At 39.5% G+C, this 72,089-nt stretch overlaps 1 protein-coding gene across 10 annotated transcripts; it reads left to right on the plus strand.

Moving 5' to 3' along the window:
• The first annotated feature begins 6,416 nt into the window (after positions 1-6,416).
• LOC310899152 (uncharacterized protein) lies at positions 6,417-43,188 on the plus strand. 10 transcript variants are annotated; one of them, XM_083835211.1, is made up of 4 exons: positions 7,429-7,890; positions 34,297-34,467; positions 37,463-37,535; positions 42,891-43,188. In XM_083835211.1, exons 1-4 carry the CDS (start codon positions 7,813-7,815, stop codon positions 42,911-42,913), a joined length of 345 nt encoding a protein of 114 aa, XP_083691337.1. In that variant the 5' UTR covers positions 7,429-7,812; the 3' UTR covers positions 42,914-43,188. The 10 variants fall into 10 exon arrangements, 3 of the variants coding, with proteins under 3 accessions (XP_083691337.1, XP_083691335.1, XP_083691336.1); XM_083835209.1 differs by having other exon boundaries at positions 34,297-34,454; XM_083835210.1 differs by having other exon boundaries at positions 34,297-34,454; positions 37,466-37,535.
• Positions 43,189-72,089: the final 28,901 nt, after the last annotated feature.

A 72,089-nucleotide genomic window follows, 5' to 3' on the forward strand; every position in this document is an offset into this window, starting at 1 on the left:
AAAATGCAAAGACATGCATACATAATGAAGCATGAGCTATATCAGCTTCAGTTTAAGTAACATGCTTAGCAAATGTCACTCATATCTTTTTATTGCATTTGCCTACTGCACTTCAGTTTAGAAATGCACTGATGTAGAATCTCCCCTTCTATTTAGAATCATAGAAACATTTAGGCTGGAAAAGACCACTAAAATCATCAAGTCCAATCCAATTTCCTGCAAGTCATAGGATTTTATTTTATTTTTTAAAATGATCTGCATAAATGAATTTATTCGCACTGTTAACCTTTAAATAAAACTCCCATTACTGCAGTCAGTCAGTCACCTAATTGGGCTTTCCTAATCTGCTTCAGCTCATTACCAGTTCCTCCATCTTTCATATCAGCCTCTCCTGTGGTGGTAAACTGAAAACCTACCACTGCACCCAGGCCATAGGCAACTGAGGTTGCCTGGGCAACCAATATACAGAAATTGGACATGTGTCTGGTGTCAGGAGGAAAAGAAAACCTCTAAAAGAAAAAAAAAAATCAAATACCTTGTCATTTGTAAAACTGTTTGTAAGTATTCCAGGATAGCTTTGTACCACTGTTGGAGGAGCAAGTCACATCTGCCTTGTAGTGAGAGCTACAAGAAACTGAGTTTAGCAAAGGGAAGGTTAATATGACCACAACCTAGAATTACCCAGAGAGAAAATGATTTCTGATACAATAAGTCTTTCTATTTTAGAAGAAAAAGTGTAACAGTATCTGACAGCCAGATCTTGCTGAAGCTAAATACATTTAAATGAGAAATAATGTATGCATTTTTAATCAGGAGAGTGGTTAAGCTTTGAAGAATCTCACCTAAGAATTTGTTACTCCTTCACCCTATATCTTTATAATTGTCTCTTTCTATAAGATTTTCTTCAACTTCTGGATAAAACATGGATTTCACAAAGGTATCACTCTCCAAGTCAAATAGTGCCTCATGGACTAAAGTCTATAATGAGTAAACAGAGCAAAAGAAATAATCATCAAAAAAGTTATCACATATTCCTTACAATGAATAAATACTAACATGCTGGATCAGACCAATGCTCCATCTAGTTTGCTGGTTTTAATTTGCTTATACCCTGACTGAGGTTGACAGAGAAGGATTTTTTGCAGTATGCAGTTCTAGCAATCGCTTGTCTCCATATCGACACTGATACATGAAAAGATGGCCCTGGCTATGAATGTGGTATAATATTTGCACTCTTCTGTAGCTTCGTATTTGCTTTCATGGTAAATGTATACACTCCAAGCATTTGTGTCATTCATTTTTTTGCCTCCTTAGAGACAAACTGTTGTTTTATAAATCACTCTACAGTTAACTGACTTCCGTTCTAATTGACAATTTTTTCCTTACTCGAATTAAGCCCCAAACCTTAACAACTAGTGTGGACATGTGCAGGTTTTCAGTGGCCAGAGATCAAATCCAACAGTACGTCTTTTTGATTTTAAGTTGTAGCCCATCCGTGATGCATTTTCTGGTTTCCAATGCTGAAATATTGCCCACATTTTCATTCCACTAAGAGACAAAAATCTCAAGAAAACAGCTGGGGTAACTTCAAAGATAAATCTAAAACCTACTGCTGACCAGAACTTATGCCATGAAAACTGGTTACTAAGTTACTTGAAAAAGTCATTTATAGCTTGCAATTTTTTTAATCATTCTGCTTAAATGTCTGCCTGCTTTTTGAAGTGCTGCTTGTACATCAGCTGTCTCAGTAAAATTCATTTTGCATAGAAATGGGAAATACATAAAGCTATATTTAAAGGGGATCTCATCAAGCAGCATCTGTAGAAATAGAAGTTTATTCTGACTTTGGTAACATCAACTGAAAATGAAAGTTTACTGTTTACATTTAAGTAATGATATGTTACTGTGGAAGAGTTTTGTATTAAGTCATAGAACACATCCAATATCTTCTAAGAAACTACATCTGCAAGAATGCCTTTCCTCCCACATACACACTCAGTAGTATTATAGTTCACTGCAGTAGTTTGATGAGAGTTGAAACTGTTCAGAATATATTCTGGAGTATAGATATGCTATAAATATATATTTACACTCTGTGAACTCAAAAATGGCTAATCATTTTTCCTTTGTTCCAGAAGTAAAAATGCTGAGAAAAATGTTGAAATACATACATACATATATATATATATTTAATGTGTTATTTTTTGGGCAGTTTTGTTGCTGGTTTAATAGGAGAGCCAGCCCTCAGACTTCCCCATTTGGATGGGAGACAACCTCATAATAATAATAAAGAATAAAGGGAATGATTAACAGCACCCTGTCCTCAGAAGCCTTACTTTCCTCCCCCTCCCACATTTCTTTTTTTTTTTTTTTTTTTAAATCTCAACTACTTCCAATTCAGCAAAGCATTAAGCACACTCTTGCCTGCCACATTAGGTAATGGGTAGTACCTTTATCATTTTGGTTCAGGAGTCCCAGGTTTGACCTTGTGAATGTTTTAAGACAATTACTGAGAAGAAAATGCACAAATAGCCATGGGGTTATTTTTTCTTTCCCTTCTGATGATAGCACTTAGAAATAAAGGAGTTGCTCTTAATTCAGAGTGATGAATTAAAGTGCAGGTAGTTGTACAGGGATGTCTCTAACCTGCTGCCATTTTCCTCTCCCCTTTTTAAATCTTTGCAGATTTACAATGACTCTTTCTATACACAAATCAGTTTTGATGCAAAGTTTATCATGTTACTTTTCCATTCCAGGACACATGGAAATAGAACATTATCATTTGTATGTGTACTCACTATGCTAAGAGAAAAATCTTTTCCTTCTGCAGATGTTCAGACAAGAACATTATTGGCTAAACAACGCTGAATTTGTATTAAAGTCTATTTTTTTTCCCTTTCTGGACCAGATCCTGAAAAAAAAAAAAATCTCAACTTAGACAATTCCAACATGATCAAAAGATTTTGCTGATTTATGACAACCTACAAAGCTAGACCAGAAGTTTGAAATCAATCAGGTGTTTAAGAAATTAAATTATATTTTCTGCATTGTATGAGAGTAAAGTGGTTATTTTAGTGGAAATTGACTATGAGATGGGAAAATACAGATGGGTGGGAAGAAGCCAGAAAAGAAAGGGGAAAAAAAAGAAAAAAAGAAAAGCTGAAAAGTGCTGCAAAAGAAGGAGAAAAAGGAGGAACAAAGAGAGGGGGAAATGACAAGAGCTGAATCACCTGCAAATATGAGTTTCCAGCAAGAAATGACAACTAAGAGAGCAGAGGAAAACAGATGGAGGAAGGAAAGTAAAATTAAACCAAGGAGAGATAAGGATAAGTAATATAGAAATTACATTTCATTCTTAGCACCTAAATTGATGGGTTTAGGAACAGTCTCACTGTATAAATGGTCTGCTCCATACCATAATCATTTATTGATGTTGACCTGCTGCACAGTATTCCCCCTTAGTCTCTACTCTCTGTCCTTGTTAAGGTACTTTTAATATTGATGCATGACATACTCTGTGTAGATTAATGAAGTCTACATAGGAAGTGTATGTTAATTTGACAGACTACTCAGACTTGTCAGAAGTCAATGGGAGGTCTTTGTAGAGACAAAAGTAAAATTTAGCCCTCAGTCTTGCCGACCTATATTTCTTACTGGGACTTTTAAAATGAGCAGGTTTGTTGAATTCATACTCTATTTACATATTCTAAAAATTCTTAATGTTCTTAGAAACAGCAATATACTCTATAAGCGTCCCACAGTTAGCTACATTTCTAAAAGTATAAGTTGTAGAGGATAACGGTTACGTAATGAGAGGTCTAAATAACATACTCCCTTGTTCATAAAACTTTTATTCACATAAGTCATCTTTTTAACTTCAGTAAGCATACTGGAAGGGCTCGCCATCCCCAGCTGGACTTACATTTATCCTGCTGCAAGTATGTACAAGACCACAGTAACTGTAACATCATAGATGAAAAGAAATGGTCAAAAGAGCATTATGTAGATAGTGGAATCACACAGGAGTAGGAAATGCTGGAAATAAAATTGCCTGTGCAATCTCAATTCAGGTGTGAATGAATAAGCTTTCTTTTATGCTCTTTAGCCACATACAATGCTTAAAGATGCTCCTTCCTTAGCTTCCCGCTTGAATCCAGGAAGAAGATGGGTTGTACTCGTTCAGTAATCCTCAATTTTTCCTCATTATTAATGACTCTGCATTGTAAAGTGAAAGAATCAGTTTGGAAAACCATTATTTACTTGTACATCTCCTGGAATAGGATCATCCTCTTATTTCCCATTTTATAGAGAGGAAGTTTAGGCAGAAAATGTAAAGGCGAACTTAAGGCAAACACTTGTAACTAACTTGTTCAGAATATATATGAAAGCTACTGCAGTGGACAAATTCATTCTCCTGGCATTCTTTCAGTTGCATTTTGGTTAAAAGTGTAACTTTACTCTTGTATTTTTCTCCATAGAACTTCCATTGTCTAACAAATGAGCAGAACAATACAGAGGAGTTAGCAGAAAAGGCTCATTTGTGTGCTTAATTGGAGACAATTTGGAGAAAAAGATGTTTTGTGTCATGATTTTATGCTTCATCAAAAAGCAGGAACTCATGGGTTGAAGAGAACCAGAATAAGTGGAACAGCTACTTAAATTTTGGAATTTCATAGGCATTGAATTTTTGAATTGTTTGTTCTAAATAGAGGGCATTGTTTGTTCTAATTCAAAACAGAAATTAAAATATAGAAATGTGATGTTAACTTTCAGCTGGGTCATCAAAAAGCCTATGCTGTTATTACACTGCTCACTGTCACCTGAGAGCAGTGACTTGCTGGTTTACCTGGAGACCATCACTAGAGATGGAATATGACTTACTACTAGACTTCCACCAACAACACAAAAGAGGTGAGAAACCTTTAAACTTGGGCAGAGAGCACAGTTTCACAGCCCTGACTGTCTGAGCTTCTGTGGGGTATTTCAGGTTTACCTCTGCATTGCACCATTCATCCTACTTCCCCCCAAACCTCATTTGCTTTTTAAACTATGTTCTGTTTTTTTTTGGTTTTTTTTTTTTTTTTTTTTGATTTACAGTGTACTATCTCTTCTTTCTTCCATGGAGTTTGGCATTTCACCTGTCTGGGTTCCACTCTTAGCTTCTTATTTGGTACCTCCCCATGATATGACTTTTTTTTTTTCCTAGATTTACCATCCTACCACTTTTACTCTTCAGTAAATCCCTGAACTCCACAGCCAGCCTCCCTTCTCATCCTTTGCTTTCCAACTGCCTGGGCCTTAAGAGCATGAACAGGCCTTAACATCCCTGACTGGCCTGCCTTGGGACCGGTCCTCAACCTTTGTCCATGGGCCCAGAATCCTTATTTAAGCTCAAACCTCAGTCTGACCTGAGCTATGTTGTAGGTGTATCTGTCTTTAGTTCACTTTTATTTTGGCCCTGTCTTCCGGATGAATGTTCGACATATGTTGTGACTTTATTTCCAGCCCCAACTCGTGATGCTCCTACATGGACTGTGGAGGCTACCATACTGTTTGTACAGCTCTTTGATTTGCTGGGCAAAAGTACCACTGGTTGCACTCCTGCCACAGCTTTGATGACCCAGAAGCTGTGGGAAACCCAAGTAGCTGAGTGAGTACAGTAAAGGAAGTACAGCCAAATAGTGAAAACAACCCTGCAGTTGCTAAAAACTGAATCAATATGAAAACAAAATACAGAATCACATTTCAATTGCTCATAGTGAAATATACAACGATATCCACTGACCACTCTGGTACTGTTAGAATAAAATATCTTTTTAAATGTAGAGGGCTTAGACTAGCAGGAACTTCATTTGATTTTGATCTAGCAATACTGAAGTGCATAGCCTTAGTTGCAAGACTTGTAGTATTTTATTACAAGATATTTCTGAAAGAAATTTAGAAAAATCTGTATCTATTGAGTTGATAAATGTCTTATTGACATCTCAAGCTTTTTACAAAAAATAACATTTAACCCTAGTGACAATTCAATCCTATAAACATCACAAAACTATATGATTTGGTCTGTGTGATTATCAGTTTTCAGAGCATGTTGACATGTCAATTTCAAGATTTTCTGCCTCAGGTCAATAACTGGGGCATGTAGGTTTTTAGATTTAATTATTTTTTCTCCCTTCAGTTTTGTTTTTACTAAGCTGGGCCGATGGACTGGCAATGCTGTGGCAAAATAAAAACGTATACAAAGCCACTTTGACGAACTTGTTATAAGTTAGCAGAAGGAATTCAAATTAAATTTAACCTGGCACATTAAACTGGACAGCTCTAGAATATAAGTAGGTTATAATTACTGTCTGATTAGCAAGTACTTTCTTCAAACAATGATGTCCTGACAGCTACTATCTTAGAAGGAAGCCAAGGAGTCAAGAAAGAGGCTTCAAGCAGAAAGATGATGTTATGCACAAGTATTTTCTTAGCTATAATGTTCAACTCTTTCTTTCAGTTTTAACTACTTAATTGTTGCAATTTTCTTTCTCAATCTGTTTAGCTGAAAATTACCTAATACAATTTCCACCACTTCATTACATCAGTACTTCTTGTGTGCTCATTCAATTCCCAGGATTCATGGGAACTTTCAAGTCTGTTTAAAATCTCCACCAATTTCTAGACTTTCTGCACATAGATGGAAAAGCTGGAAATCTATATAAAAATCAGTCTTGAAAACAAGTAGCAAAACCTGAGACAGAGGTGCAGGTGTTTTCTTTCTCTCACTTCCAGCTGAATAGCAACTTCTGTCTCTCTTTCAATAACACGTTTTAGTACATGGTAATGGATTTTTTTGACAAATGCTTTAATCCATAGATCCATGTATAGAGTACTGTTCTTCTTTGGGTTTGAATAAGAACAGCAATGTGATGCTCTTCAAGTCATAAAGAAGGAGCTTCAGATAACTGTTGTGGATCTGATGTAGCAGACTTTGTAATGGTTATAAAATGATCGCCCTCAACTGAAGGATGGACTTGGAGCTGGTGTACCTCCTTGGTTCATCTAGTGTTAAATTCACTACATCCCCAAGTGCTCATCAGGATTTTCTTGAGCCTGGAATTACTTGTTAGGCTGAGACACACTTGAACCCCCCTTGTCTTGCAAGACAGCATAGCATAAGTGGTGGCTGAAGGGTGCTTGGGGATAGAGGAGAGCCTGAATATGCCTGGGGTGGGCATGTGAGCAGCTGAACACAGTTGAAATCGCCTCTTCAGACAAGCACAATTTGCACCTGAAGAGGAAGAGATAGTTAAAGCCACAGCAGTGGTGCATGTAACAGGCTCCTTAAACTCTCTGTGCTGAGATCAGCCAGTCACAGAGCAAATTCAAGAGAAAAGAAACATTTGCTGTTTCTCTACTCATCTGCTGATATAAAGGTGTGTGATGAAAAGTGAACTGCATAACTGTGGTGAATGGGTCAAAATGCTGAGTGGGTGTTCCTGACTTTGACTATGCTATGTGACTTGAAAGTCTCTTTTGTAAACAGGCAGTTAAGGTTTATGTAGGAGTACAGAGTAAATCTGCTTTTTTGGAGGTTAGTAAAGTATTGGGACTTCATGATGTGTTTAGTTAAATTAGAGGAGATGTAGGTTTGTATATAAAATGTAAAGTGGACAAATTAAGTAAGCAGAGACAAGAATGCTTTGCTATTGCTCTGAGAAAGATTCATGGAGGTGTTCAACTGGATGAGAAAGCACAGAAAAAATGTCTTTCTGAGGCAGCCTAAACCCAGCTGTGCTAGTCTGAGGCCAGCCTCTGTAAATTGATGGTATGGCTTTTGTGTTGATACAACAAAGTAATTTTAAAATGCCTTTGACTACAAGATACCCTATAGAGATTTCCTGCAAGGTAAGAGGTGGAGATAAAATTTAAGCTGCCTGGTGATGGATTATTTGTCTTGCCTGAGTGCCTGACTGTGCCTGTGAGTTATGCATTTACAGATTCACAGATTCACAGATTTCTCTAGGTTGGAAGAGACCTCAAGATCATCGAGTCCAACCTCCGACCTAACACTAAGTACTCCACTAAACCATATCCCTAAGCTCTACATCTAAACGTCTTTTAAAGACCTCCAGGGATGGTGACTCCACCACCTCCCTGGGCAGCCCGTTCCAATGCTTAATAACCCTTTCGGTAAAGAAGTACTTCCTAACATCCAACCTAAAACTCCCCTGTCGCAACTTTAGCCCATTCCCCCTCGTCCTGTCACTAGGCACGTGGGAGAATAGACCAACCCCCACCTCTCTACAGCCTCCTTTCAGGTAACTGTAGAGAGCGATGAGGTCGCCCCTGAGCCTCCTCTTCTCCAGGCTGAACAAGCCCAGCTCCCTCAGCCGCTCCTCGTAAGACTTGTTCTCCAGACCCCTCACCAGCTTGGTCGCCCTTCTCTGTACTCGCTCGAGCACGTCCATGTCCTTCCTGTAGCGAGGGGCCCAAAACTGAACACAGTACTCGAGGTGCGGCCTCACTAGAGCTGAGTACAGGGGCACAATCACTTCCCTCGACCTGCTGGCCACACTGCTTCTTATACAGGCCAGGATGCCGTTGGCCTTCTTGGCCACCTGAGCACACTGCTGGCTCATATTCAGCCGACTATCCACCAATACTCCCAGGTCCTTCTCGGCCAGGCAGCTTTCCAGCCACTCATCTCCCAGCCTGTAGCTCTGCTTGGGGTTGTTGCAGCCCAGGTGCAGGACCCGGCACTTGGCCTTGTTGAACTTCATGCAGTTGACCTCAGCCCATCGCTCCAGCCTATCCAGATCCTCCTGCAGAGCCTTCCTGCCCTCGAGCAGATGGACACACGCACTTAGCTTGGTGTCGTCTGCAAACTTACTGAGGGTGCACTGGACGCCCTCATCCAGATCATCAATAAAGATATTAAAGAGGACCGGCCCCAGTACCGAGCCCTGGGGGACTCCACTAGTGACCGGCCTCCAACCAGATTTGACTCCATTCACCACAACTCTCTGGGCCCGGCCATCCAGCCAGTTTCTAACCCAGCGAAGCGTACGCCAGTCCAAGCCCCGAGCAGCCAGTTTCTCGAGGAGAATGTTGTGGGGAACGGTGTCAAAAGCCTTACTGAGGTCAAGGTAGACCACGTCCACAGCCTTTCCCTCATCCACCAAGCGCGTCACTTGGTCATAGAAGGAGATCAGGTTCGTCAAGCAGGACCTGCCTTTCATAAACCCATGCTGACTGGGCCTGATCGCCTGCTTGCCCTGCAAGTGCCGCGTGATGACCCTCAAGATAATCTGCTCCATGAGCTTCCCCGGCACTGAGGTCAAACTGACAGGCCTATAGTTCCCCGGGTCTGCCCTCCGGCCCTTCTTATAGATGGGCGTCACATTGGCTAGCCGCCAGTCAACCGGGACCTCCCCCGATAGCCAGGACTGCCGATAAATGATGGAAAGCGGCTCGGCCAGCTCCTCCGCCAGTTCTCTCAGTACCCTTGGGTGGATCCCATCCGGCCCCATCGACTTGCGCACATCCAAGCTCCGTAGCAGGTCGCCAACCATTTCCTCATGGATAGCGAAGGCCACATCCTGCTCCCCATCCCCTTCCACCAGCTCAGGGCACTGGGTGTCCGGAGAACAACCGGTATTGCCGCTAAAGACTGAGGCAAAGGCGGCATTAAGCACCTCAGCCTTTTCCTCATCCTTAGTAACTAGGTTTCCCCTCGCATCCAGTAAAGGATGGAGATTCTCCCTAGTCCTCCGTTTCGCGTTGATGTATTTGTAAAAGGATTTTTTGTTGTCTTTAACGGCAGTAGCCAGATTGAGCTCCAGATGAGCTTTGGCCTTTCTAATTTTCTCCCTGCACAGCCTCGCTACATCCTTGTAGTCCTCCTCAGTGGCCCGCCCTTTTTTCCAAAGATTATAAACCCTCTTTTTTCTGCTAAGCTCCAGCCGCAACTCTCTGTTGAGCCAGGCCGGTCTTCTTCCACGCCGGCTCATCTTTGGGCACGTGGGGACGGACCGCTCCTGTGCCATCACGATTTCCTTCTTGAGGAGCGCCCAGCCTTCCTGGACTCCTCTGCCCTTCAGAACCGCCTCCCAAGGGACTCGGCCAACCAGCGTCCTGAGCAGCTCAAAGTCAGCCCTCCGGAAGTCCAAGACAGCAGTTTTACTGGTCCCCTTCCTGGCCTCGCCAAGAATAGAGAACTCTACCATTTCGTGGTCACTCTGCCCCAGACAGCTTCCGACCACCACATCTCCCACCAGTCCTTCTCTGTTTGTGAAGAGAAGGTCTAGCGGGGCACCACCCCTGGTAGGTTCACTGACCAGCTGCGTCAGGAAGCTATCTCCCACGCTCTCCAGAAACCTCCTAGACTGCTTTCTCTGTGCCGTGTTGTGTTTCCAGGATATGTCCGGGAAGTTGAACACCCACGAGGACAAGCGCCGACGATTTTGCAACTTCTGTCAGTTGCCTATAAAACTCCTCATCCGTCTCCTCATCCTGGTTCGGCGGTCTATAGCAGACCCCCACCAGGATGCTAGCCTTGCCGGCCTTCCCACGGATCCTAACCCACAGGGATTCAACCTTATCATTCCCAGCCTGGAGTTCCACAACATCAAAAGATTCTCTAATGTAGAGAGCCACGCCACCACCCCTTCTGTGCTGCCTGTCCCTCCTGAAGAGCCGATAGCCAGGCATTGCAGCACTCCAGTCGTGGGAGCGGTCCCACCACGTCTCCGTGATGGCAACCAAGTCGTAGCCTGCCTGCTGCACAATGGCTTCCAGCTCCTCCTGTTTGTTACCCATGCTGCGTGCATTAGTGTAGATGCACTTCAGCTGGGCCATCGCCTTCTTCCCCGGCCTAGCCATTGTTTCTACTACTACTACTACTTGCTTTGGGAACAGTATGAAACTGAAATGTAAGCAAAGGATGTCTCATGCAGATTTGTTAGTATGATCATTTGGGTCACTGCATGCCTTTTTAAAACATATTCCCTGAGGATAGGCTAATAAATACTTGTAGCACTGTTCTGGGGAAATGTGCTTTTGTTTTGTTGGATGTCTGTGGCTTTAAGCACTTCACTCTGTAATAGGGCAAATAGGGCAGTGAGTAGCTCCCAGGGCTGAGTCCCACCACCCTCAGTCACTGCTGATTCTTCGGGGGGATGTAGACACTCAATACAGTATCCTGCAGGACTGTGCCCCTTCCATTAGGAAGGTGCAGTTATAAAGTAATGTCCTGAGAGGAAAAAATTAGGAGGTTGAAGGCACTACCAGTTGGCAAGAGGTTTGCATACTGATCTTCCATTTCCCTCAGGAACAATTAAATGAGATCAGTTATATTTGCATATAAAATAGCTTACCTTTTCCCTCATCTGAAAATAAGTATTATGAGACTCTTCTTTTTCCTTCACAAAAATCCACGAGTATTATCTAATTGGAAAGTTTAAATCTGTTCTTCTAAAACCAAATAGAAAATGAGATTTCGTATACGTTTTTAGTAATATTCACAAATGGGAGCTTTAATAAATTGGTAATCTGAAGAGAAGTTGTATTTAATATTTTAATGAATGTATAATGCTTCATAAAGTTATTTGTACCCATTAATTTAAAAGTTAGTTTTAGGTATTTTGAAGAAATCTTATTAACTAGTTTAGACAAATGACAAAGAACTCCTAACACAGAAATGAGGACAGCTTTCCAAACTGTTACACTCTTGAGAGTTTGCTAGGACTTAATAATAATTTATTATTATTATTATTATTATTATTATTATTTTGATTGTATGTTTCCAGACTACCTTTATCTGTGAAGATTCAATTTTAAGATTTGGGACTGGGTTCTGAGTCTCCAAATAGTAATAGATAAATCTCCCTTTATTTACTTGGGTAGATTTTTTTCATTTAATCATAAATCTCAACCTGTAAATTATTTCGTACCCATCTCTGGGTTTCCTTAATGCCTATAAAAGTAGCCCTGTTCCACCCCACGTGTGTTGCACCTCACTCCTACTTGACTGATCAATGGGGTTTGAAACCTCTATTTGTGGTGACCAACAGGGCTGACTCCAGAGCTCCTGGGCTATTTCTGCATTACCATGTAGCTTGGTCCAGAGGTCTGCTTAGCAGTTTGGTTTGTGGTTCTGTGACTGATGAGCCACTGGTCAGATGAGTAATTGCGGGATCAAGGACTTCCAGGGATAAAAATGCAGTGTGTTATAGAGGGTCTAAGGCTTTGTAGATGGAAGTGTGTGACTTACCCAGGTGGCATGAAGTTTCATTAAAACACACTAATGACATAGGTTTTGTGCATAACTGGGAGGACAGTTGGATAGCTCAGTAGGTCAGGTATGGGGTGGCAGGAAAACCTTGAAACTCAGGGTTTTGCCAGCCTGGCTCTGCCCCACTGCTGCCTGTTTCCTTGCAGGATCCCCTTCTGGGCACTATGAACTGCACTGAGCATTTTGGCAGCTCTGTGACAACAAACCAGGGATCTGGCACCTCTCAAAGCCGCCCATTTATGTCAGAGTGGGAGCAAAAATGATGCTCTGAGCTGTACTTTCTCTGTGTGCTGCTCCAGAACAGAATCCTTCATCTAAAACTTCAGTACTAAAAAAACAACTCTTAAAGCTTTGCCCAAAGTAAACTTTTTAGCATCATTATTTCACTGAAAAAGTTATAGCCTTGTATGACAGTTGTGAAAGAATTTCGGAACATGGCCAACAGCTTTTTCTTTCCACGTGTGCTTACAGTACAGCCCTGCTTCCAGGCTTGGTAGGGTTCTTACTTTTTTTTCATTGTAAAAACAGAGGAGAGTTTGGAATTAGAAGTGAGGCTGGGGATATAATTTTGTAATTTTGTCCACGTTTTTACTTGTATTGAGTCTTATGACTTGTTATGAAAGCAGTAGTTGCCTCTCCTCAGTAAGTATGTCAGTATATGATTAAGTCACTGCCTGCATAGTTTGTTTGTTTGTTTTTTTTTCATGCTTCTTCACCATACCACAAATGACCTGCTGAAATGGATGTTCTTGAAATCTAAGCAAGTGTCCACATATAGAATTCGACAGCACTAAGACTTGTAAGCCCATTACCAGAAATGACATTTTCAGCAGGAAAATGAGGTCAAGGAACAGAGCAGTTGTGCTAGCACATCAGTGCATGAAGTTTTGCTCAGAAATCTTTACAGACATAGTGTTTCTTCCAGTTTCCAAAAGCCTGGCTTTTTGTTAAGAATTAAAGAATAAAAATAAAGATTTTTCTTTTTCCCCACTCTCTTTTCTAAGGAAACGAGAATTACCCATGCACTGTCTCAGAAATCTCTCCACCTCCTCTTGGCCTTTCAGTCCATAATGTTCTCCATTCATTGATTAGTTCCAATCACATCTGGTAAAAAGCTGGGAATGTCAAAGATTTCTGGATTCCATGCCAGCCCTGCCTGACACCTGGTCCCTGGGCAGCCCTCAGGATGTTGGCTTCATCCTTACCTTCATCCTTCACCTTGATGGCGGCAGCAGCCAAGTGGCAAACCTACACACCTCCCAGTTCTGCTGAGGACATGGAGAGGAGCTGATGTTACTGCAGGGGGATGCAGAGCTGGGGGAATTGCACTACAGCTGCAAGGCATTGGTCTTCATTAGTCTTACTGCAAAGATTTGGAGTGATTCTTTGTCTCTCATGAGATGGTCTTAATCATCTGGGACAGGGGATCTCAGTGTCCTTCTCCCAGTTGTCCCTTCAGAGGCTGCTCCTTTTGTATGAATGATCCAGTACTTGGTACAGTAGCACAAGGAGCCTACTTGAGAATATCAGGAGGATATGTCAGCCGTAACTACTGAGCAGCTGTACACCCTGGCCCACTGAATATGGAAAACTTCAATAACAAGTTTCAGAAGGAAAAAGGTATTTCCTAGGGGATGGAAAATTCGTCACAGAGGAGAATAGCTCGTTCCTTTTCTTGAAGCTGTTGCTACTTACATGTTACAAATCACGTGCTTTTAAAATAAAAATAAAGAACACCAAAGTTTTTACAGAATGAATGAATTGAGAAAGGTAACTCTATTCTACGAAGATTTTTTTAATATATATTTTACATTTCTTTGCACCCAGAAACAAAGCCTGAAACGGTTTGGATCAGTATTACTAGACAACTCTTTATGCCCATAGGTTTGGCAAACCTTGGGTATCATGAGAAGCAATCCCAGGCATTGATAATTCTTCCAGTACTGCAGGTCTTGGAAGGATGCTTCAGCAGGGACTTCCTGTCAGAAGATGTTCAAGTTTCTGTTGTTTTTCTGCTTTGGTTTTATCAAAATCTGGCTTTCTTACAGGGATAATTTGATCCTTCAAAATCAGGTGATGCCACTGAAACAATATGTTGTTACTGTTTTATCAGTCAACTTCAGATTTTATCAACTTTCTTCAAAATGCCCTTGTCAAGCCTGACAGAACTTTCATTCTCATTTGAAACTAATTAGAGCCTCTGCCCTACTTCGATTTCATAAAAAGAAGCTATAGCTGGGGAGAACTCAGGTAGTCTTACAGCTCTAGTCCTAAAGAAACATACTTCATGTAATCCAGCAGACATCTGTATGCAAAATATGTATTTTACATACTTAATACAATATAGTGAGACATTTGCCTGTTTTAATATACAGACATCACTCTCAGTACTTCTTTGTGTGCAGATAAACTCATAACAATTCCAAAAGAGTTGAACATAATTAATATTCTGGTAATTATTTATTTCCAATTAAAATATCGTGTAATGAATAATAATAAAAAAGAACCAAGACTTTCAAATGTTTGAGGTTGAGTGCCTTGAATTAATATTTATGAGCCAAAAATAAATGTCCTGACTTCATAACAGTGCTGTGCACTCAGCAGCATCTTCTGCAATCAACAAAAGTATGGATGGAGAATAGAGTAACCTGGTGCTCTTCATCATTTTAATTGAGGTCAGGGCTTGCTGTCTTACTAAGTGTTCAAGGCTGCAGCACTTGGTTCAGGTGTAAATGCGTTTCCTTAGTTAGTGATGACAGTTGGCTATTATAACTAGTTTTAAGAAGCAGACACGCTTAACACTTTGAAAAGCACACAGTAACATCTCCTGAAAGCCTGACTTCTGAAATACAGACCATTTGTTTAGTCACATAAACTAAGATGGCTGCTAATCCATGAGGGTGATTTGCCTGGGTATTGCAACTTTGTTTTGAACTCTGTTTTATTATTAATTATTATTATTAGTTTTTGTTATTTGTTTGTTTTTCTATGTGAAGATTGTGGGAATTAAAAAAGAACAAATTACCATTATCTGTTCCCCCTACAAATACACTGGTTTAAGCTCTCACAAGGGCTACAGCACTCCTTTTTGCACTTGAAAGCAAAAGGTTCTGTTCTGTAACAAAACTTCCATTTGCTTTTTCTGTTCATTTGCTTTCACTGTCCAAGCACCTTCCTGGGAGCCTGTTTAACTGCAGCCAGAGAAGACTGCTATGTTACTTGGTGTTTTATCAGGATTTGCAGCACTGCACTTGTAAACAGCATCTAGTTGGTGTGGGGCGCAACAACAAATGCTGGAAAATTCACCGTTTCCCTGTAGTTCCCGACTTTCCACAATATGCAGTGCATTGATGCCTGTGAAGATGCTGAGAAGCTTTTCAGCAACAGATAGGTGTAGAGGTCTGACGCAATGTCAGCCGGTATATGAAAGTGACAATGTCCATAGGCCTTTTCTGGTAGGTCTTCTGTAGGCATGTTCCTCAACGACATTCTTAACTTTTTGCAAGTCTTTCAGAAACTGCCCAGGCAGTCAGTCCTTTTCCTATTGCAGTTGGTGCTCCTTTTTTAAACAAAGGTTAAAGCTTTCTGCACTATTCTTCAGCCCATCCAGTTGTCTGTTTACCGCTGGCTAGACAACCAACGGTAATTCCTGTAACTTCTTAGCCTTAAGGATTATGTTGTCACAGGCCCAATACAATTGTGACATGCATAGTTACTAGTGACTGACTAAAGTGGATTTCAAAATTAGGTAATCCAAATGTATTACCTTACTTAAACCCTTCAGAATGAGCAGTTACAGGAAGTGTCAGATGAGCTAGGGTCCCATTAATCTCCTACACAACGTCTCCATCAACCCTACCTCCTGCCTGGGACTATACAATTCCTTCCTATGCAATCCTACAATGGCAAGTGGGAGAAGTAGTTTAATGTCACAAGAGGCATGGTTTAAATTTCTGACTTACACTTTTAGCTGTGGATTTCCACCCAGAAACAAAATAAATCTTTATATGAAAAGAATGATGAGCCATAGTATCTGCTGAATTTAAACTTTTTTTCCTGGTGTAAATAAATCTCAACATTTCCTGGATTGTAGTTGTTATTTGCTGGCTTTTATTCCAGCTTACCTTTGCTAAATAATGTTCTGCTTTGCATAGGAATTGCACAGAAGAATGAACCTAAGGACTATCTCATTTATCAGTTAGATGGAGGTCAGTATCAGCTGCTGCAGTGGAAGGTGTGAAAATCAGCAATCTGTAGACATTAGGTAAAAAACATGTAGTGTCAGTTCCTTGTACCTAATAATTAGAGGGTGGCTTACAGGCTTGCATGTCACATTTAATGCACTCTATTCACATGGGATAATTCTGTGAAGCACTTTTGTCAATATGTGTCCAACCCTCTGTGGCAAGAATATGTCTGCCTTCCTAATACTTGACTATTTACTTCAAGCATTTTGACCTAGACAGGTGACCAGTGATATTTCTGTAAAGAAAATTCTGTTTTCTCTTGGTTCACTCTTTACTTGCCCTTTACATTCATTTCTTACTTAATTCTGAAATAATAATTTTTAAAAGATTGGAAGCGACCTCTTCCATCCATCCAGTTACATGGAGTCAGCATAAATCCAGTCCCTGGCATCCCTGAAGTGCCAGGGAGAGTTTTGGGAGAGCTGGGGAAATTCAGCCTGCTAGCACTAGTGAAAATAACTCTGTGCTTCAACAACTCTGTGCTTCTTATTTGGTGCCAACTAGCAGGAATGTAGATTTCTCTGCTGATTGCAAGAACAGGTTTTTGGTAGACTGAAGGGAAATATTCTTAAAAAGTCTCCCAGAATATTGCCAGGTTCAAAGCCTGATGAAAAACTTGACCTACTCAAGTAATTGCCTTTCTGAAGGGAATATTTTTCAGAGAAGCTTTCCCTGGCCAGCCCTCTTTCCTCACTTTAAAACACAGCTCTGTCTTACTAAAGCCAAATGAAACTCTTCCGTATTATAGAATATGGCTGTCTGCTTAGACCTCTCCTATGTGCATTCAGGATGAACAGCTGCTGATCACAAGATTTTTATTTATTCGTGTGTGTGCGCACTGTATTCATTGCAGGTACCTGCAATCGTCTGGAAAGATAATATGTGGGAAATCAGCAACAGACAGCTGCTAAAATCAGGTTGTCAGAGTTGAAATGGGTAATGGAACCTCAAAAATCCTGAGGATCCTGCTGAATTAAACTGCAAGCTGTGTGATAGGATGATTGGAAGAGTACTGCATACTCCAATTCCCGGATAATATTTGAGCCTTGTCCAAATACAAGGCAACATAAGGTGTGCAGTTTAGCTGCATGATTGTGGTGGAAAACTGAAGAGATATTTTTATAGTAGAACTCTTCTGCCATGGATGCAGGTATTTCATCCTTTTTCCCATCTCAGGTTTTCACTTACAAACTGAGAACAATGCTAATTTTTTCCTCTGTCCTCCTGCCCATGTATGCTGCAGCATTTGGGGGGCATCAACTACCTGTGTGTGCTGGCTATGAATGGAACTTTTTGTGATGTAAGTAAATAAGATAGGATGATGCAAGTAATTAAAATCAGAGGGGGAAGTTTCTCTCTCAAAGAAAGTCTTTAATCCACAGGTAATACAAGGTTACTGCCTTATGCCTGACAAAGACTGCAAATTTGTCAGAGGTTTCCTGTCTTGGAAATAGTCCTATCTCAGCACTTTCTGGGAAATAAAAGAATTTATTGTTCTTCTAAATGGCATGGTCTGCTGGGATCTGGATCTGTGAATGGACAAAGACCATGGGCAGCTCTTGACTATGGAAATTTTTCTCTTTTTGAACCTCATATCTGTGAGAAGTATCTGATTACTGATAGGTTTTTAAACCTTTATGGCTTCTGCTCCATGTCCGAAGGTAAGCTTTTTTCTCTTTCCACCTTCTAATATAGAGATATTACTAAATGGATCGAAGACAAACAATTTATTTGTTTAGTTCTTATTCCATATTGAATATAAAGCCTTCATTACTGTCTTCCATTTAACAGCCCCATGCAGCCAGCTATTCCCACTAGTGTCCGTTCATCTCAGCTGTAGTGGAAAAGCTTTTCGTTTGACTAGAAGACCTTACCTCAAGGACTGCAGTTTGGCACCTCTAATATAATGCTGTAAGATCTTCTTCCATGTCTTTCTCAAACACCTGTAAGCCTCATTCTCCTATTTTTTGTGACATTGGCTTCCGCTGCCTTTCACAAAAAGGCAGATGAGGGGAATGAACTGCACCCTGAATCAGACTGATGCATCAGTGCAGAAGGCAGCGCTCAGTGTTCCCACAAAAATCTGTGCTTTAACAGAATTTTTTGGTACGACTGAATGCAGCGTCATGAACTAAAAACATGGAGGAAAACCTCTAGAAATTAGTAAGAACTGAATGTGAATATCACTTTTCCTTTGAGATAAAACCACAAATTTCTCAGGCCTCACGGCCTGCTAGGCTGTGCCCCATGTAAATGTACCACAGGCTGTGACACTGAGCCACACAGAGCACTGTAATATTCATCTATTCCAGCTTGACAGAATCATGTGACTTTTTTTTCTATGCCTGCACTATATTAGTTAAATTAGAATTTCAGTTGGATTTCAGCACCAACAGGCAAGTAGAGATACTATAATTTAATCTTACTCATGTCATAATCATACGATCAGCAAAACTGCACAAAACTTTGAAAGCTATAAAGTGCTTATTTGTGTGCAGCTAGTACTTACCGATTTATTGATCTGTTTCTATTCAGCTCTTTATAAATGAGTGAGACCTTACCCTGGGACCACATCGAACCTGATCTTTCTGCACAGACATTGTGTCTATACCCATCCATACTGTGCGGCGCTACAGCTGGGTGGCAGGTGTTCTGCAGCTGGCTCCTCTGCTCACTAGGCTGTGGCAGTATGAGACCAGGTGTCTGCATAACCGGTGCTTTTTGTGCCATGTACCTATGACAAACACAGACTATGAGCTAGAGTGCTCAAAATTGTCCTGCTTTCTTCTTGCCAGTGGAAAAGTTTGAGTCATTGGCAAAAAATCTCATATATTACCTTTTTTTTTTGGGGGGGGGGGGGGGGATAAAATGAAGAAATCTAAAGCTTATTGGATAGATATGTAATGGGAATGCCGAGGCACTGATATGAAAACTCATAATAATCACAGAGAGACTATGAACTGGATCCCCTATAAGCAGTAGAAATTCTTGGTGCTGAGTGTTTAGGCTTTCTGAAAATATAGTTTAAAGAAATACCCTAAGCAAAACTAAAGAAAATAATCTTCAAAAAGCAAACCAGTATTTCTTAACCCCCCGCTAAAGCCACAAGATTTGCTTTCTCTTAAATAAAAGAATTGCGATGTTAAGGATGACTGAATATTTTCCATTGAGGCTAGTTTATCTATCTTAGATTTTTCTCCAGGATATAGGAATATTTTCCTCAGTGTGCTCTATTCTCACAACCCATGTAAGTCATGATGAGGGAGACATCATCCTGGCCATGCCATGGTTTCTAGGCTGCCAGGATAACCACACAATTTAGTGAAAGTCATCACTGAGGGCTAATGTTATGTCCAGCTTAGACATTTCCTGCTAAAATATATCTCTGTCTTGATGTAGATAGTCATATGTTGACTGCTTTTTCTAGTACAGACTATTCTGTTTCATCTGATTGTGGTTGAGTGTGATTTCTCAGTGTGTTGGCTTGGCCAAGATAAGTGGTCAAAATGATCCAGCTGACAGTGCGATTGGGTCTGATTGTGCTGATCACAAACAAGGAGGGACACGGCAGCTTGAGCAGAGACTCCCATGGGGAAAACTCCAGCAAAAGCTATTCACGTTGGCTTTCTTATCCAAACCATTGTCCTGTGAAACTATAGTCTTGGATAAAGAAAATATGGTATCACTGGGTCTGACCATTCAACTTTGTGTGCTATAACTCATGCCTATATGATGTAAGTATTGAATAATACCGAGTCTGAATTTCAGTGTTTTATATCCGTTTTGTGTCTAGGTTGCTGTCCAAAAGGAGTGTTAGAGGGACAAAATGAATCTATATCTCATATCAACTGAAACTTCTCAATGCTGTTGAATTTCTAGCAGTTGAACTGAGAATTACCTGTCATTAGACTCTATTTCAAAATCTCTCTTGTGCTTGTAGACGAAATAGGAAATTGCTTAATCAGGAAATAAAAACAGATTCAATCACTAAACAAAAAGCTGTGTTGCCCCCCACCTCACCCAGGAAGTGTCCGTAAGATGCAGATAAGAAACAGAAAGAGACCCTTCAGAGACTGTAGCATATTTAGCTCAGGATATAAAATCCCACTGATTTTTCGAGCTGGAGGTTAATATTTTCAGCTCTTGCTGTGTGAGGCTTGTGTCACGCTTGCCTCAGGTTAGACAGGATGATGCTGAGACTGTTGGTAGTGAGGGCTTCAGTCAGCATAGGGTTTTATTGCTGCATGAGTCACTACTAAGGGGTATAAATACAAAATAAAGTATGTGAGCCTTACAATCCACATGGTGCGGGGATAGTGTGACTCAGTCCAGTCACCCCATCCTCAATTTTATCATTTCTTTTGTCACTATATGATGCCTGAGATCTGAAATGCTAGGGACAACCTGGAGTCTTTTGCATTAGTAAGTCTTCTCTTAGTCCTTGTTTCTCAAGATACATTATATTTAATGTATTACAACAGGTGGGAAAAGGCTAGAATGAAATGCCTTGTGAAAAAATATGATAAAAAATGAAGTCAAGTTAAGAAGATAAGAGAAAATTAATGAGGAGTGACGAATCTTCATGCTATAGTTAACTCAAAAATTGAAGTGAAACCATAATTGCTGATTATGAAAGAAAAGGGGAGCAGAATGCATCTCATTTCCATGTTCATAGCTGTGGTTATATATGTTCAAGGATATATCAAGCAAGAGAAAAATATTATAGGTTTCAGGATCAGCTTGGAGCATCTGTTTGCATCTTGACCAAATAGGGATGCAAACAAAGGGTGGTGACTGATGTGAAGGCACAGTCCTATACAGCAAAGTCCAGAGTTTGCAGGGACTTCTCCTTCAGGAGAACTGGGTGGTGTAGGTCATTGAGCAGGACTTTGAGAATCTGACTTTTTCTATTTTATCTCTGTAGGTCTTCACCATTTCCTAATAAATTCTTGTCTTGTATTTTGCTAGACTGAACATCTTGTGCTTGATCTTGTCTTATAGTAAACCCCACATCAGGGTGGCTTTACAGACTCTGCAAGCACAATTCTTTGGGAACTGAGAAGGTGTTTGGAAGGGTGCAGGTATTCTTTGAAGTGCCTTACATCTTAAAAATGCTCTGGAAAACCTTTGTACCATGCAGGTCAAAGATGACAGTGCCTGGTTAGAGGGATGTGTTCCTGGAGAAGCCAATGTAGAATTTAGGGAAACTGCTCTGTTTTGAAGAGTTTTCTTACAAAGAGCCATGAGCAAGTTTCCTTATGCTGTATTATGAGTCAGGCAGTCTTACGTGTGACCATCAGCATGGGCTACGAGCAGAAGAAACTGCAAGTACTGAAAAACAGGATTCTCACAAAAAAAAATAGTTCCTACTTTTCTTTTAAAGGGCTTTTCACTGGGGGGAAAAGGTGCCCATTTCCTTCCTCTGTGAAGTGGATGGGTAGGTAGGGCTGTTGGTGCTGAGGTGTTGTCCTCAGCTGGACAAAACTGTGGGAGGTGTGAGGGAGGGCACGATATGGTCTCTGCCAGCAGAAGCAGACTGTGGTGGGGAAGGTCAGTCTCAGGAGGGGAGGAAGCTGAACATCAATTCACGCAGAGGTAGGTGGTGGAGGTCTGATTGAAACTTTGCTAACTGGCAAATTCTGAATTTTCCTAGGAAAGGTCAAGCTAGTTTAGCAGGAAAAAAAAAAAAAAAAAGAGCTGCTTCCAAACCATGACTGGATTTTCTGATTTTCTTTCTTTCCCCCAGCTGGGAATAACTCTGAATTGTCTGGATAAGTTTAAGCTGTTGCAGTGCCAGTGAAATAAGCAGAGTTACCCTGGGCCAAGTTCATGCCTGGCGTGACTACTTGCTGAGCTGCTTTTGCTCCAGGGATAGGTTTTATTCACCCTTCAAGTTACTTTTCTGGACTATAACGAGCTCTTATCTGAGACATCTGAATAAAATACTATATTTCAATCAAAAATATTAATAAAGTAGATATTTCAGATTCTTCACTTGCAAATAATTCATTGCATTGAATTAGTTTTCTCGAATCAATTAGGAGTCTGCCAGGTACCAGCAAATGGTAATTTAACAGCAGGAACAATTTTATGTATTTTTAGAGAGGATGAGAGAGTAGAACCAATTTCTTTAAAATTGCTCCTCCAACCCACAGGGCCCTGGCTGAATTTTTCCCTCCAACAGCACAATGGCTTTTGTTTACCAGTCTTCATATTTGGAACAAAGATATATTATTTTGACTTGGTGGTACTCTCAACCTAGTTATTTTGTTTGTTGGTGGAGTACCATGAGTATTTTCCCTTGTGAGCACAATATACAGTCATATGATTTATGTATCTCAAGGACAAAACCAAGATCTGCAGAGACAAATATGAGTGTCTATAGTTTCTACATCTATAGCTGAAGTGTTTTTAACAGGATGATGCAGACCACTTTTACAATCAGCATAGAAATCCAGAATAACAGCATGGTGATCTGAGCCATACTACAGACATATTGTTTTTGCATTTCTCGATAGATGTTGCTCATTAGTCACTAACGGATGACTCTCTGATCTAACCCAAATAAGTTCAATTCTGCTAATAGAAAACAATAGGCACAAACTGGGTCTGAACTGACCCTCCTCTGGCATCTGGGTTTTGTTACATTCTTCTTTACACTTCTACTGTTACATTCTTCTATCTATACAGAATACAGATGCAGGTGATGCCTTTCCATTTGGTGTCAATTCTGGTGATGGAGTTAGGGCTGGTCACATTTACAGTTAAATTTGAAGTCCAAAAACCTTTTCCCAGAGTGGGGATTACTGTTATGCCTATTCACCACTTGTAGGCTGGATTTGTGCAGATCAAAAGACAAATGCCCCTACTTTGGCTACTGTCACAGAATGGCCTAGTCAACAGCAAAGCCCGTGCAGCTTTCATTGGATTAAAACAACGTCTCAAATGAACTGAAATAGCATTTGACCTCAGACAAAAGCAAGCATGTGCCATGCAATTGTCATTGCTGCCTTTCTGTATGATTGCAAAAACTTGAACAGCTTGCAGTTGTCACGTTTAGTGTCCTAATTGCTTCCACATTTCACTGGAAAAAAAATCTCAACTATTAATATTTTGCAGAGCTCGAGAATTCTCAGTATCTGCTTCTGCAAACTCTACGCTGGTTTCACTATCTAGTGTACTTCTGAGTTTGTGTAGCTGGCTGCCTCAAGCTGCTATAGGGGGAATGGCAGCCCTCTGAAGTCATCCACACCATACTAAGGACAAATCTATTTCCTTGGACTTCTGTCCATGGGAAACTTCATCAAAATCTCCCAGGGAAAAGGGCTGCATTTCTTTAAGTTGAACCAACTAAGACATTTTTGAAAATGCATTATTCTGACAGCTCTTCTCACACTGTCAGATAGTGTCAAATAGGTCTACAGGCTAATAACAGTACTATACTAGTGCCAAACACATGCTAAATGCTGTAGAAACCCCTGAAACAAAGCCTCTAGACCCAAAGCCTTTGTACTGCATATAACCATGCCCATGTTTTCTCACTAACTTAACTGAAACAAGTCACGGCTCTGTCTGGTCTGTCCTCATGGAGAAAACCTTTCTCCTTCCATCCCACCTGTCCCTCCCTCATTTGATCTCACATCTGATATCTCTCATCCAACTACTACATGAAGAATCTGGTTCTTAAACAAGATTTTTTATTTATTTTTTTTTTAACATTGCCGGGGACTTGTCAAACATCTATTTTTACTAATTTATTTTTACAAATTGGGTCTCATTTTTTTTCATTGGAGCTTAGTGAATTAAGATGTACAACAGTATTTTATGTCTGTGTTTGAGATCCTGTGAAAAGCAAAAAAACAGTTCTGTTAAAAATGTGAATAATTTTAAGGATTGTTAAAATTTCAGCTTTCAATAATTTCAGCTGCAATTAAAATAATTATTGTGCAATTTACTCCATGAAAATGTTTAAAAGAAATTCTAAAAGAACATACCAAATTAAAACGTACATGTTTTAGAATTCATAAAGCATTCAGTATCTCGAAGGACCTTATAGTCTTACTGTTTTTTTAAGTAAGTGCATTATGCAGAGCTGCCAGACTTCTGGGCGTTTTCCACCTCAAATATTAAGATTCCCAACAAGCTTATGAAAATTTCTGCAGATAAAACACATCTGAAGAAAATTTGTTTTTAATACTGTCAGCTGGGTATTCTTCCCTATTGCACATTCTCTGGTGCTTTGTCTAGCCTAGCTGTAAAATAAGGCTATACAATAATAATTTAACTGAGAAAATGTGTGTTGCTGCTCAGCAATTGTTTTCCTAGTATAATGAGTTGACTCTTTTCTACAGCACCAAGTTCTGCCTGCCAAATGCAATGAGATAGAATATGCAGAATGAAAGTTATTGCTCCCATAATGACTTGGGAGGGTACTTTGGTGTTAAGGAGTCATGGCCAGCAGAGCGTTGTGCCAGTTCAGGGGACTGGTATTAAGTAACATAGCTTTTCTGCCCAGTGGCATCTTACGTTAGATAGTGGGTGGAAAATTTCTGTGAACCTGTCCATCACGGGCTGGAGCACAACTCATTGATTCCAAATATTGGGCAGAATGACACGGGGAACTTATTAGTACTAGCACCAACCTTGCCTGCTGGATAAGCTATTACATTACACTTGGAAAGATGGGATAAGATTTTTTTCCTTGGGATGACAGGTGGTGGGATGAAGATGAAATCCACTTGTTCCTAGCACGCAGCTCAGGGATGCTTTCTCCACTGTCACAGGCCCTTTATACTGACTTGATTTATTGCCTTGATGTGTTACAGTTAACAACAAAGTGTTGTTGTTTTTTCCTTAAAGAAAATCCAGGTGAATGTGTTTTGGCTCCCTGGGCAGCCCTCCTAGTTGAGAATACCCTTCCAGGCGGTTTCTCATCCATTTCACAAGTCCCTCTAGTGGTGTCATCCTGGAAATTTTACTCTTACATTCCCAAATTATTACGGAGTAAATGCAAATCAAAATTAATAATTATTTTAATGAATTCTGTCATTACTGAAAATAACGTAACTTCATGAAATCTGGATGTGTTTGGTATAATTGCTCTTAAACTTGTGGAAAATCATGTACCAGGGCAATTACACTGGCTTTGTCTTAACAGGAATTGATGCTATTTTCAACGACAGCTGGTCAAGATTCCCAATTTTCACACAAACATGAAGCAAACTAAAAATATGATGTTTTTTTCAACATGCAAAATGTTCTCCTTGGCTTTTCTCAGAAAGATATTTGAGGAAATTTATTTTGAGAAAATTATATTTCTATGGTGACCTTGTGAGGGACAACTTCAGTATTACCAGTGTGCAAACTGCAAATGTGTAGTTCAAGCTGGTATGTAGTGTTCACAAACAGAGCCTGAGAAAATAGATGATATTTCTGATTACTTGAAACCATAACATATTAGGAAGAAAATAACAGTAAAAGATTGGAAGTGAAATGGAAACATGTCTGAAAGTGAATTAGAAGAATGGAGAAATGCAGAAGTTCTCTGAAACAAACATTTTGTGTGTGTGTCTTTGTTTCTGTGTTTTGAGTGTTGATTTTATGCAATATAGTTGGGAAGATAGTAAGAACCACATTTAGTCCTAGGGGCTTTTTTAGCTTCTAGGCTTCAGGGCTATCCAAGTAGATCTGCAAAATGTGGTTTGCTCCAAACATTTGAGTAGTGAAATGTAGCATAGAAGGGTGGCAGAAATTAGGCTGTGACCTACGTGAGAGTGCAGTCTGTCCTTACTGGCTGCATGGCCAGAAACATGTTCAGCACCACCAACCACACTGATGGGGAAAGGAATTTTGTTTGCTGCCCAGGTCAGGTTGAAAGGGCTGTACTGGAAGAACAAGGCACTGCTGCCACAGCAGCCAAGACTGTCCTGAAAATGCAGTGGATAGAGTTGTGCAGCTATTGGTAAATATGGGCACTTGAAGTTTATTCACCTTGCCTTTGAGCCAGACACAGCCCAACCACTCCTTGCTGCTCCTCTTGGAGCCCCAGCCACCTGAGGTGATGTGCTTTTCCCAGAACACCAGGGAGCAACTGGGGGAAAGCATGTATACTCCTATATGGTTAGGCACTGAATTTGATCAAAATCCAGCTTTATTTGGGAACAAAACATTAACTCTGTTAGTCTGAGGGATCAAGGGGTTCACAGTGGAGAAATGAAATTAATTTCCTTTCTTTAAACAAGTTGTCCATCAAGACATGGGAAAGCAAATGCTATCATCTTTCTTTTTTTCCCCTAATACCTTGAGGTTAGATGAGATTAAGCATCCTTTCATGCCGCACCCTCATGCAGCACTCTGCAGGGACCTGTCCAAAATCCAGCAGCTGGCACACCAGGGAGGTACCATGGGCATGTCCTTTCCCTGGTTCTCGAAGCAGCTGAGATGTGCTAGTCTTGCAGGGTAGTTCTGCTGCTTTTGGGCTGGAAACTTACAGTTTACAACCAGAGTCCAGATCCAACAGAGCTTTCCCTGCTGTACTCTGTGGGCTGTAAGTATGTTTAGATACTGTATACCATCCGTGCCTCTGTGTTGTGATATTTATCTTAAGAGATGCGGTGGATGAAATCTTCAAGGACACTGGCTTAGACCTACTATTAAAGTCAATAAAAGGAGGCACAAACTACAAATTTTCTGTAATAAATCTAAATATTAACTCAGTGCAAGGGGACTTATGAACAGCTGCTTTGCTTGAGTTACAGGTGCTTTGGGTATCACAATTTTGCATTCCTCAGTAGAGTATTTGAATATTGAAAGTGTCATCCAAAATCCATTTCAATTTCCTTGACTTTGAATTTTAATTAATTAATTTATTTATTTTAGTCTCAAATTGCTTTCTAGAAAAATGGACTCTATTTGGGAAGCTTTGAATGGAAACAAACTAGAATAATGACAAAAATAAGATGTAGGCTCACAAAATACTCTTTTAATTTCAAAACATAATGCAGAGAGCTGTTACTGCCTGATATTAGTGTTTGTGCCTCTGCATATAGAAGTGTGCTGACCGTGGAGGGAAGGTTTGGGCTCTCGAATCAATACTGAGCACTGAAGTAGCTTTTAGATGTTCATCTCCTGCTGTGTATAGTCTAATTTGCAGTTTGCTGAGATCCCATTTGACATGCTACTGGAGGAGTTCACTTTATCTCAGCGAGAAATCTAGGGAAGTCAGTAGTTGAGAATAATGGATCATCAGGAAGTAAATGTAGGGATAATGCATGCAGGGAAAACTTCAGCTATGAAACTTGTTTTGGAGGAGAGCAGGTAAACATCTTTGCTTGATTTTTACTATTAGAAATTAAATTGTCAAACCAATGTATGGAGAATGATTGGGTATAACAGTTACATTTGGGTTGTATGGCTGAAGTCCCAGAAGGATGTCATTTATTCATTTGATCTAGCCTACAGAGATAAACATTCCTGCTTGAGCTTTCTGAACAAGTGGTCATTTGGGAGAAATGATCTCTGTAATTTTCCTTCCTCCTTTTCTGTCCATCCCTCCTCTTGCCTGTTCTTTGTAAAACTCCCCCCATACACACACTTTTAAAAAGCAGTACCCCTAGCAAAAACCCTCTCTCACCATAGCAAATGGATGTGTGAACTCTTTTAACGGTATCAGAAAATTTCTTTGCCTTCCTTCCTGAGAGAGTTCTCAGATGGCATTACAAATGTATGTAGTAACTCTTACGTTACCGGCAAGAATCTAGATGCATAAGTGCTTGAACACTTAAAAATTTTAGGAACAGACTGTACACTGATGTGAGAGAGTCCTTGCTTTCTCTTACTGCTTCAGTCTTCCAAAGCCCCCAGAACCTTTAGAGACAAAAATGCAACAAAAAGTTGTGGTCATTTGGGTGTTAATTTCCTTTGGTGCTTTTGAAAGTTCACACTGAAGTGTTGTGCTAGGAGAAACATTCTCAAAAGAGACTCATCCCAACCAGAGGGGAAGGACATAAAAGAGGGTTTTCCTGAAATATTTCCTCCTTTGTTATATGCAGGGTGCAGCTACCCTTGCCCAGCAGCCTGTGCCTTATCCATCATCTTAATTCCTCTGTAAAGAGAGGATGTAAGAACTCTTTCCAACCCTGTGAGGGCACTGGGCAGGTTACAGGCTATGAGGTCCTCTCATACTGCACAGACTGAGGGTGAATGTGAGAAACAGAGGCTCTTTTGGAGCATCTCCCTCTGACCGTTCTAGAAAGAGCCCCTGGAAGGACAGTGAGGGCTACCTGCCCCTGCTCTGAGCTTCCAGAGGTGGCAGTGCTTTGCTGTGACCCTTCATGCATTATATTATTTATTTATTTATTTATTTATTTACTGAAAAACAGCCTAAGGAATTAATTTGGCTTGTAAGTATTTTTCTATGCTATTTGCTGAGGTGTTAACCATACCTTCTGTGTTTACATGCCTGGCAACTAGCAATACTCTTTACTTAAATGACACCTGCTGACTAGGAGAATTCAACCACTTTGTAAAAGAAATATTGAAACAGTTTTGTTATACACCAATATTTTAGTACTACCCTGCTTTTTCTAAAGTAATTAAATAGAAACTGAGAAAGTTTAACTTTAAAAAACATTAATTTGTCTTTAGGCTTTCAAGTAACTTTATTACTCCACCTACTTCAAGTGAACAAATAGAAAATTCTGTTCCTCTCAGCCCACAGTGAGCTAGTTTTAGATTTGTTTATTTATTTATTTATTTTGCCTATCAATACATGAATGTGATTTAGATTTTGAGCTAAGGGGGAAAGTCTCCTGCACAGAACAATAGGAGGAGAAAAATATATATTTTTTGATTCTATGGCCAAATTAAAAAAAAAGAATGGGGAGAATAAATGATTTCAAACTAAAATTTGGATATTTTTCTTAAAGTTCGAAAAAATATCTTAGGTGGAAACCAAATTTTTATTTTACCTATCATTTTTTCTTTTATTATGGAGAAAAAAATATTACTACTCCTTAAGAAAGCTATATTTTAGCATTTTGAAGATAAAAGTTGAGATAGTATTTGAGGTGTGGTTTTTTTTTTTCTTTTTTTTTCCCTTGATCTGGAAGTAGCTGCTAAATTTAATCCAAATGCTTGAATAGTTTCATTCCTCTTGACTCAGCATTTCTCAGAGAATGCTGTCTGGGGGAAAGCCTCTCCCAACTCCAAGGTACTGTGAATTCAGTGGGAAAATGCACACATGGAAGCTGCCAGAAAGGACCACATATGGCCCCAGGGTACAGCAGGGTGCAGAGGTCCCACAGTACAGGGGATCCAGGAGGAAGAAATGAGGACTCAAGGAGACGGCATTCTTGAAGTCGGATGGGATCCAGTGTTATAGGACAGGATATGCTATATAATGTGCTTATTATAATCTTATATAATAGGACATTATACATAATTTAATAATTATAATAACAGGACAGTTCCTATAATATTAGATATAGTAATAATAGGATAATTCCTATAACATACAATATTCTATAATATAAGCTATCAGGTATCAGGATATTTCCACCCTAGGGAATATGAAGCTGTGCACTTCAGGCTAACAAAATAATTATTTCCAGGCCTCTAGTAGCTTTGGCATCATCTGTCTTTTCGCTGCCACTACTGGGATTTGCAAGGAGTGCGGAGGGGGGAAGGAGAGAGAGAGGGAGAGCAACATCTGAATCAGCTCAGCTCAGGCACAGCAGTGTGATCCAGCCAGCAAGAGCGAAGCTAAAGGTCACCCATACCTGCCTGCATGTGCGGCTGTGCAGAGTTTCACCTACGTGAGTCATTTTTGCTCTTTCAAACTTCAAAACAAGCGAAGGAAAATCTTGAAAAGAACCATCAGTTTGGCCAAACTAGTTTCTCGAGTGAGGGAAATATTCTTCCTAAATGGACAAAAGAATTTAAAAGGATCATTTTTTATGAAGTGAAGGAGAGGAGGGAGGAAACAGAAAAACGGTCAGTTGAGCATGTAAGTGTGTTATCTGTATTTTGACAGAATAGCCACCATTGTGTAGCAGACCCCTCTTCTTGTTATTTGCCAGCCTGTGGGGTGAAAGCCCAGCAGCGGCTGTACACTCAGCAAGAGATGGCATTTCAGCTGGAAGAGGTTTCGCCTTCGAGTCATGAACTGGGTCACCACCTAATGAAGTCTCAAATAGACTTCCTCCCTACTGCAGAATCGTTTAAAGATGAGAGAGGAAAGTGCAAGCATGAAAACCCATTATAATATATAGCTGCACTAAGCCTTTGAGTAATGGAAAGTACATGCTGTATCTCGCTGTTGTCCAATTCCAGCTCGGGGTCCACAGCAGCTCCTAGCAACATCTGCTACAGCAGAATCTCTCAGCAACAGAAAATCCACTGTGGTGACACTGTAGCCACGTCAAATGACATCCACCCTCTCACAGCTGTGGGGCTGAACACTGCTACAGGGCAAAAAGAGGGACTCTGGCTCAATGCATTCCTAGAAGAGGTCTATTTCCTTGGCTCCTAGAGCATCTTTTTACACTAGGAGTGATACAAGCTTCAAGTGAGACAAGCTCTTTCCCTTCATTGAGTATTTTTTACCATGAGGTGTAATTTACACCTGTGAGCCCAACGAAGTGAATCTTGAACCCTGTACTCTTTTGTTTAGCACTCAGATTTCAGCTAGAGGCATGAGGTTTACACATCTTGCCACCCAAATTGCTCTCAAGCTCAGGGTCACTGTCCATCAGGAAGAGCTTTAGGGAAGTTCCATCCACTGCTTATGTGCCTGAACAGTCTTGGCAGCTCTTCATGTGGTTTGGGTGCTTTAGTACAACAGCAGGAGAGGCCAGATGGGCCATTTGTGGGCTGCATGTAATGCTCTTAATTGTACTGGAAATGGGAATATTGGATGAGCTGCATAAGATAGATGTAGACATACTTTCTATTAAGTGTGTAGTCAGTCTTTGTAAGTATGGTATACATTGTTCATATTTTTAGCCATTAAATTCATCAGTACAATGAATGCAGTTTAGATGGGTAATGAAAAGTCCTCTATTTTACCTTAAACTGGCACATAATTTTACCTGTCAACAATATGCAGTACAGAAGGTTATTTCTGAAATTCCTGGCTCTAGAAGTTACCGAGGTACTTATGAAAATGTACTTAACTGCCAGTGAGTCAGCATTCACAGGTCTGAAACTCATTTCCAGGAATTATGTGGTTTACAAGACTTGACTTCCAAACCTGGCAACTGACACAGCAAGAGAGCACAAAAACTCAAATGCAAACCCCAAATACCTTTCAAATGCAAACCATGGTAAGAAAACTGTCAGTGTCTTGAGACATATCTGCACCTGTCATTTAAAATTAGAGGGTAGTGGAGAAATAATCCACTTCAATCATTTTGTCTTTGGGGACATGGTTTCTTCACTGTTGTCAAGTCCAAAGATCCTGCTGAAATAGAAAAAGGAAGCATTCTTTAAATTTAACAGTAGTAATGAAGACCATTCCTATTCTTTTGGACCCATTAAATGTAGAATGAAAGCATTTGGTATATTACCAGCATCATAACAACTGACAGTATCTGCTTCTGGCAGTGCTATGTGAGCGGAGAAGAGGTAACAGGCTGCTGGCAGCAGAATTTTCAGTATTATTATTTAACGTTGATTTTCCAGTGGATTCCAGGAACACTTTGGCCAGGCCCATTTCCAAAGATGAGTTCCAAATAATACAAGTGCTTTTCAGGTAGAAACGAGAAAATGTTCAAGTCCTATTTAGGGAATGAGGCCAATAATTTATTTAGAGAGTTAACACAAGGGAAGTGACCCTTCCCACGTGCCCCACAGCCACTAAGTGGGATTCACTGGTAGCAATCCTTTAGGGAGAATTTGTGCTCCTGGCAGTGCTTTCAGTAGCTGACTATGTGCTTGGAAATAAGCTGCTGTCTGTCTCATTTCCTTAATTTCCTGGCTCTGCATCTTACTTTTCAGAGATATATTTCTTCTTTTCATTAAGGATGGTATGGTAAAGGGATGTACTTCTGGGATCCAAAGCAGTAGCAGAGCTACTCAGCATGAAGGTGATGCAACTGTATGAGACCCCATGGGTGGAAGGGGAGTCCGTACTCCAGAATGAAAAATGAGTTAAGGCAGCGCTATGTGGCTGCAGTTTGCTGGAGTGAGGCAGAGAATCCACCCCTTGCACTAGAGCTTTGGATAACTAAATGATACTGTTCCCCTTACTGTGGTTTAAGTTTAATTGGAGTGAGGCACATGAAGGAAAAGAACCAACCAAATTTATGTTGGGTCTTGTAGATATTTTTTGAAGAGTGCCTTTCAGGACTTTTATTGTCCATCTGAAAACTGCCTTGCTGTAGAAACTACCATCCTTTTTTCTCTGCTTGGTAAATGCTGCCAAGGGAAACAAAAATATAATAGAAAGCTTTATTAGAGGAAACATCGAGTTTTTCTCTTGCTTATGGAAAAAAAGTAATTACATGGCAAGTTCCCAGTGTCAAGTAATCTGCAGTATCTTGCATTGTTTTTGGTCCATTTTCAGACCTGGTTATGCCATGAAAACAAATTGCCCTTATCTTGTGAGAGCAGATGATGGCCTCAGGCTCATTAGAACAGGTCAAGTCATCATCATGATCATCTAAAAATTTTAGTAGATTTTGCTTAATAATGTGGTGGATTAGGCTTGTAGTATGAGGAGTTATTTTCCAAGGCTGATGCCAGGTTATTAGACAGAGGAATATTTTCTGTGCTCTAGTGGTAGTATCCCACTGGGACTTTTTTTTTTTAATTAATTAGTTTTTTCCTCCAAGTTGCAATACCCCAAGCTAAACATTTAAGTTCCATCTGAAAACCAACAAGTGATATGACTAGGTTTCTCTCCAACAGATGTAATCCTCTTCAAGTTTGTATGGATGAAGAAGAAATCTTTGTGTACAATTTAGTTTATTCTCAAAACAACAAAGGTATTTATTTACAATAACAACATCCTAACCAAGATAAAATAAGGTTAGAAATATTCGTGGGCACTACTGTGTGGTAATAGCATGGCACCTCAGAGGTCTGACAGCATTCTTCAGTTGCTTTTTTTTAGATGTGAACATCATAATTTAAAGGGTGGGCTGCTTAGCAGTAAAATAGAATGAAACACCACCTGTACAAAAAAAAAAAAAAAAAACAACCAACCAAAAACCTCTGAAGAATTATCTCTCTATTGACGATTGTACTGGAAACATGCCAACATATGTAAGCAAAATAGTCTAATTCTGTATATGAGCAGGTAAATATATACACGTAAATAACCTGTGATCTTTATTGCATATAAAAAAAAATAACATTCTTGGAATCCTAAATAACCCAATGATAAGCAGTGAAAAAGCAGCTTGCTAGATTAGGTTCCTGTGCATATAAAGAGTTGGATGAAAGCTTGATATTTCAATAAGCATTAAATATATAGTTGATAGAGCACTTGAAGAAGGCAGCTGTAAATTATTTCTTATCACGGCCTCAATAGACCACTTACATTTTATCTGGAGAAGAGAATTTCAGTGGTTGCCTTAGATGTGACTGCTTAAATTCGAAGAAGAAAACGTCTTAACCAGGACACCTTTTCATCTACTTTTGTTTTGACGAGGGTAATTTATGCTCTTATTAATCATCTATTAGTAATCAGGTGAGAAAAGACAGGAGGGTAAGCATGTTGGAAATTAAAGTAGAAAGCGTTAAGAAAGGTTCCCCTATTGTGTTTTGCAGGCTGCAGAATCTGGCTTTAACATTGCAGCAAAGCCAAGGAGAGACTCACCTCTGCAAAATCAGAAGGTCCAGCTGATTTCACCAGGCTCCATATGGGCAGCCACTGAGCCACATACCTTCAGTCCTGGAAGGATTCTCTCCCAGACATGCAGAAAAAGGTGGAAATCTGAAGTGAGAGCTGCTCAGCCATAGGCAAGCTCTGGAACGAGTGCAAATCTTCATATCACCACAACCTTACTCCTGGGCTGGCAGGGGAGAAATATTTTCAATTCTTGCTTGTTATTCCTATTTGTTTCAGAAATTTTGCACTAACGTATTTACCTGTCTGCTCATTTCAAAGGTCCCTGCTATATGAGAAAATGATCAAATAATGGTCCTAGAAGATACATGGTGCCCCTTTACTTTAGTTTAACTGCGTTTTAAAATTAGATATCTTGGCATAGCTTGGCCTTTGTTTCCAGCGTGTCTATCTAATGCATTAATAACTGCCTATGGTGAAGCAGCAGCCTCACTAATGATGGAACACATGTAATATCAATTTAACACCAATATAAATTTTTATATATTTCAACAATTTCTAGGGCTGCTTGTCGCTATATAATCTATTGGAGCTTACTGTTACAGCAAATCATCTGAATTTGTCTTGTACTGGGGGTGATAGGTATCAACCAGATGCTCATTCCCACAGCAGACAGTTACTGAAGAATCTGCACAAAAGTTACAACTTCTCAAAGAGCCAACTTTACTATTAAAACTATGGCAAAGTTTCACTGACCGGACTCACTATGGGGTGTGAGACCCTGCAAAAGCCACTGTGATGATAAAATATAAATATATATGTATACACATATATAAAGCTTTCAAAAATCCCAACTAATATTGTTTAATGTGGCTATCCCAATTCTCTCACACAAATGCTATCATTCCATTTCTCATTATTTATATTCAGTGTGGTTCTTAAGAGAGCAGTGAGCAACATGCCATTTTGGAACTGCTGTTACCAAGGGCATACACAGTTTAATTATTAAAACAAAGCTGTTACGTAGCATGCTCTAAGTGCCACTGCTGCCACTTAGAAACTGATGTGATTTGCATTTCTTTTAATAAATTAGGTATTTAATTACATTATAAATGTAACCTCTAATTGAAGTACCTTCTCCCCATGGGCATAACTCCGTAATAATTTGCACAAGCTACCTAGAAGTGGGTGCATGCTGCTGCAGAAATGGAAACCTCACTAATAAGCACTTAAACATCATTCCTGAGGATTTTTGCAACTTAATGGACTTTCCCCCAGGATATCACTTTGGAGGATTTGTTCTGCTGTATTGTGTTGCATTTAACTTGTCCTCTACTTGTGGCCATTTGTTTGTTTGCACTTTTCTCCTTGATAGCTTTTATTTTTCATGCCTGGATGTCCACTGCTATCTCCATAGTATGTAGAGGTGGATGCAAGTCCTTGTCCTTGGATATTTCATAGCAATGGTGTTACTGAATTGTTCTAAACCTATTTAACTGCCTAAACATAGATTAAAATTTTAATATCTATAGTGTTACTGAACTATTAAGTGAGTTCAGATATGTCAGTTTTCTGTGGGTAGTAAATCATGGACCCAAATTAAAAGAGCAGTTCCCTGCTGAGGATGCCAAGTAAAACTTCATCTAATGCGGAAGTCGTGTATCAGTATGATTGCTAAAAATTTAACAGCTTTAAAGATATTTATTTACCTTAGCCTCTTGACTGGATCTTGTCTAAGCTGTTATTTTCTGCTTGTCTAAAATTTGTTGTCAATTCAGTAAGGAATTTCATTAATATTTTATTTTATATTATATTATTTTATTTTATTTTTTCTGTAAGTTACTTCAAACTGCTTGTGACCAATTTAACTCACAAAGCAACTGAGTCAATGGATTCAAATAATACCTGCCCATATTTCTTATGTTTAGAGAATGTTGTGAAGTTGGTGAAAACAGAGTATAAATCAATATATTTAACCAACAGTAGTGTTTGATCAGGTCATAAAAAAAAAAAATAAAAGAGCAGCTGCTCAGCTTCTTGCATTGATTGATATTTTCAAGGCTGTCCCCGGACTTCTGCATTTGCTACCAGCTTTCCTGTTGCCTTCCATGGTGATGTGAAAACTTGAACAACCAAGGCATGCTCATGACAGTTACAAGTTTTGAGGTGATCTCAGGATTAGCAGTGCAATTCAATTGCTAAACCAGTGATGGGGGCTCCGAGGAGAGGAAAAAGACATTAAGAATTTCTTCAGACAGCTTGAAAGAGTCTCTCACTCTCAAATAACACAGGAATTTCAATACCACATTAGAAGCTAGAGTCTATCTAGTATAGTAATTTACTCCTATCAACAGACAGTACCAGACACCGAACGCATCTCCCAGGAAATAAAAGAACAAAAAAAGGACATTTTTGGATAGCTTACAGTTCAGTTTCTTCCCAGCTCCCATAGAAATTTCTACTTTTCAGATTTTTATTTAAACCCTCTCTTCATTTCTCGTGTTTCCTGTGTGTTTTTGAACTGTGGTCTTCGTTCTTTCTATCACTGGTTAAATGAACAGCGTTGGCGACATACTTGTTGGTGACTTTGCTGTTAATTTACTGTCTTTTACTATGCTTTTCCTGGATCTCATGGTAGGAGAAAGATGATCAGACATTTGGCATCTAAAAAAAACCTGATATTTAAATTCCTTGCAGTGCAGTTTCCTGTATATAAATAAGAACTGGGTGACTGTCCAAAAGTCTCATCTCTCAAAGAGAACTTGAACAAAGTCATGCTGAAGGAGGACAAATTCTAACAGTTTCTGGTTACTCTCTGTATGTTGTGCATAACACATGAACCTTCTCAGTTTCTCCAGGAGACATTCAAAGATTAATTCAGCCACTTACAAATACATACCTGACAAACTGTCATATTCTGCACCCCTCTCCCTTCCTCCAAAGCTTTTTGAAAAGATGAAACCTGAATTTCAAATATGAGATAAGCAGCTCCTTTAATTAGTTTAGGACTTTTCTGTCTGTGGACAGATGAATTGCATTTGTTTCTCTCAAGTATGACAGCTCCTTTTCACCTATAGCTGAGAATGCAATGTCATTTATTTTTCTTTCTATAAATTGTGTTGCTAAATACCTTGTTCAACTTGTTAGCAGAGTAAACGAAGAAGCAAGAGATCATCATTTCTGGAGGAGAAACAGCATGAAACCAATCTGGCTGCAACATGTATGTTTGTAAATACTGGACCACATTCTCAACTGCATAGCTTCATTGACTTTGATTAATAAGGATCTGGTCTACTGGTTTTCTCTCAGATAAATATTAATGTGTACTTCCTTCTGTCTCAAAATGGTTCTCATTGATGTCAAATGCAGAAAGGACAGCTGAAATAAGGCTTCCTGGATAAGACTTCTCCTAATGGAGGCCATGGTATTTTCGTAAGTTGTTTCCACTGCCCCTGTACCCACCCCCAGGAGGGTCTCTTTGGCTTTTAGAGTTGAGCTAGTGGTTGTTGGGAGGGTGGGAGGAGAGGCAGGGGAGTGATGAGGGCACAGAGGCAGGGGCACATTCACCCTGCTTGGGTGAGCAGTAGGGGACATCGAGGACAGGGATATAGGTGTACAGAATATAATGTGAACTCTGCATGGGGCAGGGGAAGAGAGGCAGCTGATTTAACATGAGGAATGTCACTTTTCCACCTTCCTGGGGACATGGCATTGTCAAAGTCCAACTCTGCTGTGAATAAACAGACGGTTTTGGGTGCTCATTCTGTGTCTGCTAGCATGTATTTTGCACTTTTAGTATCATCAACAATCACATCTGTAGCTTAACTGAGAAGACAATGAAAAAGAAGAGGGGAACATAAAGGTTCACATAACCTTTTTGGTCAGGTTATCTTATTGTAGCTGACGACTTAGCATTAATGAGGACAAGTATTGTACAATAGCCTTGGGGTGACCAGTAGCAGACTTGCCACCACAAGGCTTAATGTGGTAGGATCTTGCTCATTCCTTATCTGCTACTACTAACTAATTAAACTTGATCAGATAATCACAGTGAAGTTGGATGACCAGCAAAGGATTTGCTTTTTGGGTATACCTGTTTAGAATTTGCTGATTCTCAAGATGTTTGTGGTTGCTTTTTCTTGGTTGTCCCAATGGCCATTCAGTGCTATGCAAATTTCTCATTTCTTCCCCTCTGTCCCCTCACACCACTCCACCTGTCAGCATTGTAGGTGTTGTACATCTTTTGACTGTAATGCACAGTATATCTCTGGCTATTCAAATTAAGTTTTCTGCCAAATCCCTGAACCACTGAAGAGTGACATTACAGATTTCAGCACAGCTCTGGGGTCATGTGTAACATGCATTTGGAAGACAGATGTGAGCAGAAACGTAGGAAGCTCCTGAAAAATACTGCTGGGAAAAATAAGTGGTTTGTACAACATCTGTAATAGGAAAGGAGAAACTATCACCTAAAGCTGGCTGTGGGAATTTTGGGGATGATCATGATGCTTCAGGCTGCTGGCAGGATATCCTCTCCCAGCTGATCTCTGCTTACAGCAAGTGGCAGGGGTGCCAGGTGTTTTATGTAGGGGGGGCAAAAAGCTAAATCATGCTCTCCATAACTCCCTATGGCTTTGCTTCATGTGCTTTTGCTACATGACATATGGCTTTATTATGAGAGTCACCTTCAGCTTGGGAAGTGTCTTTTCACCGCCTGGGACTTGTTTCACTCCCTCCTGCCATCTGTATCTGTGACAGTTTAAAATTGTGTTTGTCTGGAGTGTGTTCTTGGTTTGATGGGGAAAGAACTCAGATCTGAGGATGGCCAAGATATTTTTTCAGTCAAGGCCAAAGAGAATGTTCATACAGGAGAGACCAGTGATTGCTTTGTAGAGCAAGTGTTACAGTGGTTTCCTCATGATAATTTTCTTTTTTTTTTCCACAAAAATAAGAATCTTCAAAGCAGCATGACTTGTATTACACCTGATTTCAGTAAAGATTAATTGAATGTACAGTGCCTTTCATAAGCAGTTTTGATTGATGTCTCTTTGTTCTCCAATTTAATTCAAATGAAAAAAGGCATTTACTTGTGCTAATTAATTTATTTGTGTTAATTAGCATCTATTGACTCATCCTTCTGTATTGCACTGAAATTTGAGGTGTGCTGGGAATAAGGTGCGGTTTAGTATGCCAACAAAATAAAAGTATTTGGGGGCTGTAGGTTAGTAAAATACGCTTAAATACACTTAGGAAATAGAAAGCACTGACTTTGGGCTGCTGGTTAGAGGAAAGCCCTTGTTTTTCAGCCTGTGATGTGGCTCAACTGTGTTTGTGGTGCTGGCTTTTTACAGCTATTTATACTCATATATAGGTTTATAGTTTACAGAAATATCACTGCATTTGAAAAAAGCAATCTCCATTGCTCCAGAAGCGATGGTATAAGCCACTGAAGGTGGGGAAGTTGTTGACAAAGTGTCACAGATAAGGACTGGAGGAAAACCAGCTCTACCTGTAGCATGGTGTCACCAAAAGCCATGAGATGGATGTGGCTTTTGGTTGCCCATGAGGAACTGCCAGAGCAGAGCAGCAGGGCAGCAACCTCTCCTTGGCTGAGGGGATTAGAAGAAGGACCACAAAGATGCAGTTTGGATGTCCTGCCTGGGAAACATTTTCGTTGTGGCTGCTTCTGGTCAGAGGAGCTTTCCCAAATGCCCAATACCTGGGAAGAACATCTGACCATGGCCAAGACAAAATGCTCGAGGTGGGTATGAGAAAGGGGAGCTTTCCAGGAACATCATCAGATGACTGTCCTTCCTTCTATCCTTCTGCTGGCCATGCAGAGATTCAGTTCTCACCATTTCTGATTTTTGCCTCAGCCCTTCTGTTTCTCACCCTGGAAACACCTCTTGCACGCTGAGCTGACTGGTCCTGCAAGGGAGACAGCTTGGGGGGCTGCAAGAGATTTCCTTCACAACTGTTTTTTTTCTGCCTCTCTCAGGTACTAAGTGATAGGCAAATAAAATGTTCTTGCAAGTCTGGCCAACACAGACATGGATCTTGTGCAGTTGACAAGAGGGAAAAAATAATCATTTAAAAAACAATCAGTTACTGCTCTCAGTTTCCATGGCTTCAAAGGTGAACTTTTCCCTTTTTCTCTTCTGATGAACCTCAGAGCCTCAGCTCAATCTTGGGGGGATTTGTTTGGTCATTCTTGACATTTTTTTCCTGCACTTGCCTTGGTTCCAAACCAAGATAACCCACCCTGCCCTTGGCAGGTGCCTGTAGTGCTCAGATGGAGGCCGCAGTTGGGTGCCAGGACAGGCAGCTTGCCCACAGGTGGCACATTACACCGGGCAGCATCTGGCAGAGATTTTCAGAGCTGCTGTGAGAAAGGCTGTATGTAATTGTGTCTGAATCTCCCTGGGGAATTTTTGGAGCTAGGGAAGGAGAAGAAGGAAGTAACTTTGAACGGTGAGACTGAGAAATATATATTTTTAATGGTGGATGTGGTGCTTTTGGTTCATTTCCTTGGAGTTTTGTACCATCTCAAACCAGACCTTGTTATGATAGTTATTTTCCTTAGGGGGAATGGACTGATTTTGTAAGCATCCTATCCACTGAAACATGTGCACCAAATTCTGTTTATTAGACTGTACTGTACACTTCCAGCAAGTGTACTTTGTGGTTGAAGAATGAGAAAGATTTAGGGTAGGTGGAAAAGATGAAGGTGCAAATGTGAAGGAAAGTAAGGATCACAGAAGGGCCAGTGGTGGGGACCTGCCCATGGTGGGTGGGTTATGTAGGTTATTGCCTCCTGCATTGCAGGTTTTCTGGCATGGGAAACACCTCCAGGAAAAGACAAATGGTGATAAGGATGGCAGTTTTGAGAAGAACAGAAAACACTCAGACGTGGGTGGATGACAAGAAGACACCCTCTCTTTTCTTTTCCACCTTGGCCATGTAGGATACTGAGAGGAAGGTGAAAGTGAATACTGACATAAGCCCGCAAAACCATGCCAGGTGTATGATAGACTTTAAAACCAACTGTTTACAACAAAGCCAAACACTGTGAACTAAATGATGCTTATTTGTGTCTTCTGTTCTGGGAAGGCTTCCAAGCTGGGTGGGAAGTGAGCTAGAAAATTGCCAGGCAAGGACAAAGTACAGGTGTGCCGACACACACCTTAGTGCTGTACCACGCAAGGAACTTGACAGAGGCTCAAACAGACATACAGGACATGCCGTATTTCACCAGCTACTATGATAAGTTGTGCTCTGCACAAGCACTTACTGACAGGTAGCATCTACTGCTTTCCTTCCACTTCAGCTGAGAAGACCTGACGTATTTGTGGCAGGATCTTGAAGCAAATTCCCTTCTCTGGCTCTTCCTCCTGCATTAACTACCAAGTATGGGGGAACCTTTTGCCCTTTCTGACATAGGATTCTTGATTTGTAGTTTCAGTTCATTTAAAAACTGCTAAAAAGTACACTGGGGAGGTGGATTTTCACATTTGGAGAGGGAATCTCTCTCCATCAGATGGTCTGGTAAAGTAGAACATCATAGTTTGGGTGAGTCTGAGAAGATTCGCACTTGGGCATGAGAGACAACAGCTTTTGTTTCCAAATTGCTTTATATTTTGCAGAGTTGCTTCCATCTGTGAGGCTTTAAAATGAAATGAAATTTAAATGGTGGCATTTTGGGTTTATTTTATCCAAATATTTAGATTTTTAGGCAGTGGTGACTTGGGCCCAGAATTAAACATCTTAATTATCTGTTACTGAAGGAAATCTCCCTGGGAAATAAAGTCATAATTTCATCTGTCTTTAAAATTTCCACTCTGCCTTTAATCATATTTCTTGCAATACTTCCCCTCTTTCTACCAAAAGTATAAGTTCTCAGATTTCTTTCAATTTCTGCACTAGAAAAATTGTCAAAACGTCATGTTTGGATGCACCTGTGGCAGGGAAAGAAATCAGCCAGTTACTACCTCTAGAAATGAATTCATGCAAGGTTATCTTATGAATCCAGCTGGCAGAATTTCAAACTATGTAAGCAGGAGTCACAGCATTTCAACCTACCATGTTTCTGGGAAACTCTCTTTTTCCTTGCACTCTGCAAAGTGAGTGAATGCACTCCTAATTGTGTAGCAACTTAGAGGTTTGCATGACTATTGCTTAGCTAACTTCAGAAACCGCTTCAAAGAGGAAAAAAAAAATGCTGTCAACATGTGACATGGATCATGTTTAGAATTTGCCTGGCTTCTGAAATCACCATATCTGTTCAAATGTTTAGTTAATTCCTGAGACTTTTGTATAAACTCCCCAGAGGAAATGTTTATGGAACTCACAATTGTACAAGTAGACCATGTTTTCTGTCCTTAGGAGCAGACTTTGACATACCAGCTTTGTAACTCGAAGGCTTGATTGTTATTTAATTGCTTTTATGGCTATATAGGCTTTGTTTTATCCTTCTGCATGAAACTAAATTCATTTTATTGCTGTGTTGAAGGGTATGGGTACAAAGGACAAAAATAGAACACTTCAACTACATGTTTCTGATTTTTCCCACTCGCAGATTTTTCGTGTGATGGAAGATAAGTACATTTCCAGAACATAAACTAAATGCCTGGGAAGCAAATACTGCAAACATAGGGGACTATTCTGCATATGTTCAAGCCATTTGGGGACTGAATGAATCAGCTGATAGCCACTGTGGGGTTATTTTTTAAGGCTTTCTGCTGATGCACTAACAATTCAACAGGAGTTGCTAGTGATGTTTGAAAAGGTGAGAACAGTTATCCATATGTTGGTAGCTACTCACACAGGTATGAACCACAAACATTTTTATCATAGAACAAACGCTTTCAGTTTAAAATTACCCACAGCATATTTATGAACTTTAGATCTATTAGAAGTTACTAAATCTATATATAAAAGCAGCATGGTGTCCTAATAAAAATAATTTGTATCTGACTTGAAAATACTATAGAAGGGCATGCTTATACTTAAGTCTGATTAGATCTTCTCGCTGGAGGAGATATAGTTGTTCGTTGTGGTAGCCAACACTGTAAGAATATGTACACGGTATTAGGTGTGCAAGGTTGGTTTGGAAAAATAAATATCTCAGTAAATTTTGCCCATTAGTCAAGGTGGACTGTTTTTGTCAGCCTGAAAATATTAGGAACTAAATTACTACAACAATAGAGACTCATTTTACTTACAGAGGTGGCTGGGAAACAGTTGGATCATGACTTGCTGTGGAGAACTTAATCTGCTAAAACAGGAGTTTTTATTTCTGTCTTCCCAAAAGAGGGATCTGTATCATCAGTGGTCTGTTGGAGACTGCTATTAAATAACACACACTAGACAAGTCATTAGGCTGTTCAAGCTAATATCAGTGCTTAGCTACAGCAGATTTTCTTTTAATCATATAGTCACAATTATAGCTACACTATAGGCAAAAGAAATCTGGGCTCTGAACTTGCATTATTTCTATAATTTTACTTATCTTGTGCATTTTCTAGTTCTTGTCAATGGAGATATGGGGTTGGACATCCAGTGAAGATCTGGTGGGTTTAACAGCTCAGATACATTAACTTTCTGCAAAGCTTCAAACATTTCTTTCTAGCTTTGTTGAAGGTGTGGTCCCCTTGGCCTCTTGGTTGGATTTTTTAATTTATTTTTATTTTCATATTTTTTTAAGCACACAAGCTAAAGCTGTTGCTAAATCTTCTCTGACAAAGAAAAATGTCAGATGACAGTAAGTGATCTTTACTACTCTAAAGTGCAAGAACAGTGAAAAAGTAAATGAATGCTTTTTAGATACAAAATATGTTTGCATAGCTGTAAAAATCTGGCAAGCAGATGGCAACACGTTGAACTTCAATAGGAAATCAGATCTGCAAAACCACTATTTGTTACCAGGTTGCTATTGAAGAGCCCGATTATGATGACTGATAGGAGTCCCTGTGATGAACCCCTCCCTCAGGCTGGCAAGCAGTTGCTCCCATGAAGAGTTGCAATGATTTCAGCATGCTGGCTTTCTCCCCAGTGCAAGGCAAGCAAAAAGGCTGGTTCAAATCTTTAGTTATAAAACAATATGTTGGTCATCAATATTTGTTCTGAGGACTGGAAAATCATAAGATTAAGAGTTTATCCGTAATTGCATGCATGTGCTTAACCCATGGTGAGTGAAAGCTAATGTGACTGGGCTTAACTCAGCACTGAGCTCCGTTGAGTTGTGCTGGTTTAGCACAAGCTAAAAACATGCATATGAAAAGCTACCATGGCCCAGCTGACACATGGAAATTCTTTAAGTTTTGGTAACTCGTAAGTCTGAAGCGGGAAAGAGACTTTTATGGGAAAATCCTGTCTGCACAAAGTGGGGGAATTTCAGGAGGGGAAGCACAGAGCCTGGTACAATTATTAGCTTCTGAGTGGGAGGGTATATGAGAAGCCAAGCATGTCAGGGATGCAAAAATATATCTAGAAACCTGGAGAAATCCTTCTGGGAGCTCTTGGGAAAAATAGGAGACAGTCTAAGTAGTTCTGAGACATCACAATGTGGAGCAACGCTACTTTCTTGGTGCCTGGGACACACACCACTATCTGAAAAACCTTGTATCTTGTGTGTTTAAACTGAAGGGCAGAGCACAGCTCAGCTCAGCTCATTGCTGTGGGCTTCATCAGAAGAGGCCATGAAAGTTTTCAAGGACTGGTAGCTTGCTTATAAAGTTCTTGTTAGTCAATCTTAAGGAAGAAATGAGAAGTGCTGTTTCTATTAGCCTAGCTAAAGTTAGGCTCTGACTTTGTTTCAAGTCAGTGTTTTTCCTACACTCAGGTATTTTTGAATTCCTTTCACAAATCCTTGTGTGAAAGGTAACGGAAAGGAAAAAAATCCATCCATGTTGATGGGCTTATGCAAGAGTGCCTCATGTCCTCCCCTTCTGTGAGAGTTTGTGCTTCTGCAGGGAAATATTTCAAGCATGTAGACAGAGAAACTATAAACTACTTGTATAAGAGACAAAATATTTTAAAACCCCTAAGTGCCACATAGGCCTTGGAGACAGTTATTATGCAGTGAATTCCTGAAACTCTTTTGGAGAAGGGTCAATGAGAACATCTATAGAAAACAAACATGTTGGTCTGAGATGCAGTGGATCTTTTCTCAACCCTGTATTTTGACATTTCCTCTAGGTTGTGTTTTTCTTTGTCTCTTGATTCCTAGGAAGATCTCTGGGGACCTGTGCTTTCATTGCTTTGCAGACATTGACACTGGCACAATTTCGCAAAACATCTAAGGTACAGTTTCCAAGGGCAAATATAGAGCAAGGGATAGGAGCAGAAGGGAGGAGGACATTGATTAATAAAGTGATGTTGTGCATTTCTGGGAAGAGCCTGGGACTCTTGTACTAGGAGCCCAACGCTAGACTTGGAGTTCTAGAGCTGGCCTCATTGATGCCAAATAGAGAGCAATGAAAAATTGCTGTTGCGACTTTCTTTTAAGACTGTAACATGATCCAACCCCTAATGTCATAAATTAAGTAAATAAATAAACGAAGTGCATATTTTAAATGGTTTTTGAAGAGAATATAAACATAAATAAGCCATGGCTCTTTATAAGGAAGTAAATGATGTGGCTTCACATACAGGCTTCTACAGTTTTTGCCACAATAGCTTTATTTCACAAGGAACAAAGTAATCCATGATTAAAAATGACTTAGAAGTGGAGATTATAATCAAAATAATTTAGGATTTGTACTTAACAAATAAAATGAAGCAAATTAAACATTGAAGTTAGAAAACCAACAATGGATGTGGAAGAAAGATAGATTTGTATGTTTAGCTTTATTGCTGATATGACAGCATAGTCTTAATTCCTTAAATTCAGACATATATGAAATTGAGATAAAAATTGATTTTTTACTGCCTTTGAATCATGGAAATATATTACACTTACGCTTCATTGCTAAGATTTTTCCATCAAGGGATAATGTAACTGTTAACAATTGCAGTCGCCTGCCTTTGTAAGCAAACTGCTGATCTGCTTAAGGATCAGACCACTGCTTATGGGGTGTCAGTTGATTGCTTCACTTGAATGCAATAGAAGTGAAGATATGTCCTAGAGTTGGCACTCATTTATTCTCCCTAGATCCTGCTAATGATAGCAAATCTCACCAATCTTTTTCTGTCAAACATGTCAAATTCAGATGCCTTAAACTAGGCTTGTAATTCCAAAGTTATAAACTCTGCAACTGCAGGGAAGAATCAGCTGCATAAATATCATACCCACAGCTGATAGTGTTGATTGATGATGGGATTGTCTTGGGATCCAGCTGTCCCTATTAAAAAAAGAACATGGGCTGACAAAGTGCATACTAATTTAAGCTTCCCAGAAAGTCATCCTGTGCACTGTGAGGGAAATTCTCTGCACTAGAATAAGTCTGCAAAATCTCTACCCACCTACCATACTCCTGTGTCTAGCACATCACCAGTCTTTTGTATTGCAGCATTTTATTTTATTTTATTTTATTTTATTTTATTTTATTTTATTTTATTTTATTTTATTTTATTTTATTTTATTTTATTTTATTTTATTCTTTTCCAGTGTTTCCCAGTGCTTCTGCAGCTGCAGTCAGCCTTCTGCCATTACAGAGGGGTGGAGGGTCTGACTGCTGCGCTTCCAGGCTTGCAAGAAAGGATTTCTGAATAAATAACACCATGGACAGAAATACACTTCTGCTGCATTGGTTGCTTTTGCAGAGTTTATTGAAAAACCTGCCTGGAGTCATGCAAGTGCAATGCAAAGTTAGGAAGACGAACTTGTGTTTTTATCTTAATTTATAAGAGAAAATCTGAAATGTGAGAAGACATTTAATATGATAGAAATGGCTTAAATTTTGTGGTGAAGGAAGAAAATTCACACAGGAAGATCCAAGTTCAAATTAATTAAAATCTGATCATGAAAGACTGGAGGGCTTCTAGTCTGAAAGGCAGCTCATTACCTGTCTATTAATAGCAGGCTATTCGTAGAGGTGGTCCAAGTGAAATGCAAGGCAGTGTCCACCATTTTGTTTTCATGTTCAATTTGACAGGAGTCACTGGAAATTACACTCACAGGTCTGATGGGATTCTTGTGGCTAGCACAAGCAGGAACGATTCAATATTATGAAGTATTTATAAGTCCCTAAGGCACATTTACAGATGTCCTTGGCAACAACAATTTCCAGTCCGTTATTAGCTTTAAAAGCTAAAAGCAGAACTGTAGACCTTTTCTAGGCACCAAAAAGCAGCAAATGCTGACAGACAAGTAGTGAGTAGGCAGGTCCCACTCTGCCCACCTCTGATAACAATCAAGTCCCTGTATTGTGCATTAGCTTCAGGGAATGGATTAGCCCTTTTGGCAGCCCACTATAAAGCACTTTGCAGTAATCTCATTCCGAGATCTGAAAGGCATGAATCATCCAGGTCAAGTTTAAATCATGCTTTGAGGGCCAGATTCTTATCTTGCTTGTGCCTCAATGAATAGAGAGCTATTATATTAGAGCTGATGTTATGCATCCATGTAACGTCAGTAGGCAGGTAGTCAGAATTGGGCCCTAAGACTGAAAAATTGTCATACTGGTAAAAATTAGATGAGGTAGGAAGTAGGGGTTGCTATTTATATCAGCAAAGAATAAACTACTTCTAGCACTGAATGAGGAGCCTTCTTACAATAAAGAAAAGGGAACGGTCCCATTTCAACTAAATATTTAAGCTCCTTGCTGATGAGGTTCCTACTTCCCCACTGTGTTTACTGGGCCTTTTCCGTGACAAAACTATAAGTATTTCCCAGGCAGACACAAACATAGGAACCCACACATTCACACATCACCTAAATGCCCATCTGGCTTGGGTTGAGGTCTCTTACTTCTGACCACTTCCAGTTAGTGCATGAAAGAGGCGGCAGATATGAAAGGTGGCAGATCATGGGCTGCTAGATGACTTTGTCCAGGCTGTGTCCTGTTATCTACTCACATTTGAAGGATTCCTGAAAAAGGGGGCTAAAATGCTGCTGACTATGGGCAGCTGTTCTAAGGAGCTGTGTTAGTCATGTAGGAAGTATCTCTGACATCTTCCCAGTTTGATCAATTCTGAGACTACTGACTTCAGCGTAAGCAAGCTGCAGGCTACACCCTCAAAAGAATGCATATGTTTGTTTAAACGGTATGAAATTGAAAAAGTACACAGCACCAAAATGTGTTTCTCATGAATATCTTGGGGTGAAAGATATAAATACTTTAGCCTCCTCAGACCTACTCTTATTAATAGCTGGTAGGGCATGTGTTTATACACTTTTTGAGACAGCTGACCCTGCAGCCTATCTTCCTTCTCATCCTCACCTTCCCATTTAAATTGCTTGCATTTTTCTTATTTGTAGGTTCCTGGTGTGCAGAGTAGATTTCTTTCACTGCTGTAGAGAACAAGGGGTGTGCCCACTGCTAATGCAAGAATTTGCTGAAGAGTTGTAGAGCTTTTCCTCTGTAAACTCTTCACTCAACCTGTCAACCCTTTCCTGAAGGTTTCCTTTGGCAATGCATTTAAAAACCGCTTGGATCTCAAGAGCTTCAAATGTAGAGGATGTAAACTATGGTCCAGAAGTCTGAAACAGAACAAGATGCTGCATTATCCAGTGACCTGGAATAAAAGCAAAATGGGCTCAGAAAAGCTTGCAGGGGTCAGGCAGTCCATGGCCTGCCTTGCAGCAAGCTCAGATCTACCCAGGATATAACTGACAAGTGCTGGTCTGCCTTGTTCTTAAAAAAATCTCCCGTGGAGAGATTCTGCTACCTCGTGAAGCATACTGTTCTGGTAAGTACTTGTCCACAGCTGCCTGTTGATTTGTAACAGCTCTGAGAAGATGGACAAGTCTCAACCTAGAATCCCCTACTTGGCTATTCTGCTGCTGTTAAAAAATATGGTTTTGGTCTGCACCAGAATATTCATTTTTGAAGGTCTATAACATGGGGAAGACTGGAGCTCTTCACGTTTCAAGCACATTCTCCAACTTTGGAAGCAAAATGAGGAGGGTCCCGCAGTGATCCTGAGCTCAAAAACAAGGCAAACTTATGGAAACTGAAATTTCAGCAAACACCAGCCAAGCTCAGACTTCTAGGCTAGTTAGGCATCTGGCTGCACAGCAAGGAGTCTGTCAGCCCTATGAAATACATTTCTAAGCACTACTATGGGCAGCATGGGCAGGGAGGTGGAAGGGCAGACAAATTTCCCTTGAAAGGTTAAATTAAACCCACGTGTCCCTGATAAATATGCAAATTACTGAATTGGCACATTCCTATAGGGAAAGAAAGAGTACAGTCAATGATTGCTAACCGTCCTTTCAGAACCTTCCCTCCTTCCACAATGTTATTATCAAATATGCTAGTCCTTTCCCCTCAGATAGTTGTAACAATATTTTTCCATGGATTTTCTGGGTACAGATGCAAGGTTCTTTAAGGTCATTCTACAAGATATTTTTTTTTATGTGTGTGTGCTTTCTTGTATCGGGCCTCTGCATGGACAGACTCCAACTTTAGTCTGAAAGTTTTCCAGACAAGAACCTTTTTGCAAGTGTGTTTTGTGGGAAGTGATCTAATAAACAGATGAAAAATACTGAACTTTGTATATGTCTGTAGTTTTGTGTCAGTGTATCCCTTACAGCCTGCAATATAATCAGCTTTCGTTATGATTAGTAATGAGCTGGTAAGGAAACAAACTGCCTGCATACAGACATTTCAGGGGAATGTCTCTCTGAGTGGGTTCAGCTCTTGGGTTCACTTTCCAAGAAATGCAAAGATGTAGTTAGGCCTTTTCAGTTTGTCTGTTTATCAGCCGGAACACCAATATTTACCATTCTGCACATTGTTTGATCCTTCCATTAATGTCTTCACACCTCCTGACAATGCTTTAGCAAAAGTTAAAAAGCGACCTCAGCTACAGCATGAGCTTTTGCCTGTGGAAATAAACACTGCTGCTTCTCAGCTGCAAACAGCGCTGCTACTCGGCTGCCTTTCAAGCCCAGGGTTATGAGGAGTGTTTGCAGAAAAATGCACGCTGAATGCAAGATCACTTTCTTTTCTTCTTATGCTTTGTTCCCTCTCACAACACATGGAATTTAAATGCCTCAGTCAGTGACCAGGTTGTTCTTTGTTTTGATGAGATATGTTATTCTCTTCCCCAGAAGCTTAGAGCATCTACAAAACCACAAGTGGTTTCTTTACAAAGGAGGGGGAGGCAAAGCTATTCTTTCTAATACTTAGGCGAGAGGAAGTGCAAACAAATGCTACTCAGTTGCAAAAATGAATTGAATGTCAAGGCAGGACTTGTCTTAGCAGAGTGCAGACAACTCAGGATGGGGACAGGACTCTACTATGTAATTGTTACAAGATGTTCCCTCTCCATGGCAGTGGAAAGGGACAGGGATGCAGCTGTCAGGCATGCTGTCCTTCATTTCCAGTGCTGGAAAATGTGCCATTAAAAATACACATAAACAAGTCCTTCAGCAAAGGAAGTCTATTTTCAATTGTGTTCATTTATTTAAGACCTTTTCAAAGAAATTTAGTTCCTTTCTGGAATTTAGTGAGGGTATCTACTCCAGGGAATCACACAGCACAAGCAAGGAGCAAGTTTTTTTAGCTACTCATGTGAAAGCTTGTCTTCATGAAAGGAGAAGAGAAGCCAAAGGTGCAGGAGAAAAAAAAAAAAAAAAAAAAAACAGTAAGGTAAGAACAAGAAAAGGCCAAGAACAGATGGATAGGTGAATGTTCTTGCAGAAAGTAAAATCACTTGCAGTAGGATTCAAGCACTGAGCCACATCACTGGCGTGTGGAGTGGACATCTCTCCATGAACTAGCTGTTTGAAAGCCTGTTAAAGCTAATGGAGTTGAGAGGGCTGTGCAGATGACCAGATGTAGGTTGAGGGAAAGCATTCATTCTGGAGCTTCTCTACCAGAAAAAGACTGGGAAATCATATGTTAGGTGAATTCTCATGATGTATCTCTTTTTCCTCCTTTTCCTTCTCAGTTTTCATTGGATATAGTTTAATAAATACATAACTGAAATGGATTGGAGACCTGCAAAGACAACCACATAGTCACATAATCAGCCTTCAAAAGTTTAAAGAAGATAAGACCCCTTCTAGTTACAATCTGTGGGCTACACTATAGGGCAAAGACGTTTTTCACATGTAGCACTCCACATTCGTTGAAAACTTTTGCTTTCCACCAGCCTGTTTTCTTACTTGCTTGCACCTGTGAATATGTAGGATGGCATTTTGCAACAGCCTGTAGGTCACCTTCTGATATGGACCATAATGAGGAACGATGCTGTACTGACAGGTTAGACATTTATGTTGGGGAGAATAGATCCGCCTGGGGCCTAAATTTAGGCATATATTAGGTGAATACTTGCTTTGCTTACCAGAAGCACAGTCCTATAGAATCCTGGAATACACATCCTTCACAAGGAAATGCTCTCAAAGTAATTGCAGCAGCCTTTTATGTATCCTGAGATTGTTACATTTCCTCTCAGTCTTCTTTAAATTCAACTGCATTTCTTTCAACTGCTCCCAACATGACGTTTCCTTGGACTCTGATTATCCTTGCTGCTCTCTTGTTGACATGACGATTGCTCCCATCTTTCTATAATTGTGGTATACCAGACTACAGGCAGGATCCCCACTGAGGCCTTGCCATAGTTGGAAGGAAGGTGAGGATTACTTCACATCTTACATAAAATCCACCTGCTCCTCCATGCCAGAAGGAGATAGATAGATACCTTGCATCTGTGTGACACTGCATATTCAGTCAATTTGTAGGCTTGGTCTTTTTCTCCAAAACCTATATTAATCCAGTGTTTCCCCATCTTCCACTTGTGTAGCTTATTATTCCTGCCTTTTCACCTGTCCTTGTTGAGTTGTATCCTATTTATTTCAGACTGCTACTCCAGTTTATGCAGGTATTTCTTTCTTTTTAATTCTACAGAGAGCTTGCAACTCACATTAAACTTCAGATCGTATACAAATTTCGTAAAGAACACTCCCCACTCTTGTATGAGTCAGTAATAGAAATCAGAGAAATGCCAGAAGCAAGCTGGATTTTATTTATATATTTATTTATTATCATTATTATTTTATTTTATTTTTTTTCAGAAAGCCACAGGACTTTCTCCCAGCTTGATAGTGATAATTTTTGACATGAGATTTTTCGAGTAATTGTATATAGTTTACAACGATTTCAGCTAGGGCAGGCATTTTGTAAACATGGTATAAGTAACCCAATAGGGTATTCAAGCTACTTCAAAAGTTACTGTTAGACGGCAAAATACCTCTTTTTTGCCTCAATGCTTTCCAGCAGAGTCAGGGACTTTTTACCTTTACAGGAAGCACTTACTTAAGAAACCAAGCCTGGCTACAGTTATGACACTACTGCCTTTCCACTCCAACTCTTTTTAAAGAAAAAAAGATATGCCACATACTCTTTCCAACATTTCTGTTTTCATATCAGCTATAACTCTCAAATAAAATACTTATGAACTGCCTTAGATGATCACTCAGCTTCCCATACATGTCAGAGTGAGTTTCACTTGGTCAGATTAGTCCAGGAAGTACAGTTTATAGAAACATGGAATAATCCAGGTTACAAATAACCTCTGGAGGTCATCTAGTGCAATCCCTGCTCACAGGGCCAACTTGAACTTGAAATTATTGCACTCTGCTATGAGTCCTGCTCCTGTCTTTCATTGGACAAGAGTTATTTCTAAGCCTGTCACCTTTTGACACAGACAGTACAGTAAAAAATTTTATTTGTATTAGCCCCTTGAATATGGCAGAAAAACATGTTACAGAGCAGGATTTGGAAGCTCTTCTTCATGTTTGATCTCTTCCAGAAAGAAATCAATATAATTTCTAATGATTTGATCTTGAATGAGGTCTCTGGGCATTACCTTTATTAATGAAACATATTATTGCTTGCATTGATTTTGCCCAGGAAAGAAGAAGGCTGGCATGCAAACTGAATTGCTCTGGGTGTCCTGTGGGAATGACACAGCTCTTACCTGATAGCAGCTGAAATGCACACCCAGAAGAGAGGAGCTAGCTAACTCTGCTGTTGGCAGGGAAGCAGAACCAAGTACCACAAACAAGTGGCAAAAGTCTCAGAGTTGGATTTGTTTGTGCACCTGCTGTTTATCTGGTTGTGGTTTTTAAACCCCAAAGAATATGTATGTGTTAATCAATCCGATATCCAAATGTATTTGAAGTAAACCAGCGTACAAAGATAATAGAGTCCTGGAAGCAGTAAAGTTGTGTTACAATTGCTGCATCATACTAACATTGCACATTACTTCATACTAATTAATACTGTTTTTTGACAGGACAGTTGCCCTGGAAGAATGCTTTGCTGACAGGGTTGTGGCCGCTGGTGCTGGAGATGGCTGGCTGAGTGCTCTGCTCTGCAGCATTGTGCAGTGCGAGGTTACTGAGGCTCAACTGGTGTTCACAGATAGGTCAGTTTCTGACAGCTGGAGACTTGCAACTTAGCTCCTGAAGAATGTTCATAGTTGTTTTCTGCTTTTGTCAAGTGAGGCTTAGCTTGTAGGTAAAAGCTTCTTTAAAATATATTGCTTCTTGGCAAGTACTATTAAAAAAGAATCTGAATTAGGACATAGGCATTCAGAGTAATTTACCTATTCATCTGTAAAGCAAATGAAATAGATACATTTGTCTTGTATTTAGACTCAGCTGAACAGAAGCATTTTCTCTTTACAGCTAAGAGAAAGTAAGAAGGATGACTGAAAGTGACTGAAAATGCAATATTACGTTGTGCTGAATTCACTGAATTCAATTTTCTAAGGGAAAATATTGAGACATCGGTATCCAACTCTATGCCTTAGAATGCCATCTAGTCGTGTATAGAATCTTCTTCTTTTTTTTTTTTTCATGTAACAGAGAAAAATACAGCTAGATTCAGATCTTAATCATCTTTTTTTTTAATCCCTTTCCCCTTTCTCCTTTCCCCTTTCCCCTTTCCCCTTTCCCCTTTCCCCTTTTCCTCTTCCCCTTCCCCTTCCCCTTCCCCTTCCCCTTCCCCTTCCCCTTCTCCTTCCCCTTCCCCTTCCCCTTCCCCTTCCCCTTCCCCTTCCTATTTTTCCTTTTTATTTTTTCCTTTTCCTTTTTCCTATGTTTCTTCTTTCTTCCTTGTTCTTTCTTCTTCCTTTTTCTTTCTCCTCTCTTCTCCTTTCTCTCTTCTCTCTCTTTTCCAGAAACATAAAGTAAATAGGAACATGGGGACTGCCAGCAAAGCATGGAATAAAGGGAAGCAAAATCACAGAAAAAGTCATTTAAAAATGATTATGTATGTCAAAAAACAACAGGGAAGTCTTCCACTAGAGAAACACACGACAGAGCAAGAAAATGAGTGGGTGGCTTACAAGCACCCTGGAGATGCAATGATGGCACTTCGCCTGCTAAATACATGTACAAAACACTATATGGATTTAAACAAATAAAAGATTATGGTTTTACTCTATATTCCATGGCTGCTTCTTCCCATTTTTGCATGTCCAAGTAGTTAGATGCAGATTGTGTATCCTCTCATTCAGGGAATATACTCATCCCCATTCAACAAAGTATAGAGAGCTCATGCATTTTTTTATCCTCTTAGAAGTGCTACACTTTTTATTATTGTTTGGATTTGGGGATTAGTCCTAAAGATTTTTTGCTGTCAAGATTTTTCCTGGGTTTCAGATCTGTTGTTGGGTTGATGAGATAGACTTTTAATTATCTGTGGAAGAAACTTACTTTTGAATGTCCTGTCTACATTGAACTCTGATTGCTGGCACTAGTGACAGCCTTGATGGATGCTGAAAACATTGCAGGTAACTTTCCCCTTATGTCATTTCTTGGACTCTAGTTTTGTTGTAGAGGAAGTGTGATATCTGATTCACTGGACTACAACTGGAGTACACAAAAGCATTTGGAAAAAAAATGGCAGATATGAAAAACATTCTTGTCATGGATGTCTTTTTTTTTTAATTTAAAAAACAGCGCTACATTGGGATTTGTGCACTAATACATTTTAAAATAACAGTTTGATAAATATTCTGAAATGTGTAGTTGTTTGTTCTCCAACAGCCAAAAAAAAAGATTCATATAGGAATATATATTTAGGTCATTACAAGTGAGATTTTGAAAGATGTTCCAATCAGATATATATATCAGGCAGGTAAGGTGTCAGTCTACCACATTGCTGAAGTTCAAAGCTCTGCCATCTACCTCTTGTCTGCATAAGCTGTCATTGAGGAATAGCTGTTGCATTTTAAATTAATGAATTTTGTATTTATCAGAAGCTACCAAATTTAAACAAGTCCTTTTTAATAACTGAAACATCAAGATTTCCACATATTGATGTGTAACACCAACTTGGACAGTAATATACATCAGAACAAGATGAAGTGTAACAGGAATAAACTCAGATATTACCAAATCATGGAGCATTTTGTATTGTGTATGTCTTAAAATCCACAAATAGCAGGCAAGAACCTCACTTCCAATGTAGTTTACCTCCTCAGCAGTGAGGGCTGCTATGCACACTTGCTTTTTATGTTAGCTTTTGATAAAAGGTTGCCTCCAGTTCAAGGTCTTGCCCTTATCTTCAAGAGACTCCAGTCAGGATTCATCAGACCAGATGTAGACTCTACAACTGAGTGAATCACCACAGGCTCACTGTACTGTCAGCAAAGAGAAATAGGTGCTTGATAGCAGAAATCTTCTAATTCTGAGGTCAATGCCTAAAATAGTGTAGACAAATTTTAGCCAGCAGTGCTTATTTCTTTCTGTGGACTATATTTGGATAAAACGAATTCCACCCGCACACAACTGAACTCTCTGCAGCAAAGGCAAAAACTGGTCTGCTGACTCTAAATACCAACTGGATTATTATAGAAGACACTCAACTGCAAATATTTCTCCTGCTGGGATTGAGTGAACAGACAAGTGACAAACATGCTACAAGATCTAATGAATGTTGGAGGAGGTGTTGGTGATGGTGAGAACTGCATGAGAATGTGCACAGGACACGGCAGGAGATACAATTTGGTAATCTGCCATGCAGCCCTTATTTTATCTAAGTATAAATGTACTCCTGTTCAATGTAAAGATAATAGTTCATAAGTCAGTGACATCATCTTCCTACTCTTCTGGGAACAATTAGAATATTTCCTATGAAATCAGTGCATATGTTGTTCCTGGTTATCTGAGATCTCCATAGGAGTTGAAAGTAAGTGCCTGGGACATTCAACTATTGCTTTCTACAGTGAAAAGTTTTGGTGGGGAGTGAGCATTTTCAAATGAAGACTATTGCTTTTAGCTATGGTTCAAGTCTAGCAGAGGGAGTTTTGTGACTTTCAGTGCGATGAAAATGTGCTTACAGATTTTTGATTTTTTTTTTGTTTCCTGTTCAGTCTACTATCACTTGTCAAGAAGAGATGGATGTTTCTAGGTCTCCTCAGTGTAAAATTGAAAGCCAGTATAGAAGGAATTTCTTTCCTTATCTACACAACTTCTGGCTACAAAATAGGATATTACTATTCTTTCCACACAAGCTAGGGCCCTTTGCAAATTCATGCTGCTATTTATGAAAACATGCCTGTCAATCTAATAATTGAGCAGATATCAACCTTCATTCAGTCAATCCGAAATAATGTACTCATTATTTAATGCTATATTGTTTTGCAGACTGATTGAAACATGGTAGTTGATTCCAAACTGATTTCTTCATTATCATTAAAATAATATTCTGTTCTTATTTATTTATTTATTTATTTATTTATTTATTTATTTATTTATTTATTTATTTTGGTGGGGTAGTAATTGGTGCTTAGGGTTTATTACCACTGTTGTGCAATCTATGACAATACTAGGAATTCCATGGCTTTTTACCATTACACCAATCAGCAGTTTTGGATAAATTACACTCATGAGAATAAGCAGATTGTACAAATCAGTGTAAAGTGGTTTAATGGGAAATAATCCCACAGAGTTAAATAAGTTTCTTTGACCCAAAACTATTAAAGGGGAAGGGAGAACTGGGGTATTCTGAGGATACAATGATGTTACTGACACAGCTGTGTGTGATGCACCAATGCTGCCTGGGACAGCAGGTGATTTATTTAACTGATCAAATGTAGGCTCACCTGATGGAGAACTGAATATTTCATTGGGCTCTCTAGCCAGAATTAACATGGATTAGAGAAGATATGTAGACACTCTGATACCTATATCTAGTGCTCAGATTTAGATATCCACAGTCTGAACTCACCCTTCCTTAGAAGACTAGAAGGCAATAAAGGCTTTGAAACCTGTTGGACCATGGCCCAAAACTCCATCTTTCTTTTTATGTTTCAGGAATGTAGTGGTTTGAAGATACTATCCTTTAAGTAACTGAAGGACATATCTTTCTGCAAGCCTTCACAGCAGACTGTCCTATAATTCTGAATAGAGTGCCTTTGGCACTTTGCTACAGCTATAGTATTCGATAAGAATCTTGTAGCCACGTCACCTGAAAGATATCTTCTTTATTAATTTCTTTCAAGCTTTCCATTCTTTTTCCCTTGGAGGTGCAGGTTGGTAACACTGCAGAAATCAAGAAATCATGCTTTTGCCAAAAAGCTTTCAGTAATGTGTTAATCCACCTTGCCAATGGTTAGCTTGAAAAGAAGAAGGCTGGAACATGATCTAGGACAAAAAGAAAATTTTACTCCAAGTTCTCCAGCCCATATCTCTCCTCAGCCAATGGGTAAACACAATTTAGTGTTGCAGTATATGGAAGGTAGGATATATATATAAGCAACAGTTCAGGTTTCTAGGAGCTAGACTCAATATTAATAACTCATCTTCTACAGTTCCTTTTGACATGGGATGGGCAGAATCACAGAATCATGGAATGGTTTGGGTTGGAAAGGACCTTGAAGACCACTTAGTTCCACTGCTCCTGCCATGGGCAGGGACACCTCCCAGTAGATCATGTTGCTCAGAGACCCATCCAATCTGGTCTTGAACACTTCCAGGGGCATCTATTTTACTTTTTGAAGGTAGGAACATCAGAAAAATAGGCACTTGAATAAAAATGTGGTTATAACTTTCATAAAATATAATTCCACATAAAATATGTGGAAGCAGTCTGGAGATGAATGCCATAGGACAGGAGACTTGCAAGTATGTTAGGCTGGTTTCCATATCCTTAAAAAAAAAAAAAAAAAAAAAAAAAAGAACGACAACAACAAAAAAACTGAATTATTTTAGAGAGAAATATAATACAAAATAAGCATGCATATATTCCTCTGGACACCACTTTTTCTAATTAATCTTTGTGGTGCAGAAGACATTCTATAGCCTGTAACTGACTTCTAGGTAAGTTTGGAAAAGCCTAAGTAGTTGGCAAACATGGAATATGTGAAGGGTGAAAGTACATTATGGAAGGATGCCCTAGTAGGTGAAAAACAGCTAGAACTTGTATTGCTTTGGTGTGGTACAGGTATTGCATCTCAACACTCAGATAAAGCACACATCTCAGTCTTGCACTGATCAAACCCTTAAGCTAGAGGTATTTTTAACTCCTACATTTATAAACTTTCCACTGTGATTTGACTGCCTGTACTGGCAGGAAAAGATGGAGAGTGATGTGTCAGGCTAAATGGCTGTCACCAGATATTCCCATAGAGCTTCAGAAATAGATGGCGAACAGGTCTGATAATTTCCATACTTAGTCTCTGGATGGTTCCTTCTGCTGAGCTGCTCTGCTCATTCTTCAGTGGACATACGTCCATGGAGACTTGAATCCGTACCTCCTCATCCATCTCCTACCTTCACACTGGAAAACACAAAAACTGCAATATCATGCTTGTAGATTTTAAACACCAGATTTGATTGCAAAGTGTTGGACATTTAAAACCTATGAACAGTAGTTCAGCTGTTACTGTAATAACAATTCCTCTTAGTAGAGAACAGTAAATTTTAATTTAATTCAGTATTAATTCATAGTAGCTGCAGATTCTGTTTTTTAAAAAAATATGCTGACAAACATTTTTTCTCCTACTTTGCAGCAAAGATATTGCAGCTTCTTTTGCCCATCTCTACCAAGGTGAAGACATTTAGCCAGATCAGATGTGGACTTAGTATATCAAGAACCCATGCTAAATCCTACACAGCACATCAACAATAAAAGCATGATTTAAGCAGAATTGTAGCTATGATATCTAGTGTATCTCACCCAGCTGCTGTCAAGTCTGTCTGGTTGTAATGTTCTCCAGAAACCCATAATTCTACTTCTGTGAGTGTCCAGAACAGCCCTAGCAGAGCTCTTGTCCTTTGGAAGGTCTCCATATAGTAGGTGGAGGCACACAGAAATGACCGAACAACAAGTGAGCACATCTGGATGCTTGAAGAGGTCCAGCCACTGAACTCTACTCTACCCCGAGTTATATGGTTATATAACCATATATATGGTTAATGACACTTCCTAAGAAGCAGACTTGATTTGTCTGGATAGTTTTATGTATTTATTTATTTATTTTAGTTAATGCTGGTGTGATGCTTTCCTTATCTTAACTAGCTTATTCTAAGCTAGAATCTTTGCTCAATAGAATGCTGTGACCTGTAGTCATAGTCTGGGATTTTTGCCCCTTGTTCCCAGAAGAACCTGATCAGCCGTGCTGAGTATAGAGTACTTTATGGAACCTAGCTGCAACTACTTTCCTTGGAAATAAGGTAAGTGATGGGGTCACTCCTGGATAAAAATATCTAGTCCTTAGAGCAAACAAAGCAATAAGACCTCATTTTTACTTCTTCCCAAAAAAGGTTCCTAGACTTGACAGACTAAGGCCAATATTCAGGTGGAAGAAAGGACATTGTGCAACAAATACTCAGTATTCATTGAAATTTTACATGAATACATTTCTTGGTCTACCATTCCCTCCTGTGAACTGTTAATGTCTCCCTTTTCAGGTTGATGGCCACTTTGAATACTCTTTTAAACCATCCGATCTCTTCCACACAACTCGGATTTCATCTACCTGAATCCATGCTCAACACTTTCTTGAGGAGCTTCTCTTGTGGGTGTCTTATTTAGTTATTCATCCTAACTATGGTGCTTCCATACTTCCAGCAGAATTAGTGGCTTACAAGGTGGTCAACATTTTGCTTGTGTATAGAAAGCTGCATCATTATGGTGTCTTCACCTTATGATGTCCTTGTTATTTGTGAAGAGACAAGAATGTCAAAATCTACTCAGATAAAACTTGCACTTTCTCTCACCTAAGATTAATAAAAGCAATTTATTTTATAAGTTTCAGTGAGCCTGCAAACTTCTGTCAGCTGCTTGTCTCCTTATTGCTGATCTTCAGTCAAAAGCATTGTGTGCACAACATTTTAAGCATTGAGTTGAACCTAAAGTCTAATTGGAGAGAATTTTCTCAGCAGGTACAAAGGGGCACTGTCAACTGCCTTCAGTCATGTTAGCTTTCAGTAATAGAGACAGGTAAACTAATCTTTTCTTTCCAGCCAGTCTACTCTGAAAATAGGCCAGGTCCCACTGGGAACAAAAAATGCTCCTAGAAAAGTCTGTAATTAGACAACTTCAACTGCTCTGCAGAAATACCTCATTAAAGTTCCACTATGATCAAATCTGCTGATGCAGAAGACAGACATAAACATCTCAGCTGAAAGCTGTGTTTTCTTTGATTCATTCTCTGAAGCAAATATTGCAGAGTATTTCTCTCTTTAATCCAAGGAGATAGTTGGTTTTTCTTCATTGATAACTCAATCAAATATTTATTGTAGCTGACAGTGTATTTTTCAATAATTTAGATGGAACTGATAATTTGTATCAGGCCACGAGAAAGGCTAAAGCAGGTCCTGTAGAATAAATTCCTAGTAGCACTTCTTGCATTCAGCTCGGACAGTAACATAGCTTGAAGTTGCGCCCCGCCACTGCCTCAGAGTGAATGTCAGCTACATCTCTATGGAAAGTTTATATCCATACATTGATGTTGAGTCTGATACTTCAGAAAGTAAGATCAGAATGAACATCCGATTTAGGATAAAGCAGAGGGGGAAGAAGAGCAAACATGGTAATTTATTTTTATTTTTATTTTTATTTTTATTTGGAGAGTTAGGCATTATCTGCCTTTTTGTGATACAGCTGTTTGTATATGAAACTCAAATTATCTCTTGTGAAATATAGGTTATAGTGTTTAAGACAAAGCATTTTGCTTGCATTAGAATCTTAATCTTCAAGAACCACTGATTTTTGATTTAACTTACTCCCCTCCACAAAAAAGCCATACACTCAACCCAATCAATGGTTTCTGCTGGGCACAAGAGCACTAGGTAGTCCTGGTTAACTCTGCTGCTTCTGTGTGATTCACTGTCAGATTAAAAAAATCAGTTCTTCCCTTTTAAGAGTGATGGTGTCAACTCCTGCCAGCATCTTGTAACTAGGCCGTGTGTCTTTCAGCTGGCAAAAGCAAGCAGAATAGCAATCCCTCTCCTTGCACTTTGGCTAAATAACCATAAATACTTGAGCAAGTTTGCTTTTCAAGAGAGAAGTACTTGGAGGCTAATGACAAGCCGTTGAGTGGGATGTAATTTGTTCATAGTATATTTTTTCCTAACTGATACAACACCTCTTTGGAAAACCTGGATCTCATTAAAATAATTTGGGAAAGACGGGAGGGAAAGGTGGAGATTGAAACTTAAAATCTGAAGGATCTTTTTTTAACATATCCAAAGAGAAAACATATGATTTGGATGTCAACTAATATAATTAAAGGAGATTTAGAGAGCAGGGATGAGTCTGCAACTGAAAAGGATGAACAGAAAAAAAAGGCTCTGAGTCTATGTTTTGCCTAGGAAAAAAATCTGTTTTATTTTTAAGACAGTTATTTGTACACTAGATGTTTCTAGGCTTTTTCTTCTAGGGATTTAGCAAAGAGTTTTGATGTTCAAGACTTGTTTTGAAGCTCTCTGCACTGCAGTTTGCTGTTATAGATCCTGGGGACTGACAGATGCACTGATCCTTCTTGGTGCAATGCCAACTGTGGCAGCAGGTAGTGAACTACATCATGAGCTGCCAGCCCATATGGCGTGTCCACACATTAATTAGTTCTCGAGAGTCATTCCTTCTGAGCCCACCCACTTTTAGCTTTCATTGATTACTGCCTCATCCCATTAATCAATACTCACTCCTGCGAACTTCTGGTATAGCCAGTTAGCAGACCTGCAGCAAGTAATACTAGAAATGCAGCTTTTTGTAGCACTGAAATTCAAAAGTTAGCAGTCTGCAAAGCAAGGATGGCTTCCTAACTTTTACAGGCTTAGAAAATGATCATATGACATTGATGTGCTGAAACATGAGTATCAGAGGGAGGTCTGTCCTCCCAGACATGTTCCGTCTGTCCATCCTCATTGATGTTAGTTGGCACAGATTGAGTTCCTGTCATAATAGCTTGATCTGAGGTTTCAAGGCATGTCTTTCTCCTATGCAAGACTTTGGGGTGTGGAAGAAGTGACTGGTCATTTCACTCTTCTTTGGGCAAAAGAAGTGAGTGCTGTGAAAAACATTCTGTTAAATTTATCAGCTCCTTCTCACTGACTTTTTTGATTTAAATGTATCCAACTAAAATGCAATTTCCATTATCTGTTTTAAACTGAAAAGCACCTGCCAGAAGTCTCCCAGACACCCTGTGCTCATATTTTTCTTTATGATCATTGATTGTTTCAAGATGCACTCCTTTCCCTTGGGGAATTTCACACAGGCAGGGTCATCTTTTTCCTTTCACATCGGCCTTTTGGCTTAGCATGTCCTGACCATTCCAAGTCCCCTGGAAGCTTTCTCTTCCTAGATCAAGTTGTGTTATATATTTCCAGAGAAGCCATTCTTAGGCTTGCAAACATCACTCCGGCCTGGTAGACACTTGGTTTTGTTTTCATCTGAACTAGATTGTTGTCATGTGCAGACAGGAGCTTTTTCAAGGCTTGGACATATAGTTTATATATAGTAGTAAATAAACCGATGAGATGGCAAGCAAAATAAGAATATATAATTTTATTGCTGGAGTTCCTTTTAGTTTTTAGTTCTTGAAGAAATACTTTCTCCACAGAGCTTGAGTCAGTTGCCTAAAACAGATTTTGAAGGCCATCTGGGATGCCTTAGGCTATCCCACCTAACCTCCATCTCCAACCTAGGGACACCTACATCTCCTGTAGGTCCTGAGGCTATTCTGCCAGCCCTGTGTAGATCTTTGCTCACCAAGAACATCCAGCACAGCACTCTGTGAGGGCACATGACGTGGTACCTTGATGTCTCTAAATGCATTTCTCATGCATTTTCTCTTTGTTTGCTTGTTTATTTTCATCCCTACACCCTCAACCTCAACTCTTCATTCCTTTAATCTGATTTCTCTGGTGCTGATTTCTCCCATGCCACAGGAGATGGCCAGTTAGCCACAGGGTGTTTGGGAGCCCCATCTGCAGGCTGCACTCTTGCAGAGGGCTGATGAGGTAGAGAACATGGTCTTGTCTTACAGTGCCTCACTCAAAGTGGGATCCAGATTTGTTTCAATTTCTAAAGCAGAACACGGAACATACACGTGCATTTGCTCTGGCAAAGTCCAGAGGAGACCGTATCAGCCCATCAGTATAGTTCCCACACTGTCTGGAAGCCGTATCACCATGTGAACGGGGGGAGGGTATTATCTCAAACACCGTGCAACCATCTCAGCTGTTACTTCCAGAGGGAAAGTGTACCACATCTATATGAGCCATGATTGTCCACCTTTACAGCAAAAGGTATCTGAAATATTAGGTCACATGGAGAAGGCCTTATGTGTAGCAATAACATGGAACCTCAGGTATCTTTCGTATGACTACTATTTGATCTAAACACGATGTCTCTACACCCAGGTAATAGCAATGACATTCTCCTGTGCAGTAGCAGGCATAAGAAAAGGCCACCTTTAAAGAGAAATTGTCTGATGTTTATACAGGTCAGGGCATGCTTTCTTCCTCTCTCAGTGCCAGAAGGAAAGGCCAGGGAAAGGGGCATGATGTAAAACTGGAGTAGCCTTGAACCATTCTGACCCTTGGCTGCAGTTTGGCCCCTGGTTCCTCCAGATGGGAGGAACCTGCTGAGTGGGAGCAGCACTTGAAAGCTGAGTGGAAAATGAGAGCAGGTCTGTTAAGCAGCACAGGCATCAGCCCAGCATGCATCTGTACTGGGATTACAGCATATTCCAGGTATGAAGATATTTAAAGTCAGTATATTGCTCTGTACACTGAATTTGATCACATCCTTCAATATTTAGGTTACTTGGTATTTTAAACCTCCCCCTCCCAGTACGTAAAATATCCTATTTAAAAATATCTCTCATATATAAAAATCTAGCCTGTTTATAGATGGTTTGATTTCTAATAATAGCAAGTTTATACATTTGATTGCTTTGGGAAACATTTTTCCAGGTTGTGTCACCCAGAATAATGTCTGCTTGCCCCTAAAGAAATATGTCCCCTCTGACATGAAGATGCAAGTTTCTTAAAAACAAATGGAAAACCTTACTAAAATACAGGAACTTATGAATTTGAAGTTCTGAGCCATGCATATGCTATCTTATCAGCATGTGAGATGAGACACGTGCAGCTGAGAGACCAGGGAAGCCCAAGGCTTGGCTGCTGCTTGTGCCCAGCCTGGCAAATGTACACTTCTGTAGTTGCAGCACTGGCTCTGCACGGTGGAGTAAGGTGAATGCTCATATGATGTATTTCATGATAGAAATGTAAATCTAGTCAAAGTGAAATAGTTACAAGATACAGCTTAAAAATAATATCTCGTAGTATTAAGATACAGGATTTTTTTGTTTGTTTGTTTTTGTGGGTTGTTTTTTTTTGTTTTTTGTTTTGGTCATTCCAGATTTCAATACTCATTACATTTTTTCTTCAAAGAAGTGCTTTGCTGGAATCCTATAGAATTTCATAGAATATATTTTCTTCTGTACTAACACTGCATAAACATTCTTGCTTACTCCTAGGCTAGTGTTGTTTTATCAGTTAAAATTCTAGACATTTTAAGAGAAAAATTAAAACCCTAAAGATTTTTTTTGTCTTATTGTCAAATTAAAGGATTTTCTGTACTCACAGTTTCTCTGTCTTCTAGTAAGACTTTTTGCCTGAAACTAAGGGATCTCTCCTCCTTTAGCTCTCAAAGACATAGCATAAACTCCCCAGAGGTAGAGCTTATGAAACAAAAAAAGCCATGGAGTAGATGATGAGAGAGAAAGGGCAAAAGTGGAGCAGAGGGGGGATAAAACTCCAGCGAGACTGTACATCTGTTCAGTAGGGAGGAGGGCATTGCATGATGGAAGGAAGCATGTCGTAAACAGAAAAGAAGTAACTGTCAAGGTAGATAATTGCTTTGATGTTTTGACAAATAAGTGGGTGTTGACAATAGCCTAAGGAGAGTGCAAGTGATTTTGCAGGTGGTCCTGGGAAATGGTCCTAGGAAACGGAAGAGAGCCTGGGGATGGTGGTCAGGGAAGCGGATGAACAGAATGATCTTTGTGGTCTGGGTAAACATACAGGAATCTGAATCTGTTCAGGCTTCTTAAAGACAAATTCCACTTTACTGTGGTGATAGGCAACCACTATAGCCTAGGTATTCAGAGACACTCTTGTAAGGAAGATGATAGTTGAATGCTTTTGCAGTGCAGTGAGACCAGGTGGGGAATGGAGAATTTCCAGTCCAATGTTGATTTGTTCTAATAGGTAATTAACCTCACTAGAAAATCTCAAATTCTTGTTTCTGCCTTGAGTGTTCTGGACTACAGTTTCAGCTGCCAGCCAGGGAATTACACTGTGCTTTTAGCTGGCCTCATACAGACCCTCCTAGTACCACTGCATGGTCTTGGGTTGTTGTGAATTTGTTTGTTTGTATTTTTTGTTGTTGTTGTTGTTCCTTGTTGTTGTTATTCAAATTAGCCTCATGCAGTGGATGCCAGCAAGTTTTTCCTTCCTCAGCTCATTTTACATATGTTCTGGAATTTTCGCTACCCCTAAAAAGCTGTTTGTTTTTTTTTCTCTCTCCTAAAAATAAAAGGCTTTTATATATTTCTCAAAGGTGGACAGTTCTTCACTATAAAGTGGAGAGTCAGAAAGAAGGTGATTATAGGTGATTATTGTTTCATAGCATACACCACAAGAGAGTAGGTGCTGTAAAACTGGTGCTAAGGTTGGCCCCTTCACACTGGTTTGCTTCTGCTCCTCTGCCCCCCAAATCTGAACCTGATATTAAAAGCATCACATAAATTCAAACAAATAAGTGTTCATATCTCACCGTGCATTACAGCTCATGAACAAAATATAGACCACAATGTGAAAATGAAAACTTGTAAAATTCTGATTTAATCTGGATAGTTTTTGTACTTCAGGACAAAAGCTTGGTGAGCTGAGTGTATTTACTTGCTGAAAGCTGTCTGCTGAAAATGATTTGATGTTGAACTGTAATTCCAGGTTATTACCGCAAATTCTGCAAAGGAAGGAAGTGGGAATTGACTATGTATTTTTCAGCTGGTCTAGACTAAATGAGAATGGCAAGCACTGGGAACAGAAACACCATTTCAAACACGAGGCACTGTCTCATGGGAAAGAAGCAGAAATAATTGAGGTCTAAAAGTAAACTACTCATTAGGGTGGACATGTATATTAGAGAACCTGGGGATGAACAACAGGATTGACTTCAGTCAGATTTTTTTCTCATTCTCAGTGTATAAAAATATCAGCCATGAATAAAATGGAACTATACTGAAACCAACATCACAGGCCACCCCCTGGGTGAGATAATTTTGTACCCAAGTTTTCTTGGGAACTAAACCAAGGCAAGCTGCCAGAACTATTTTTGTCATTTCTCAGCCTGTCCCTCCAGTGGGACAAGACTGTTCACTGAGATAGAGGTAGGAATATAATCTTATTTTGCCAACCAGCATTGCTTTGTTCATTACAAACTTGGCTTTTTCTCTGACTATTGCTCTAAATCTGCCTCAGTTTTCTTCCATGTTCTTTTGCGTGGAGGTCAACATAGGCTGGGAGATAAGTCTGGGACCAAGATGTCCCCATGCCAGCCCCAAGTCCCAGCAACCAGACTGCAGGAGGGGATGGATGCTCTCTGGGTCCTTACAACACCTTTCCAATTGGTGATGGGGAGACCATCATGCTGATGGGAAGCCAATATAATCAATAAACTTTACTACTGCTTTAGGTCAAGGAAACAACGACAGCAAATCTGTGCAAGAGGTACAGCTCTCAGCACCCACAAGTTTCTTTGGCATGTAAATATCTTGTCTTGTAGACTACAGAATTCGGAGGTTGTTCCCCAGATAAAATAGGTTTAGCTCTATCCTAGGTTTCCCCACAAAGTTGTTTGTTTGTTGGCTTCTGTTTGTTTGTTTGTTAGTTTTTTCTTATCATCTCCCCAACAAGGAAAATGATTCATTAATGCATTTATTTATTTATCTTCCCAGTCCTCCACATTAAGTATGTTGCTGTGGAAGGAAGAAGAGGCAGGTGTGGCACCTTACCTGTGTGCTCATAGCAGTGAGAACACCTAACCATAGTCTAGGTCAGGAACCTGAGATCATCTATGCCTTATCACAGCAGGTGACATCAATGCAGGATGCCCTACAAAGGGCATCATACTTCTACTCATACTTCTACTGTCTCCTGTTCAGGGAAGGAGCTAAAGCATTTGTTTCATAGACACAAATTAAAACCCACACAACGTGGCAATTAAGCTAGTCATTTTAAGCAGAAACTTGTCTATAAACATCTGAATTTAAAAATGGCATACAACTACTCTTTTTAATGCTTTAGTTGCCTTCCCACTCACTTGCATTTTTGAAATCCAGGAAAAAATCTTGATCGTACACCTCAGGCAGTACAGATATAAGCTGGTCCTCCATATTTGAAAAGCTGTCATAAATGCACTATGCAGGTGGACAAACGAGCACTCTTAAAGATCTGTGATGGCTTTTTATTATTGTTCTAGGGAGTTTACATCTGCATAAAGATGGCAATTCATTCACTTCACTCTCCTTTTGTCTTTAGTTTCAGTAATCATTGCAATCAGATTTATTTTTGAACTTTTTGTGAATTAGGTATTAAGCAGCATGTGAATAGAATGTATCACTTTTGATTATTGCTCTGGAACCATTTTATGATGCCTTTAAGATTTTGATTTTAACTCAAAAGGATGATGGTATATATTCTTTGTGGACAAGACCATTACTTAAGGAAATCTCTTTTTCACCTCCCTAGATATGCACCAACAAATATAGATATGCTTTCTAAGTTGGTTTGTGTAAGGACAGCAGAAAGAGCTTAATTTAACTCTGAATTTTTTTTTTTTTGTAAGAAATTATGACATTTGGAAACTTGTTTTCCTTCTGAAGCAGAATAATTTGCAACTCCTGAAAAGGTCTGGGGCATCTTAAAAAGCATTATTCCACGTTTCTAAGAAATCTTGCACTGCATAATTGAAATGAAGTCATTTTAACAACAAAGTCAAAGTATCATTTACTTTTTGGTAATGTTTATTCTATGCAAATCACTGCTGAAAAGAGCAAACTTCCAGAGTCAGGCTGAGTGGTTTCTCTGCAACTTTCTTTTCTTGTGGTCCTCAAGGGGGGCTGTGGCACACTGAGGGAAGAGCGAGCATTGCAGCAACTGCTGCTTTTCTCTCCCACAAAAGTTTCTAGCATGGAGCTGGAGAAGTGTTAGCTTTTCCCATGATGATGAGGCTCATTTTACTCCCTGCCTCTTGCAAGTGATGCTATCACAGAGCTGCTGTGCCATTGAAGTAGGTGTTGTGAACACTCAAAAAAAAAAAAAAAGCAACTTTTGACAAACAAAAACAAAAACAAAAAAAAACAGAGCAAAACTGAGGAAGAAAAGGGGCTTGAAGTTAGTTGGGCATTTCTCTGGATTTATCATTTCAGGATTTCTCTGGATCCTTTCAGGAAACCCTGAACAACTTTGTTATTCTGCTGCTTTTGGGGAGAAACTGAATTCTCCAGAATTATTCTCACACCCTGAGTGACCATATATAAGGTATGTTGTAGTCTCTTACAGAAGCAGCCACTCTGAGATGTCTGCTTCTTGCCAAAAACATGTGAAAAACAGTGGCCGATTTCAGCCTGGTTTTGTTTCTCAAAGGAAATAGGGTTCTAGCAGATTTTGAAGAAGTGGGTAACAGGAGAGATGCTGAGGTCTTCAACATTCCCCAGTTCATTCCTATAAATTCTAATCATTGTTCTTATACCTTCTGATTCTCTTGACTTTTTTCTTTTTCTAAATCATGACTTTTCAAAAAAAGTATGTTACCTTTACTTTCATATGATATGAAAACACATAAGACAATGAAAATTTTGGTGACCAGTTCAAGGGACTGTCAGACTGTCAGAGAAGTTGCCTCAATGTTTGGATTTAAGCTAGAAAGAGTCATAAATCTATTTATGACAGGGGCTAAGACAGAAATCAGAATTTGGCATGCCCTTTGTGATCTCTCTGTATCTGATCTGGTGTGATGTAGGCTTCATGTGTAAAGAGGATCTTAGACTTGTGTTTTAGACTATTCTGATGTCAACCTTCAGTGCCTTCCAGCACAATATTCTCCACGGACACTTTTTTCCTTGTTTCCTCTAATCATCCTTAAATAAGCATGGCTGAAAATTATAGCTGAAAGTGCATTTGTACTGTTTCCAGTTCACGTGTCCCCAAAATCTGTTTTTCAGCACTTTTTATATGTCAAAAATGATTCTTTATAATTTTGGAATAAACCCATTCATATCTCACACCATAATCCACTTATTCTGGCATCTTGGCATCCTTCTTTATGTTTTCCTCCCCGCTCCCAACCCCCCCCCCCCCAGGCTTAGACTAATCTTAAAAAATAAAAAAAAATCTCAAGTTTTCTTCTTCCCCTTCTTCCACAACTTTTAGTACTGTCATGTCAGGCTCCTGTCATGAAAACTGGTAATGAAAGTACTGCTTTAAAAAAAACAAACCTCCTTCATTAACCATGGTGATATATTAACTATTTAATGTAGGTCTTAATAAAGGCCTTTGGACATTTACAAATCTGTGATTTTAGAAGACCTAAAATGAAGCAATAGTATTTAAAAAATAAAAAAGAAAAGAAAAAGAAAAATTCAGCAGGGGCAAATTTAATGTTATGTAATCATTCCAAAAATAATCATTCTATACATGGAACAATATACTTTTTTAAAGTAAAAATCAAAACACACCAGAGAATTTACATATGAAAGCCTGGCTGCTTTCTAGGTAGGATGTCAGTTCTGTAATGAATCTTTATCATTCTGAGGGCCTTTTCTTTGCAGTCAGAAAGCCCTTTGAACAAAAGAGGAAAACACACTTGCTAAAATACCTTTTTTTTTTTTTTTTTTAAGGCAATATACATTGCTCCTTGCTAGTGGTCTCTTCACAGAATGTAATAAATCATATCAGTGACACTAATACTGTTATGATGCTCTGACTGCATGATGCCGTACCCAACATGTAGACCCATAGATGTTTAAAGGGTTTTGTGTTATTCAATTTGAATAAATATGGGGAGTTGAGTAATTGTTACTAGCACATGTGCGTACAAGGCTTTGAATCTCATGTGCAAATTGTCACTGTCATTAGGTGAAATTCCTTCTAATACATTTGATATGCAAATATAACAAGAAGTACTAAAATATTCTATGTCAACAGAGAAGCCCCTTATGCAGGGAAAAGACTGTAGTTGACAAACTGAAATAAACTATTTGAAAATAGTTGATTGATATGGAAATGTGGAACATCCAAAGCAGTCAAAAAAAAAAAAAAACCTAATGAAAAACAAATGTTCTAGAAGATTGGCTTTACAGGCATATACCTGAGGTGTCGCCTGGCATCATCCCATGCTATGAGCACTGAGTCCTCTTGTAAAGCTTCTCTGCTCACATGTACAGTGTTTGTTGTCCCTCTTTTTTTGGAGAAAGAAAAATACTTAATTTGACTGACTGTATATGCAGACATTTTTCAGACAACTATGCAATAGCAGTGCATAGGGGTAGTGGAAATGGATTGGTGACCTTCAGTCAGGGCGACTCACATGCAGGCTTGATAGAGTGGTTCCTTGCCTCTGCTGTACTTTTCTGTGCAGTCTGTGATACTTCTTCAGGTGTGTGTTGAAGAGTTCAGTATGGTATTACAAGTCAAATTAATTATTTATTCTGTGAGAGCCTGGAATTCATTACCTTATATTTCCACTGAGTACAAGGGTATGGCTACATGAATAAATTACTGTGAGATAAGGTTGGTTGTGCACTTAAAAAGTATCAGCTGCCCCATGGAACTTGTCTAATTGCATGCTTTTACTTTTGAAAATTCCAAGGAAATCTGAGATAACTTCATTTTCAAAGCACGTAAACTACCTTGCATTACCCTTGGAGCAAGAGAGTTCCTGGAACAGGTTACTATAAGGCAAATGACATGCCATATATCCATACTGTTTTTGGTGTTTTGATAACTGTGCAATGACACCCAGAATGTGGGAATGAGATCTGTACACTGTTCTTATCCTAATGAATGATGTTCTACTTAATTTACAGCTGATCCATCAAAGAACTGAAAGTTCTTTAGGAGTAGACATATTCT

This window comes from Anser anser, assembly GCF_964211835.1.
Source record: "Anser anser genome assembly, chromosome: 4".
NCBI classification, from domain to species: domain Eukaryota; kingdom Metazoa; phylum Chordata; class Aves; order Anseriformes; family Anatidae; genus Anser; species Anser anser.

Coding starts and splice junctions, on each gene's coding strand:
- LOC310899152 (XM_083835209.1), top strand. CDS start 7,813: ATGGCTTTTGTGTTGATACAACAAAGTAATTTTAAAATGCCTTTGACT. Junction 7,891..34,296: donor CTATAGAGATTTCCTGCAAG/GTAAGAGGTGGA, acceptor TGTGTTTTGCAG/GCTGCAGAATCTGGCTTTAA. Junction 37,536..42,890: donor AACCAATCTGGCTGCAACAT/GTATGTTTGTAA, acceptor TCCCACTCGCAG/ATTTTTCGTGTGATGGAAGA.